Raw genomic sequence first — 72089 nt, forward strand, 5'->3', positions numbered from 1 at the left:
ACAATTTCTGTGTCCATGATGGTCATGTGTAAATCTCTTATAACCTACAGTTTTATGTTTATGCTTTCTCTCCTATTAAACTGATAGTATGGTGTAATCTAAATTAAAAATGATGAGTAAACCATTTTTTATGAAAGAAATGGGATGGTTGTAGGGTTTATATGTTTAAAAAATTGACAAAGCTAGATCAGGAATTTTGGGCATTTTCAATATTTCAATCATATTATTTATCAACTAGTATGGCGAGAGTTAGTATGGTAACTATGAATCTGGAGGCCAGGGTTTGAATTTCCATTCTGGCATGAAAACCCACTTGGTTATCTTAAAATAGTCATGGCCTTAGAGGAAAACAAAGGCAAACATCCTCTGAACCAATCTTGCCAAAAACACCATGTGACAGGTTCACCCTAGTGTTGCCATAAGTCAGAAATGACTTGAGGGAACACAAGATCAGCAGCAAAGTATGATGATACCTACAATCACAACACATCATCTCTGACTGGTTCAACTGCTCTTCAAGAGTATTCTGTGTACCTGTTGTGTTCTGTAAACAATATTGCTTGCTATTGTTTGTCAAAAAGTACATCGTTTGATATGAAGTTAAAATTCAGCAGAATAAGTAATGAAACTGCCATCTGCAAATCCACAAATGCAAAATTACCTAGTCTCAATTTGTACGATCTCTTTAAGTTAAAAATTAAGTTTGCTTCATGAGAAACTGAACTTTAAGGTATATTGGATGCCAATGTGTCTTTTTAGAAATAAATTGGACAAGTGATCTAAATGTTCTTAATATAATACAGGTAATGCTCATTCGTGCCATAGATGTGGACATGCCCAGTAGTCACTCCTAGCTGGCTGGATGTATTACAATATAGAAATTTTATATTAGGAAAATGTTTGATATGTTCCATTCTATATGTACTTTTCAACACTCTTCCTACAACCTCCTCCTCCTCCTCCTCCTCCATACTATATATATATATATATATATATATATATATATATATATATATATTAAAAAATCACAGACAGGAAAGAAGGGGGAGAGAGAGAGATCTACATATGGAAAGGAGACCATGCACAAAATTATTTCCTCTACTGAAATAAATAGGAAATCTCATTATTATAAAAGCTTCTAGACCCAATAGAGAGATGCCTCCCACCACCATTTCAGGAGGAGACAATTCTCTGCTTAGTCCAGGAACTACCACTGCATATGAGTGTACATAGAAATTTGCAATAGGACAACTGAAATGTGTATTCATACATTTTGTGAACAGAAACCCACTGAGATCAGTAGGATGTTTGTTTCAAATCTAAAATAAATTAATAAATTGTAATATCAAGATTGTTTTATTCCTCATTCTATACAACCAGTTTCCCTTATTTGTTAAAAAATGAAACACCAAAGAGAGCAGCAGTCTGAGAGCAATTAAACACTAAGACACATAAAACATGACAATTGTCTTGGTTCATTAAATTAATTAGCTATTTCTTATTGTCTCATGCTCACATAAAACCTGCAGCTTTGTAGATAGATACCATTTTTTAAAAGATAGCTGTTTTCCATTCTGTCTCCAAAATGTGGAGAATAGTCAATTTTTCATTTTTAGAGTTAACACATCTTTTTTTCCACACACAATTCAGCAACTATATGATTAGAAAACCTTTGCTAACTTCAGCTCACTTATCATTCCTTAATGGCTATGTGGTTTGCTAATAAGTCTAGCCTTTCTTCCAGGAGCTATTAACATTTTAAAGCATTTTCCTTTCTGTGTATGGATACTCTTTTCTGTTTCATTACTTCCTGGTTTTAGATCATCATCTGAGAGGCTTTCTCATCATGAGCAATGACTACCCTCTAAGGACAGTCTTTTTATCTATTGACCAGAGGTATTTTTCAAGTATTATTGAGGTGGTCTCAGATTAACTATATCTGAAAGTCAATATGGGAGTGTACAATATCATTACCAAATAGAAATTAAAACTATTTATGTCATAGATCAGGGCTGTGAGTGGGGTAACAGATGCTGTGGATCAGCTATGGCAGCCTTCCTGCTGTTTCTCCTGGATTCCATTATTATTATTACTATTATTATTATTATTATTGTTAAACTTTATTTCTAAAGCGCTGTAATTATACACACCTCCACACCTCTTCCCTTCTGCTACACAATTTGCCCTGGGCAACTAACCTAGTGCCTTCAGTGTGGTAGATTAATCTCCCATTGCCTTTATTGAAATAAAGCTTCTGTTCCTGGAATGGGTAGCTGTCCAATCCTTCATTTAGGCTTGGGTCTTCCCTGCAACAAAATAAAGGATATCAGTAGACATAAAATTATCCAAGGAGGGGAGACAATTATACATTTCCTTGTTGAAAGGCATGTAAAACCTGACATCATATGTTTGAAAATAAATTGATAAAGAAACAGAAAGAAAAAACTCAAAATTGGTATTATATATGGTGACGGCTACAAGGTTATTGTATGCACAGAAGTGGAAGTCTTGTCAGATATCTACAATAGAAGATTGGTTAAAGAAATTAATAGAAATGAGAGACTTGGACAGACTATCAAGAAGAATACAAGAGTAAGAGGACATAATGAAAGAATATGTTTCGGATTTAGTAGTAAAATGTTGGAGAGAAAAATAAGTTAATAGTTAATAAACAAGATAGAGATGGTAAAGAAAATAGAGATTTATCATTAAAAAAAAGGCTTAAAATAAGAGAAATATTAGACACTAAAGGAAAGAAAAGTATGTGAGAGACTAAAGAAAATCCAAATGGTGAAGTTGCTTGGGTTTGAAGGGGGAGGGGATTGGTTGGAAAAAATGTTAGTAGAATGGTGAATATGATTTATGTATTTTGGATTTATAGTTGTGTTATTGTAATGGTTTGATGTTTATATGTGTTATATGTGTTATACCTTGTATGTATATGTGGTATGTTATGTGATTGATTTTCATGGAAGTAAAATTATTATTTAAAAAAGGAAATAAATATTCTATGGCTTATAGTAGGAGTGAACAACTAGGGACAGCCATGTGGTGTTAAATTGCAAGTCCTATTGTGCTAGACAGTATAGAGACAGCTAAGTGGCCACAAGAGTTGCAATCCAAAAACCGTTGGGAAGTCAGAAATATCCATCCCTGGCTTATGATATTAAAGTGACTGTGTCTTCATTCCGACTTGCAATTTCAAGATTTATACACACACACACACACACACACACACACACACACTATTTTCATAGGTCAATATTTTAAGATGCAACCAGAATTATTTCCATTATAATTGCCAAAATAAATTCTAAACAATAAAAAAAAATTCTGCTTCTGTTATTTATAGGTGTTTGGGAGTCTAAACTGTGAGTCTTATGGAAAGGAAGAATTAGGAATAAAGAGACAAAAATGACAAGAGAATATGAGCAAGCAAAGAAATCACATGTACTACTAACATGGCTCTCACAGATGAATTTAACAGCAGTCTGTAGAACCTGTAAATATGATGTCCTAGCTGACTCAGAAAAGAACTCTAATTTGGGTCTCTGCAGGTCATTATAAGTCTAGTCTGGTCTTGTGTAAGATAATGAAACTGCTGCCCTTGTTTGTATGGGTCAGTAAGCATCTAGTCATGGTCTGGTCATATTAGAAATAATTCAAATTTCATTCTTTATAGAGTAGCACTATGCCAGAGTGCCACTGTTTATATCTATAAAGAGCTTATGGGTAGTCATTTTTAATTGCTTTTGTCAAACAGTTCCCCTGCCAGTTGAAACAAATTGTCTGTTGAATGGCTACTGTTGAGAGATATTAGAGAACATTTACCAAAATGATCACACCAGGATGCTTTATAAAATATAAAATCTTAGTGGCATAGTCCAATACACCATGAAGACAATGGGAATGAGCAGCTGTCCTTACATCATTGTGTTATGAAGAAAAATAGAAGAACCGTAAAAGCTGTAAACAACTTACAAGTAAATCTACAATTGGATGATGGAAGAAATAATATTTAAAATGATGACACCATCAACAACAACAGTTGCATGCAATATTTTGAAATTCATAATAGGACAATACTATTGTAAGAGTTGTGTTGTAAATCCAGTTGTCATCAAATTAAATTAATTATTGAATGACATGTGAACATTTATATAAACCCAGTTGATTCAGTGGGTCTAGCGAAGGACAAGTGAATTTAGACTACTTTCATTTTATTTATTTCTTTTCTGAAATATAGAATATAAATTCTGATTATACAATGGACCCCATCCCACACATGAACATTCAGATCCAGTGCCCCATGAATGGGTAACAAGCAGATGGTCATGCCCCATATTATTCATATATGTGCCCACATCAGCACATCCTGGCTAGAATCCGGCTAGAAGCCATGCTCAGCTGGCCGATTTGAAAAGTCGGGAACTTTCCATCTTTGCAAATTGGTCAGCTGAGCTCAGATTCTAGTTGGGTTTTAAGTGGGTTTTAGGAGGGAGGTGGCATTGGCAGCAAAATGCAAGTGATAATATCCGGCTGCATCCTGGGGAAGGATTCAAACTGGGTAAGGTAAGACGCACTTTTAGCTGTACGAAAAACTCTGTTGTTATTGTTGTTGTAATTTCTGACTTATGACAACCTTTTTTTAAAAAAGGAGTTTGAATGGGCATTGCTACTTTAGCTGTGCAGTCCTGCACTGGCTCTTGATCTATTCTATGTAGATCTCTGACAGGTACATCTACCCAGGCCCAAGACTCTGAATGCTTAAATCTTTAACTGTCTTTAACTCTTGAGTACTCAATCATGTTTATGCTGAATTAGGGTAGCCAACTCCTCCTTTTTCTCAGAGGTTACTCTGAGTTGTTCTGCTGCCAGGGAAGTGCCTGGGATTACCGTTTAAATTATTATGCTATGTTATGCCTCCATTATTATGCTATGTATTTTGTTATGTATTTTGGATTTTGTACTTTGTATTCTTTATTTTTATTTATTTATTTATTTTGTATAAATACCTTATTGTTATAATATTGCTGTGATGTATTTGATGGGGGGTATTTTGCAATTTTGATACCTTGTTTTGTAATCTGCTTTGATTCTGCAAGGAAAAGGCAGAATATAAATAAATCAAATTATTATTATCGTATTATTACTCATTTTTGACATATAAATGGCAGACTGGTACAACATAGTCCTATATACGTTGAAAACATTTTTTGCCTATTGGATTTGGAAATGAGATAGAATGTTATTTCATTTTTTTGAAGAATTTATCAACATTTTTACATTTTTTCACAATCAGTTTGAATGAATTTGAGTTTTTGTTTGTTTGTTTAAATCCAAATGCAGGGGGAAAATGACAGATGTTTCCTATTCCTCACTTTAAATGGTTCAGACTCGTTAGGGTTCAGCAGATTTGATCATGCATCTAGGACTGCTGGGAAAGATAAAAATATGGACTGATTTACCTCTTCTCCCTTTATTGAAGATGTCTCCAAGAGCTGTCTCTAATCATGAGTGAAACACACAGATTCCTTATGAAGTACAGAAAAGATAAAAAGAGAAAGTTGACAGTCCTTATATTAGTCAAGATTAATTTCAAGTGGTATAATGAGCAAAGCAACAATAATAAAATACTAGTTCACGAATATTACCTTTGATTAGAGAGCAAAATAAATAAAAGGGGGGAATTATAAATATTTATTTATTGGTCTTAGGATTTTAAGGTGCAACCTAAAGGATGCAGCATCATACTTTGTGATCGGACTAAAAACAGACTTTGCAATTCTGCATCAAAACTTTCTCCTCCCCCTCTTGTCAATTTACTTAACATCAATCCTGATGAAGAGTTCTGGAGAATGAAAAAAAAAAGCTTGCTCTCTGTTTTGTGACACTGTGGTTAGTCCCATTACAAAATCAGTTTACTGTAGTTTTTGGACTCCCCCCCCCCTTTTTTTTTTTTTATGGCTTTCTAAAAGGAAATCATGAGAGTTAGAGTGTCATGGACATTAGGTGTTAATGACACAGAACTGTAGTTTATAAACAGGCATTGAGCACAAGGATTCGGATAGTAAAGGGAGGACATCATTCTATCCTTGTCCCATTCCTGTCCCATCCTTCCCATGTGATCATGGGAAGAACTTTCAGACAATGTCAAGAAAATCTTATTATTAACCCATCCAAAAAGTGCCATTGATTGTGATTGCACAAAAGATTTTGAGATGATGTTATGCAGATCCCAACATTAACCTATCATTAACCCATCATTAAAGCAATATTGGCCAGCATTTTGCATCAACGGAATTTGCATTATTGCAATATTGCTTTAATGATGTGTTAATGGTGGGATCGGTGCTACAATCTGAAAGCTTTTCCTAGTGTTGTGACAAACCATTTTTTTCCTTCTCTCTCATCAAGAACTAGATGTGATTTTTTTAAAAAAATATTCTTTTTCCACTTTCAAAAGATTTTTTTTCTTTCCTTTCGAGAAGTATTTTTCACAGATTTCTCGAATGAAAAGACAAGGGAGGTGAGCATTTACACTCAAAATCAATTAGCATGTTAAAAAGAAGTTTTGAAGAGGTTTAAAAAACATTCCTCTGCTAGAAAACCCCAACATGAATGGTAGCTTTGCTTATGCAAAATACTCAAATCCTGGCCATCCAATTAAAAACCAAAATTCTTACTCGTTGATCGAGAAGTGCTTATAATTTCTTCTCTTTAAAAAGCTTTCGAAATCTTTGAATAACAGATATTTCTTCTGTTTATAGAATTTTGACAAATATTCTTTACATCACTAACTTTCACACCATCACAGTCATGGACAGATTAATGATGGGATAAGGATGGGGGAGAGATCCTGTCGCTATCCCCTCTGTATGTGATAATCTCCGGAGACAGAGGGTTACAGTACATGTGAGGCAGCAGCTAATATGTCTCTGCCTTTCAGAAAATATCTGAAAAATTATCAAGTGACATTATAATTTCATTTTTCTAGTTGCATGTTTTTATTAAATTAATGTTTAAGGTAAATCTTCCATTTGTTGTTTTTTCTTATGTTATATATTCTGTTCAATAAATATGTGCATTAGACTATGGCGGGTTACAGACCGCCCATTTGGGGCGGTCTGTACCCACCCCTTTCCCCGGTGTATCGGGGCCTCAGCTGCCAGAACGGCAGCCTCTGAGGCCCCGATCCGCCGCTTTTCAGGCTGCGGGGAAGCGGCAAAACGCCGCTTCCCCGCAGCCTGAAAAGGGTTGTCCTTGGGACTTCAAGCCCCAAGGACACCCTGCAGCGGCGGGGAGAAGGAGAAAGGGGCTGCTTGGCCCCTTTCTCCCTTGCTTTGCTGGGCGCAGCCGTCTGAAGACTGCGCCCAGTGATGCAAAGCGGCGCCGCAAACCAGGAAGGAGCTCCGAAATGGAGCTCCTTCCTGGTCCGCACTAAGGGTGCACTAGGCACCCTGGTGCGGAGCGAGGACATCACATCCATGCCTCCCCATATAGAGGCGGCGCGGCTGTGACGTCCTCATGGCGGCGGCCGTCTGGAACGGCCACCGTCATTTTTTACGCGCAGAGCGCGTATTAGGGTTAGGGAGGTGCGGAAGCACCGCACCTCCCTAACCCTAGTACGCGCTCCGCGCGTACATTAATGACGGTGTATAACCCACCTTTGATTCCAAAAAGCTGCCTCTGCCAGAGTCTGAAAGAGTCAAACTAGACAAACTAGGGCCTATATCCTCTGTCCATCTTGCAAAAAAAAAAAAAAAACCAAACAAAACTTTAAAATTTCCAAATCCCCCATTCCTGCTAACAAGGAAATGGCTGCATTGATTGAGAGCAATCAGTGCTTTGTGGTCTTGTTTACCTCCATAGAATGGAGACATGCCATACTGGCTCTTCTAGTGTGAAGTACTGAGCAGAATGCAGAAAGCTCCAGCAAATCTATCTGAATTTCAAGAAGGGTAAATATATGTACTTATTGGCCCTGTCCTGTTTAAGAAATGCATTGATACTACCATTCAGACCACTTAAGAACCATTATCAGGACCTGAAGGTGCCCTCTTCTCTTTTGCAAGCACATGTTTAGGTCATGTTTTGCCCCTCCCCATGTGTCCCCTTGACCTTATTGGCCTTCCACAGTCTCCAAGTTATTGTCTTCATGTCAGAGAGTGAGAAAAACTGTGTGTGTGAGTTTTAGCCTGTAGCACTTTAAGCTTAGCTCAAGCCCCTTTAGATTAGTCAGAAGCAGAGTTTTTAGTTCCCATGCTGTTTTCCCTCTTTTCTTTAAGAAACAGATTACACTGAGTATAAACTATTCTGTTGGTTTCTGCTGCAATCATTTTCTCTCTTTTTAATAAAGAAATCATTATTTTTGCTGCAACTCAGCTTATCCTTCTAGCTCACTTGGAGTCACTCTGTTTAATTGTCCATTTTTTAAAACTTAAAGCCCAAAAGGCCCTGTAGTTAGTGCCTGGAAGACATTTTTCCCCGAACAGTGAAACCAGTGCATAGTGCTTAACAGTTAACAGCCATCATATTGACTTGGATTTATGGCAAACCATTGAATAAGAGACCTCCACATCACCCTATCATCAACAGGCCTGCTCAAATCTTCCAGATTCAGGGCTGCTGCTTCCCTTATTGAGTCTATCAATCTGTAATGTGGTCTTCCTCTTTTTGTACTGCTCTCCAAATTACCATGCATCATTGCATTTTCTAACGAGTCATGTCTGCTTATGATATGCCAGGTCACAACAGACCATGAACACTCAGAAAAGTTCTGCTTCACACTTCTTTGAAAGGGGATAATGGACTGATATAATTTCATAGGAAATGTCCTGTTTTGGTCTCAGCAAATGAGCAGTTCCTCAAAAAAGGAATGCAGACAGACAGATATATAGCCAAGAGAAACACAGCAAAAGTGAGGCTCACTAGCAAGGAGGTAGAAGCTGGTTCAGTCCAGGCCATACATAGTTGAAAGATAAATCCAGGCAGTAGTCCAAATGGAAAATCCAAGTGTGACATCAACAAACAAAACAAGGTCTAGAACAAGAGCCAGAACACAAGACACAAGGGATTGTATCAACCAAGAAATCCAGGTGTCAGCAACAGATTCCTGAGGGAGGTTCCAGGCTATTTATAGCCTGCCAGCCCTCCACATGAACTGCTTGATTGTTGAGCATATGATATAATATAAGAGATATAAATGCCCTCCTTTCTCTTATTGATGCTTGGTCAGGCCTGACATCACAAGGTCTATATCTCTATGTTAGGTTGAGCCTGCTGGGAGGTCTCACCATCAGGATGGGTGTATGTGTGTCACGCCATCTTTTTGTGGCCATGTTAGATCTCCCTGTCATTCTGTCTCTACTTCTAAGTCCTCATTATCAGTGTCCAGGGTCTTGGAAGCAGGGCATGACAGGAAAAGGATTCAGATTGCTATTTAGGGAACTGGCATTTCCCATTAAGTCAAAACAGATTACTGTGTTCTGCTTGTTGTTTGTGGTAGTGAAACTTTTTGTTTCATTTTTTGACGTATGCTTTTTCATTTTAAAAAACCATACAATTTGGCTTATTTACATGAGACTTTTGCTTAATATATACAAATTGCACATTTCCTGGGATAATGATAGGGGTTGTATTAGTTGATTTGGAGACAGATGGTTACATATGAAATTTGGAAAGGAAATTGTATTTTCTTCTAGGATGATATAGCTATATTTTAGTCTTCTGAAAGTTACACCTATATTTGTACTTGATTCACATGTGTTAGAAGGTTGTTTTCCCTCACCTCTCATGCTGCTGGAGAGCGAAGTTCTGTCTGGGACAAATTATTTTCTCATAGCAGTTTAAAAAGCCAATAAAAGGATTATGGGAAAATTTTGATAATACTCCCTAGAGACATGATTAAATCCAGAGATAAATGTGAGCAAGTCAATGGGAGTCCTAAGGTCAGAGCAGAGATAATAATTATAAGAAATGCTATTAAGTTTCTATCTATGAAGTGGGACACCTTGTTTTAGGCTGATGTGGTACTCAAATAAAAGTTGATACTATTTTCTGTCTATTGGATAATATTATTGGTTTTCTATTCTGAAGGAAAGTAAGCTAATTCCACTGGGTTTCTGTGGATCAATATCATCAAATCTTTCCAAGGTGCCCAACTGGTACATGCTATCAGAAATAGCAATGTTCATTGACCATATCTGATTTAAGAAGTTTTTAAATAGATGGCAAATGTGCACTTGAGTGATAAGAAAACAGAATACTTTAGAAGAGAACTCTAGGGTGCAGGAACTGCTGTAATTCTGAATGCCCTTATTATTTCTCCCTATACTCTACTTTTCATGAAACATTGCATGGAATTGAAAATTCATTTTCCCTAGAACTAGTTATTATAAGTCATGCAAAAAAGAAATGTCCAAATATACAGATTTATTATATACCTCAGGATGCAATATGGAAACAACTTTTTAAAAATACTATTTGTAACATTTTACTATAAAAATTGTGCACATGAGGAAATATACTTCTAATGATGTTTATATTAAAAGTAATACATACAAAATCTGCACAAATTTTGTGAAGGGTTTTTTTGGTTTTTTTGGTGGGAGGGGGCAGTAATTTTCCAGCTGATCCAGCAAAAGTTTGCCATGATTTCATGGGCAGGAAAATACATAACTCATTGAAATGAAAACAGAGGAAATTTACCCATCTCTACTCTTAACAAAATCTCTTTCCTATCTGTTTTCATACAGCAGTCTATTTTCTCTCTTTGAACTATTGCAGATCTTTCTAGACAGCATGTCTATTAATCTTCTTTATTTTCCCCTCTAATTCCCTCCCTCCCTCCCTCTCTCTCTTCTGTTACCTACCTCGCCCTGCCCCACTCTCCATAGGCCTTTCTCCAGCACTTGGTTTTTGTGCCATCAAGTTCACTGAAAGATGATCAAGCCTGAACTCTTAATAGAAGCCAAGCAGGCTAAACTGTCATCCTTTGGATACATCACAAGAGACAATCAATGAGAGGCCACCAGAAGTTTCTATCTTCAACTGCCTTTTACAGAGCTTGCAAACCTTGGTCTGTGGCATACATGATTGAATCATGTAATACAGATTCCCTCTTTTCCTATTGGCTTCCACTTTGTTGACCATTAGCCTTTATCACCTGAGGGTTCTTCCCCCACTACAGTAGTGTTATTTCTTTTTTAAAAAACACAGTACAATTGGGATTGCTCTGTTTTTTTTTAATCACACCAAACCTTTTTGGGTTTACAGTGTTAGTTTGCATAAAAGCTTATGACACACTGCCAATACATTATCCCTTCCCCTTTTGGCACAAAGGCACACAGACAGAAAGACAGACAGACAGACAGACAGACAGACACACACACACACACACAGAGGGAGATATACCTCCCCGCACAAAATATAAATGAATTATAAATGAAAATAGTCCTACGTTTTAAAAGAACATTTTCCCCAGGTTTTGGAGGGGCTTTCTGAGCAGTTAAAGCAAACTAAGCACTGATAGAAGAAAGCAGCTACTGATCTCTATCTATCTATCTATCTATCTATCTATCTATCTATCTATCTATCTGATCTCTTTGCCAGTGCTTAAACTGGTCCAACTGATCAGAAAGCACCATTTCCACTGAAGGAAAAATATTATAGAACTTTTCCTTTAATATATGACATTTATATAAAAGGTAGTCTGAAGGTAGGGGTGGGGAACAAGAAATATGCTGAGGGTTGATGAAATAAAAGCTTTCTTAAAGTGTAAATATATTTTGCATTTATATTTCTAGGCTTCCATGTGTGAGTATGTGAGAGAGATACCATAGAATGAGGTTGGAAAAGGGGGAAAGTGGGGTGGGAAAGTAATGGGAAAATACATGGTTTTTGTTCCCTTCCCTTCCCTTCTAGAATCATAGAGTTGGAAGAGAGAACAAGGGCCATCAAGTCCAACATGCTGCCATGCAGGATCTGTGAACCCCACTTCTTGGAAGATGAACTGAAGCACCTAGACTGGGCTCTATAGGCTAATGGTTACTCTAGCTCAGACATCAGAAGGGCTGCCAGACCCAGAAAAACCCATAGGAGTGAAGACAAACAACCACCCAAAGGGAAGGTATTTTTACTATACATCAAAGGAATCACAGACAGAACAGGGAAAGTAGCGAGGAAACATAACCTCCAAATCATCTGCAAACAAACCGACCAAGAAAATCCAGCAAATGCTGTGCTCAGCAAAAAACAGGAGAGGACCCTTTCACAGCTGCAGGAGTTTACCACATACCATGCAGCTGTGGACAAGTCAACATAGGGACCAGCAAATGCAATGTTCAAACACGAATCAAGGAACACAAGAGACACTACAGACTGGATCAGCCAGAAAAATCAGCAATAGCAGAACATGTTATTAAACCATCCTGGACATAAAATACTGTTTGAAAACACTGAAATTCTGGACCATGCCAACAACTATCAGGTCAAAATGCACAGGGAAGCCATTGAAGTTCACAAAAATCTGGACAACTTCAACAGGAAAGAAGTAAACAAAGTTTGGCCAGCAGTCCTGAAAAAACACAAAAATCAAGACCCAGCAAGTGTAAATGTCAATCACTCAGGATCACTAAATAAATAGACATCCTGAGGCCTTGCCATTCTTCAACACATTAACACACAAATTAACATGTAAATCACTCTCAACCAAGGGACACACAGTAGATATATATATACCTCACTTCCATGCCAGCATTCTCTGAAAACTCTTCAGAACATGGCCACATAGCCCAAAAAAACCACAGAAAAAGTAGGGATGCCAGTCATGAAATAATAATAATAATAATAATAATAATAATAATAATAATAAATTTATTTATATACCGCTATTCCATTCAATCACAGCGATGAACAACAATTGCAATAACGATACAATACAAGATAAAAATTGTAATAGATAATTGAAATAATTAAAACTTACTTAAGATAATTAAAACTTACAAAACAGTGTACAGTATACATAAAATCAACATTAAACCAAGCCAGCAATATACTCGAAGATGTTAATCATTGGGGGGGGGAGCACACATATCACGGAACATCAGGAAAGGCTTGATGAAACAAAAAGGTCTTCAACCTTCAGCTTCACATATTTCTTCATTTGTGTTTTACTTATTTACTAAATTTCTATTTATTTACTTCTCTAATGTTACTTATTTCTGGTTTTAAATATGAAAAAATAACATTTTGTATTGGGTCCTATGTAAAATAAAGTAGGAACTCTTGAAGATATTTCAGAATCAGATTACTCTGCTACAATCGTTTACTTAAACTCAATTAGACTTCTGTATAGACAAGTATAAGACTATATGTCAAATCATAGAATCATAAGAGTTGGAAGAGACTACAAAGGACATCCAGTCCAACCTCTGCCATGCAGGAATTCACAATCAAAGCTCCCCCAGCAGATGACCATCCCGGTTTTGTTTAAAGACCTCCAAAGACCTGTTTAAAGACCTCCAATATACATGTTGATGATGTCTGAAGCCCCCAACTACTAACTGGGTGATTTATTTGGGAACAAGAAATATTTCTGAAGGATTTTTTGTGGGTTTTTTGGGCTATGTGGCCATGTTCTAGAAGATTTTTTCCTGACGTTTCATCAGCATCTGTGGCTGACATCTTCAGAGAACGTTTGCCTGGAAAAAGTGGGTCTATATGTACTGTGTGAGCCTGGGAATGCAGGAGTGATTTGCATGTGTATTGTTCTGTGCTGATGGCAGGCCTCAGGCTGGGAGGCTAATGCACAAGAGGATTAATGTCTGCTAATTAGTGATCATTATCTGCTAGGAAAGCCCCTTACGCTGAATGGTTTTCCATTTGCATTTGCTGAGTCCTTATTTTGCTATTCCTCAGGACTGGTAGCCAAATTTTGTTCACTTTAAGGGTTTCTTCTTTCCGGTTGTTCACAAAACAAATTTTGGTGAACAAAATTTGGCTACCAGTTCTTCTAGAACATGGCCAGATCACTCCTGGACAATGGCAATTGGACACCATGGTCTCGAAGATAGCCACTGCTATGGTCCTGAATGGGCCACCAGCAGGAGTGGCTTTATTCTGCTCCTTTTCAGGCCAGCTTTGGGCCATCTTATTCAGCCTTAGAGTAACTTCTGGGTAGTTTGGGGACATGTATCATTTGAACTCCATACCCCCAAAGCACCAAGAAGGTGTTCCATAGAATCATAGAGTTGGAAGAGACCGCATGGGCCATCCAGTCCAACCCCCTGCCATGCAGGAAATCCAAATCAAAGCATCCCCACAGATGGCCATCTAACTTCTGCTTAAAGACCTCCAAGGAAGGAGACTCCACTACACTCCGAGGAAGTGTGTTCCACTGTCAAACAGTCCTTACTGTCAGGAAGTTCTTCCTAATGTTGAGGTGGAATCTCTTTTCCTGCAGCTTGCATCCATTGTTCCAGGTCCTGTTCTCTGGAGCAGCAGAAAACAAGCTTCCTCAATATGACTTCCTTTCAAATATTTAAACAGAGCTATCATATCACCTCTTAACCTTCTCTTCTCCAGGCTAAACATCCCCAGCTCCCTGAGTCATTACTCATAGGGCATGGTTTCCAGACCTTTCACCATTTTAGTCGCCCTCCTTTGGACACGCTCCAGTTTCTCAACATTTCATTTGTCCCGTGTATTTTGGCCTTAGTAACTCTACTAGCTCTTGAAATGGAACCAACATTCTCCATCTGTCTCCCTCTCCCTCTCTAATTTAAGGAAGAGGTAGACAGATAACACTTTACCACTTCATTTATAAAAGTAAACTCCTTCCCCACAAAAACATTTTAAACATCCAACATCTCAAAGATATATCAGGTGCTGTTCTTCCTTTTTAAACAACTTCCACCTGCAAAAGACTAGGCAGAAAAAAAGCATCAAAAGAAAAAAGGGGGAGGAACCAAACCTGACAGGAGTTCACTTGTATTAAAGATGTAGTAAAATTATGGTAAGAGGTACTGAAAGCTGTCACTTAAATTATGAAGTGCTGAGTGAATGTTACAGATTATCCAGTAAACACTTTGTTAACTAGCAGTACAGAAACAGGTAAGGCATGAACCATGGGAGAGAATAAATTCAAATTATCTTTAGGAATAGTGTTTCCACAATAAAAAATGTATGAAAGGGAAATTGTTTCACAGTCTGCTTTACATCTCATAATAACTATATGAGCACAGGTACAAGAAAAAAAGGGCAGATGATAAACATAGAATAAAATGAACAAAAATAGGATAATTGGTGGAAGATGAGACCATTCTCATCCCTTACATGTGTTCCAAATCAGAAATGCAGGTGTATTTATGGATCATGCATAATTTTTGTGCAGCTGTACCAATCATACTTACAAATACATAAAAACAACCAGAAAAGCAGCAAACCATAGTTCATATGTTTTTCTGGATAACATTTTAATGGAAAGCTGGCAAAATAATAATGTATTTGTGACATTGTGACTAAAGCTATACTCAATTGTTGTTAAAAACAACCTTGCATTTAAAAAGCAGATTAATAAGGTTTGAATGGCAAATATATACTTAGGAAACTTGGCTAGTACTGCTAAGCTTATTATATTATAAAATGTATAACATATGAGGTTCTGTGATTCAAAAACTATAGTGTTGAGAGACTGTCCTACAATGAAAGACAATGCTTGAGCTGAAAATTCAAGTAAAACTGTGAATAGCCATGATGAAGAGGGTGAAGATCAAGATATTATAAAGAAGTAAATACTCAACCCATCATACAGAAACATCCCCTTTCTCTCAAGAGAAAGCAGTAGGTAGAATTATGTTTATATAGTCTCAGCAAGTTTAACTTTTTAAGTGGTAAAACTCCACACAACATAAGCCACATAAACTGCATTCATCTTCTCTGTTTATCAGCACTTCTCTTTCTTTCAGCATCTTCCTCATCTGTTTTCCATACATCACACCTGCTTTTTTTTCAATGCATCTTCCATTATATGTATTGTTACTATCATTCAAGTCTCGTTCTTGTTTTCCTTCCACTGCCTTAGAATCTATATTTTACTTCAAAATTGAATGCCATTTCTTTTTCAGGGCTTTTCTAAGTTAATTAATTTTTGCTTTCCCTTGATGATCAGTTTTGCACTTTCAAGGTTTTGTTAGCTGAATCTTGACATATTGCATTTTTCTGCTTGTGTTATAGGGTTTATGCTGATATCCAAAAAGAAACCAGAGCTGAGCACCTGCAATTACAATCACAACCCTGCCCCCAGCTGCCTTACACAATAAACCTGAGGACCCCGAGGGAGGGTCATTTTCAAAAAGTCTATGCAGTTTGCTTTCTTCTTATTATACTCTATTGTTGATAATGAATTATGAAGGGGGGAGGGGGAGGTGATCTGCACAATGTCTTGAACCTTATTCTAGACCATACTGGCTTATTTTTCTCCTTGGCTTACCTCATTTAAAATATATCACACTAATTTTTTACTGGAACATGACTGCCTTATGTTTGATAGTCACTTTCATCTTCTGACTATGGGTAATCTGATTCATTTATGATCAGTAGAAAAGTGTGAATATTTATTCAAAGGAGACCAAAAATCTTTATGGACTGAAATCTCAATGGACTGAGGAATGTCTATGAACTGAATAGTGGTGGAAAAAACATGTTTTTAGTGTCAAGAAACCCTGATGGGAAAACTTCTTATTTGCAAAATATTATTTTGGGACTTATTCAGTGAAAAATATATTTTTCCACTCTGAAAAGCCTGTTTCCTGTGCAGAAAATGCTGTAGTTGGGGTGTTAATATGCACAATATCTGTACAAAGTTGTTTTGAACAGAAAATAACATTTTTTTGTGCAGGAAACAAGATTTGCTGCACAGAAGATGCACAAAATATTATATATTGTGCAGAAAATATAATCCATCTACAAAAACAGGACAAACTCATTGAAAATATTTTCTCTCTCAACAGTGAATCTCTTGTCAAACTTCCCAACTGCTTCTAAACCCATGGGAGTTTATACTGAATAAAGGGAATTGGTCCATCTCTGAAGAGCAATTTTCAATCTATTTTTAGAATTAGGTCATGTACACAAGGAAATTTTAATTAAGATCTCCCCATGATTTTGGATAGTATGCTTGTGTACACACCTTCTAATACTTACAACACTAATATGTTGAATACTCTGAAGAGCCATATATTATCATGAAGTGTTTCAAAGAGATATTGGATTATTTTTCAATGACAACCTCAGTTTAATACATTTATTATTTTGTGGAGAGAATAATAATGTTATAGTAGCCTGCAGAGAAACCTACAAGCTCAGCATATACACATCAACATCAATAAATGCTCACTGTATTCATGAGTTACTTGTATACACTACATCCTCTATTGAACAAAAGATCTGAAAATGTCCTGCATTGTATAAAATCACGTTTCTGTTGACAATCTTAAATATGTTACTGAAGTAAGCCATTGTTACCATTGCTAGCAATACTATCTTGGAAACTAAGGGGCTGTTCATAGAGGACAAAAAGTCTGTGCTCCCCTGGCCTCATGCCATCCTGTTTAGATGATCATTTTAAAACAGTATTATGGTTTAATTTATTGTTAAAACTTTTATAGTTTTTTTAGCTGTACTTTGGCCGGTTACAGACCGGCACTTGGGACGTCCGCAGGACGTCCCATTTTAAAAAAGGGGCGTCTCTTCTAGACGCCCCTGGCTCTAATACGGACTCTGTCCGTACAATATGGTGCCGGCCGTTCCACACGGCCGGCGCCATCTTTACGTATCGGACGCTGTGCGTCCGAACGTGTCACGGTGCTAATGACGTCGCGAGAGCACCAGCGGCGCCTCGCGACATCATTAGGGCGCCGCAGAAAGAAGCTCCATTTTGGAGCTTCTTTTTTGCTCCGCAAGGGAGCCGCGCGATGTGGCTGCGACGGCTCACTTACGGAGCAAATGGCAGCGGCGGCGGCAGACCGCCTCAAAGCGGCGGTCTATAACCCGCCCCCGTTTTAAATGCTTGTAAGCCACCTTGAATCCTGAAATTAGAGAAAGGTGAGATATAAATTCAATAAATAAATGGTAAATACATTAGAAGGTGCAACAAACACAAATCTGGCAATGAGCTCCTATCACTGTATCAACAAAAAAATTACAATACTGTAGGGAGATTTTTTTCCCTCACTTGGCACAACAAAAATGTGCACAACTATGCAAATTGTAAGAAGCTTACATTTTTGTTGTTTTTCATATATACACATGGGAATATTTCACAAAAATATTTTTATAAACACAAGCCCTATGCAGACAGAGAACTATATTAAAGTGTTGCCAGTATGGACAATGTGCTATTTCCTGCACTTTGGTGGCTGTAGTTCCCATTTCTGTTTTAAAGTTGTGCAGAATTTAATGTTGTCCAATTTTGAAGTTGTGTAACATTAAAAACAACACTGTCTTTGGTAATCTCTTCTTTTATATACAGCTACAAGCCAAGAACAAGTGTGGAATGTGTGTCACCTTATCTATCAAACACCTGTTCTAGAATATACCAATTCATAGTACAGATGAAATAACAGAATTAAACAATCCCATACTCTCTCTCTCTCTCTCTCTCTCTCTCTCACACACACACACATTAACACAGATCCTATGCCCTGGGCACTGCACTGCAACTACTATTTTATTTTACTTTATTTATAATCCACATTTCTCCCAGAATAGGATCCAACCTATCTTGTCATACCATCTCACCTTTGCTGTTCATTTTATTTCATTCTTGATGTTATGGTCTGACATGTTGAATCAAACTGCCTGTAAATCTTACAATGCCATTGCTATGTCTTAAATTTTCCCATTTCAAATATATATATATATATATATATATATATATATATATATATATATGGGTCAACAGTGACAAAACTATTTTGTTAAGGTTATTTTCTAAGACAGGCCAGCCTTAGAAAAAGAGTGTTTCTGTTCTCATTCCAGAGAAATGTTAGAAAGATCCTTCCCCACAAACAGAAAGAGAGAGATAGAGAGAGTGTATTCTGTTTGAGGTGCAAAAAATATTCACAAATGCATGGATGAAGAGGCCACAAAAAGCTTATCAAAGGACTCTGTGAGCTATCAAATAGAAAAGAGTTTTTGTTTTTATTTCCTCTTCATACAACCCATACAAAGTGATAGACATATGGCCTAACAAAGTGCTGTATGAGGTTTATAACCACATAATCAGTTCTTTTATTTACAAAAGAGCTATTCATGTGAACTTTAAAAAAATGTTCAATTCTGAATAGTCACAAATGGCTGAAGTATAAAAGGACCTGAAAGAAGCTTGTCATCTGTGTGGTCTCCCCCCTCCCTCCCCATCCTACCTTCAATCTGACATATTTTTATTGCTTTCCCCCAGAAATTGTGTTGCACATTTGATCTCACATTCTTCAAACACTGAACAGTATCTGTTAAAGTCAGCCACCTTTGGTGAATGCTTGCAATCAAAATCCACTATTTCATAAGGGTTGTGAAGGCCAAACATTGATTACACAGCATACAATAAAATAAAAAAAAAACAACCAGTTTTTTCACTGTGACATAAATTATTATGCCCACAATGTAAGGGAGGTACTGGACTTTTTGCTCAAATCTGTATGTAAGCCTGTCATTAATTATCTCTATGAATAGTGAGATTTCCTTATAGCCTCATATAATTGGTATAAGTTATTAGATCAAACCCCAGTACTAGTTCAAAAAGAGAAAAACCTTTGAGTTTTAGTTTTCAGCTGTCTTTTAATGTGAGAAAAAAAATTGGTCACTCTGGTATACAAATTAAATAATATTACAGTATATGAGATTTCATAAGAATCATGGAATTTTAGAGTTGGAAGAGCTAGCAAGACCATCCACTCCAATGAGCTGCCATCCAGGAATGCCCAACAAAAGCATTCCTGGAAGATGTTCATTCAATGTCTGTTTAAAGACCTTTAAGGAAGAACAGTCCACTGTGGGAGGCAGGCTATTCCACTTTTGAACAGTTCTCACAATAGAGAAATTATTCCTAATGTTTAGGTGGAATCTCTTTTATTGCAATTTGAATCCATGAGTGTGTGTTCTAGTCTCAGAAGCTTACTCCATCTTTGACATACAATCTTTTCAGATATTTATAGATTACTATCATGTAATTTCTCAGACTTATGTTATCCAAGCTAAACATATGCAAGTCTCTAAGGCTGCTGCCACTGCATAATTAATACAGTATGACACTTCTTTATGGCTCTATCGTATGGAATCCTGGTATTTGTAGTTTGTTTATGGCATTAGAGCTCTCTGAGAGTAGGCTTAAGTAGGCTAAATAAAATATATAAGACGGGTAATAAGATCTGCTGGAATTGCAAAAAATACATTGGCACCTTCTACCACTTATGGTGGCTATGCGACAAAGCAAAAACTTTTTGGAAAAAAGTGCAGAAGGAAATTAATGAAATCTTAGGAGTTAAACTAAAGTTTACCGCAGTGACAATGATATTATGTATGCTAGATGGAGATGTTGAAATAAGGTTTGGGAAAACTATATTTTATATGTTAACGGCTGCAAGACTTGTTTTTGTGAGAGGTTGGAAGTCAGATAAGGCAATAGAAATTGAAGAATGGAGACTAAAGCTATTTCATATGATGGAACTAGATTTAATTTCACATAAAATGGAAAATCAAGATAGCTCCAAATGGAGGTTAAGCTGGGAATCTGTCATAAAATTTATGGGGAAAAATGGGGGGAAAGGGCTAATTGGACCTCAAATATGGATGAAAATGTATAAAAATTGAGATAGGTAATTAGAATTTGTAAGGATAAACAAGGGACATGTTAAAATATATTTCTAATTTGTATTGAAAATGTTCAGATGTGTCAATGGTTAACTAAGGTTTAAAATGGTTCCTGTTTCAGGCCAGAAAGTCTAGGCCTGGAAGAACAAGTCTTCAAGGACATTGCCTGAGACAAAATATAAACAAATTATGTTATTGTTATGGTCTTGTGTAGTATGGTGACTTCATGGGAAAGAGGTGCGTCCACTTGGTGGGAAAGTTGATCTTGTGTGAGAACAAAGACTGATGTCATATTCAAGCTTCTAGCATGGACTCTAAAAGAGAATAGATGTAGTTTGCTGTGCATTGTGTAAATAGCAACAAAGTCAATAAACCCTCATTTGAGTGAAAATCTGTGTGGAAGTTACTTTGATATTGAGTAGCTGAGAAGATTGCATCTGTTCCAGTTGGTACCAGTCCAGAACCACCGGTAACAAGAGACATCAACCATCCCAAAGAGTTTTTTCTAACAGGACATATTATATGTCAATGTAATTTTTTATTTTTGTGTGTGTGTTCCTTTGCAAATTCAAGCAGATAGAGATCAATAATCCGGAGTTTGTGAGAAACAAAATACAAGAATTGAAACTGAGGTGAAAGGGGATATCCCCTTAAATAGAAGAATCAAAATACTTAATTAATTTTCAATAGAAACTGAGGTAAAGCGCTACATATGTTGCTCAACTGGTTTTTCGTATTACAATAAAAATTTATTAAGAATTGTGGGAATGTGGAGTGGGAGATAAGCGAGTGTGCTATCTGTATTTTGTGTAAGTGCCACATGACATTATGTGCATTAATAATGTTTAAAATTGTTCTAGGTTTCTTTGGGGGTTTTAGGGAGTGGTATCCAAATAACAGACTAAATCAAAGTAAGAAATGTTAAATAAGAAGGGATGGATTTGGGAATGTATTTTGTAAAGTATAAAGTTGTGATTATTATAAGAAATGTTATGCTTGCTGGTTAAAGTGTATTAAAATTAATAAAATATATTTGAAAAAAAAGTAGGCTAAATATCTCCAAAAATTACAAATCTCAATATTCCATAGCATTGAGCCATGGTAGTTAATGGTGTCAAACTGCATTGATTCTGCAGTGTGGAACTGGCCCATAAACAGGATCAGGATTAGATCCTGACAATGTCCAGGGAAACCAAAATATAGGCGGGTTATAGACCGCCGCTTTGAGGCGGTCTGCCGCCGCCGGCGCCGTTTGCTCCGTAAGGGAGCCGTCGCAGCCACACCGCGCAGCTCCCTTGCAGAGCAAAAAAGAAGCTCCAAAATGGAGCTTCTTTCTGCGGCGCCCTAATGACGTCGCGAGGCGCCGCTGGCGCATTCGCGATGTCATTAGCACCGCGACACGTTCGGATGCACAGCATCTGATACGTAAAGATGGTGCTGGCCATGTGGAACGGCCGGCGCCATATTGTACAGACAGAGTCCGTATTAGAGCCAGGGGCATCTAGAAGAGACGCCCCTTTTTTAAAATGGGACGTCCTGCGGACGTCCCAAGTGCTGGTCTGTAACCAGCCATAGACAATGATCTGTCAAACTTTCAGAATTACTCAACATCATCTTTGCCTCAGTCTTCTCAGAAAAGGGAAAGGGTGCTCACCCTGAGGATAATGGAACAGAGGACAGAGGACAGAATAGGGGAAATTCAGTACAAAATAATTAAAGAAATAGAACAGTAATACCTGGTTAATCTAAATCAATGTAAGTCTCCAGGACCTGATGAGCTACATCCAAGAGTATTAAAAGAACTGGCAAATGTAATATCGGAGCCATTGGCAATAATCTTTGAAAACTCCTGGAGAACAGGAGAAGCCCCAGCAGAGTGGAGAAGGGCAAACGTTGTCCCCATCTTCAAAAAGGGGAAAAAAGAGGATCTCAACAATTATCGTCCAGTTAGTCTGACATCAATACCAGGAAAGATTCTGGAGCAGATCATTAAACAGATAGTCTGTGAACATCTAGAAGGCAATGCCATAATCATAAAAAGTCAACATGGGTTTCACAGAAACAAGTAATGCCAGAAAAATCTAACCTCTTTTGATAAAATTACCAGCTTGGTCAATGAAGGGAATGCTGTGGATATAGTATGTCTTGAATTCATTAAGGTCTTTCACAAGGTTTCCCATGACATTCTTGCAAACAAGCTTGTAAAATGTGGGCCAGACAAAGTAACTGTTACATGGATTTGTAATTGGTTGATTGGCTGAACCCAAAGGGTGCTCAACAATGGCTCCTTTTCATCCTGGAGAGAAGTGACCAGTGGGGTCTGACAGGGCTCTGTCCTGGGCCCTGTGCTATTCAACATCTTTATCAATGACTTGGATGACAGAACTGGTGGCACACTTATCAAATTCGCAGATGACACTAAATTAGGAGGAGGAGCTAATACTCCAGAGGACAGGATCAAAATTCAAAATGACCTGGATAGACTTGAAAGCTGGGCCAAAGCTAACAAAATGAAATTCACCACAGAGAAATGTAAGGTAATGAACTTAGGGTGGAAAAAATAAAATGCACAGATATAGGATGGGGGACACCTGGCTGAATGAGACTACATGTGAAAGGGATCTGGGAGTCCAAGTAGAACACAAGTTGAACATGAGTCAACAGTGCGATGCGACAGCTCAAAAGGCCAATGCAATTTTAGGCTGCATCAATAGAAGTATAATGTCTAGATCAAGAGAAGTAATAGTTCCACTCTATTCTGCTTTGGTCAGGCCCCATCTGGAATATTGTGCCCAGTTCTGGGCATCCCAATTCAAAAAGGACATTGAGAAACTGGAGCGTTTCCAAAGGAGGGAGACTAAAATGGTGAAGGGTCTGGAAACCATGTCCTGTGAGGAATGACTTAGAGAGCTGGGGATGTTTAGCCTGGAGAAAAGAAGGTTAAGAGGTGATATGATAGCCCTATTTAAATATTTGAAAGGATGTCATATTGAGGAGGGAGCAAGCTTGTTTTCTGCTGCTCCAGAGAACAGGACCCGGAACAAGCTGCAGGAAAAGAGATTGCACCTCAATATTAGGAGGAACTTCCCGACAGTAAGGGCTGTTCGACAGTGGAACACACTCCCTTGGAGTGTAGTAGAGTCTCCTTCCCTGGAGGTCTTTAAACAGAGGCTGGATGGCCATTTGTCGGGGATGCTTTGATTGTGAGTTCCCGCATGGCAGGGGGTTGGACTGGATGGCCCTCGTCATCTCTTCCAACTCTATGATTCTATGAAACATGTGTGGACAAAGCAGGTAATTACCCCAAGAACTTTATCTTGAGAATTATCTTGATGGAAATGCACTTTTATACACCAATTTAAAGAACATCTTAATGTGTGGAATTATCTTTGAACCTGACCAAAAACATCTTTCTTAAATGATATGCAGCCTTTGACAGAGAAAAGAATAAGAGAATTGTGATCTTTGCAGGGGAAGGGTAGTGACCTAGCAGCTTTCCAGATGTTTCACTGCAGCTGCCATAACCTTTCACTGTTGGCTATCCTAGTGACGTCTGATGGGAGTTAGAGTCTAGCAATATTTGGGTGGAAGGAAGCAACCATTTCAGAACCTTCTAACAAAGGGTTATTCCAACATCTCTTCTGCTACAATTGTGTAATTATCTAAGATGAGTTTAGCTTCTATGTGTACCACAGAAAAGCACACATTTTTCCTAAATGACACATGAAGCCTGGAAATAAAATACAAAAAAAAAAAAGTTTTATTATTGAAAATGACATCTGATTTGCTTATAAATAAGAACTTATAAAAATTCAGAATTTTTGATGAACAGGATGGAAATAATGTGAAGTTGTTTTTTTTTAAAAATTGATTTGGAAGAAAGCAGCCTTTAAAGATTCATTCATAGTGCACTACTTTTTTATATCCCGTGTGAATCTATTCTTCTAATCCCATATTAATGGAGCAGGAGGCCAGTGCATTGTATTCCATGAAGAGTTCATTGTTTTTCAAGGCCTTCTCTGAGAACACACAATTAAAGAAAGTTAGAGTCCAAATCACATTTGTAAAACAAAACAAAACAAACCTTACTAACACCTCCATCAAGTTAGTGCCTGCTGTGTCTGATGTGGTTAACAAATAGTCTGTATATTTGTTTACTTGTTCTCTGGTTCTACTTTGACTTTGTTATCATGTCCTCATTACCATATTCAATTAATTAGTATATAAAAGGTAACATTCCAGTGTGCACACCTTATGAACAGGCCTTATTGACTTCAGTTAAATAGGGCAGGGTTGTTGATACAAAAGATTTGTGTGGAAAGAAGCTCAGACAGAAGATCTGGAGAATAATGGCATAAAATACTGTGAAATGAGCTCTTTTTTGTTAAAAGTAAAAAAACAAGGGGAGGAAGAGGAAATTGTTTTGAGGAGAGGGGGATTATATATATATATATATATATATATATATATATATATTGTTTGAAAACTTAGGAAGGCTTAGGAATGATAGATTTAACCTTGAACTAGTGATGTTTATTAATACCAAGTTGATAGAGACTTGTGCATAGGCATATATTAAGAGCCCATCATTTTTAGCATAAATGCCCTTTTCTGTAGTTTCTTTTATGTATGTATGTCTGGATTCATTGCTTGAATTAGTAACTGCAGTGAAGTCATTTCAATTAATCACACTTCTAGTAAGAGGTAAAAATATTTTTATGAATCCTTTATAAAGCTAATTCAAGCATATTTAAATGAGGTATAGCTAAAGAATTAACCCTACCAAGATATATAGAAATGATCATTGTCAAATTTCAAGATTTGTGTACTTTTCTTGACAACCTGTGGCTCACCAGGCTGTTGTGAAACATTAAGGGTACAATCCCAGTTTGTCAATGCAGTGTGACAATGGAGTGTCACCCTCCAAGGTCTCAGAGGTGGACGATATGTCCCCTTACCAACAGTACTCTCTGTGTGTGTGTGTGGGGGGGGGGGTGCATATGTATTAAAAATACAGAATTATTAACCTTTCATAACCCATGGCTAGAATGGAAAATTCAAACCAATCTCTTCTTCTTCTTCTTCTTCTTCTTCTTCTTCTTCTTCTTCTTCTTCTTCTTCTATTTTAGAGAACACTTTAAGGAACAAATAACTTGCTGAGTCCACAATTAGTCATTCTTAGAACCACTCAATTGACATCAGTTGGGCTTAAGCTGACTAATTTAAATTCTATTATTTTCAACTAATTTTATGTGTAAATCTGGATCCCATCTGTAATGTAAAACTGCTAACATGAAAACAACATACAATGTTACATTTGGAACAAATCATTGTGATTTAAATGAAGGTTCTTGGAATCTGACTTTGTATAGCATAGGTATTTAGAAAATATAGCTTTTATATGTATATAAGTTAATTAGGGATCTGGTGGCTCAAGTGGTTGAGACATTGACTTTGTTGATTGCAAGATTGGCAGGCTGGCAGTTTGAGGCCCAGGTGCTGCATGATGGGGTGAGCTCCCATCACTAGTCCCAGCTTCTGCCAACCTAGCAGTTCAAAAGCATGCAAATATAAGTAGATAAATAGGTACTGTACCACTTCAGTGGGAAGGTAAACAGAATTCTGTGCAGTCATGCCGGCCACATGACTCACATAGTAGTTTCTGACAACTCTGACTCTTTGGCTTAGTAACAGAGATTAACACAGTCCTCTACATCAGACATGACAACCTTGTCAATGGGGAATACCTTTACCTTCACCTTCACCTTTATATAAGTTAATTAAAGATGGAGAGTTCGATATTTGCAAGTGAAATTGAAATTTGTTTCAGTCAATGCAGCGGGGGGGGGGGGGGGGGAATCTGTGAACAATGCATATTTGAACATGCTAACCTTTACCCCAAATCTCCAAACTGTTTGAGGTAAGTCCATATGACAGAATTCCACTTCCTTCCCAATGTTCAAACGATGCAGGCCCAGTGTTAGCAGATGCAGCATCCTTGGACCATTTGCTAGAGACCCAGTAGCTCATCATGGCTACCAATGCTGCCTTCTGTGAGCCCTTCTCCCCACCACCTATCCCATGTTCTGATTAGCATTAAGAAGGTAGAGCTACAATTTTAATTTTGTCCAATGTCCCTATTCTTTTGCTCTGGAACACTATGGAAAATTAAAATTACAGCATCCAGTCAATGAAGGTGTAGCTGGCCAGAGTGGCTGAGATGACTTGTCACTATAGCAGAGAGTCTGTCACCATGCATTTTGTTGAGACCTGTCTTGAAAATGTAGTCATCCCAGTTACCTTCTCTTGCTAATTGAGCAGCTTCTCAGTTTAAGAGATACAGTGGACCCTTGTTATACGCTGGGGTTTGGTTCCAAGATCCCCCGTGTATAACAAAATCCGTGTATGCTCAAGTCCCATTAAATATAATGACATAGCAAAATGGTGTCCCAAATAAAAAATGGAAAATCAAGGTAAATGTATACTTTTTTGGAACATTTTCAAACCGTGTATGCTTGAATCCGTGTATAAAAAATCCGTGTATAAGAAGGGCCGACTGTATGAAGAAATCCCTTTTAACCTTCCACTCTGTTTTCTTTTTGTTTCATTCTCTAGTGTGTTGATCAGATTCTAAACCAAAGAGAATCTTGTTTCAGAATCAACCAACAGATGTGCAAGCTGTCTGTCTCAGAGTTTTGAATCAGTCACGTGCCTGTTCCTTTGTACCTGTTGCTCTAAATGTGGCTTAATAAATTAAATACTACATTGTAAATATAAAGGCTGCGGCTTCCCCACGGACCAAAACTAGGCACCAGGAGACTGTCCTTTTTGGACGGTCTGTCCTGCGCCTAATGTTCACAAACAGATACCCACAAACAGATAATTGTTGACAGCTGTCAAATAAGCTGCTGGGGATTCATTTCAAAGATGGGCTAGACTCATGTTGGGTTTCTGATGTGATTAATGTATTCGTCCCTCTTGGTATTGGTCAATATTACAATGACATCTATGGATACATTTTTCTGGTGCAGGTTTTAAAAGCAAGTGAATATTCAGTGAAATTGGAATGCACTGTCCAGTGAAAGCTGTATCATTACTTTCATCCATTGTCATTTGCTACAAAATAAGGATCATACACTTACTAGCAGTTCAGCATGTGTCACTGTTTTGTTTGCTTACATGTTTTTACCTTTTATTATTTCCTGATGTGAGTGTCAGTCTGGACATATCCTATCCACTGTAGATGGTTGCCTCATGCATTTCAAAACAGGAGACTAATGTGCTAGTTATTCACAACATTGTATAAGCTGCAATTCATATAATGTCAGAATACCTTAGGGGAAATTTTGCCCACCATCTTCTATTGCAGTTTATGTCATCCTCTTGGAAACAATATCATCCCTAACCAACCACATGAATCAGCCAACATGGAGGTGAGAGGTCTGCAGTCATTAAATGAACAAGAACCTGCAAAAGAATGCAGAGTCATTCATTCTACCTCTACAGTCCCATTAAGTGCATGGAAATAAATGAGATTCTGTAAATATGTTAATGAAGGGATCGTTAGGATGCATAAAACTCAGTGCTTTTTGCCTCACATATTCATATTTGGGTTTTTGAGGAACAAAGATTTCTATAATGTCCAAAAACAATTTGAGGATACACATGCTCATGGAGGACTTGGTCCTTCAGGTGCAAGGGGAACCTGAGGCTGAGCCAGGTCCCAGCTTTGCCCTGTCAGGTCCCAGCTCTGCTCTCCCAGCTCCTGGAGAGTTGGCTCAGCCAGGCCCTAGCCCTGTTGTATCACCTCCAGTGGACCCTGTGGCTCAGCAGCCCAGCCTTTCCCTACAAGAGGTTCCAAGCCTAGGAGACATAGAGGAGCAAGATACCGAGGTACCTACCTTCAGCCAAAGCATCAGCGTTCCCAAAGGTTAGCTGAGAAACGTTCATTAATCACCCAGCAGATGCAATAAGGAGCTGGCCTGATAGAAACACCTGGCAGATGCCGAGCCTCTTTGTCAGAGTCTATCTGCATTCCTTTGGTGAAAGCTGCTCTCTCTGACTCCCTCGGACTTTGTTGCTGGACTCCTTGCTTCATAGACCTCGGATAGACCTAGACCTCTTGACCTTGGACCGGATTCATTGATCTATTCTCTGGCACTCTTGACCCTGGACTGGACTTGTGGAACCGTCCTTTGGAACCCTGGACCCTGGATTGGCTTTTGGTTTTGCTCTATCAGACACTGGACAGGTTTTGTGCTTTCGGAATTGTTTCTTTGCTGCTGTAAAGGAATACTTTTATTTACCTTTGTCTGGCACACTTTTATCAGTTCTCCATTGGTAGCTTTCTGGACACTTGTTTATTCCAAGAGTGTTGAGTGCAGTTGTTACTTCATTTTCTAAAACAGTGGGCTCACCATCAAATGGCTGTACCTTAAAGGAATCTGTCATTTTTTATCTCTTTTATTTAGTACTTCGGTATGCTGTTTCCTTTACCTTTAAATTTGTTTTTGTTCATATAGTGTTTTCCACTGCTGGTTGGATAGCATCCCTTCTCTTATTTAAATTTTTCTCTCATTTATCAGATCTTGTGGCTAAGGTGTCTTTTTGTTATCTTCTATTTCTCGGCATTGTTTATTTGAGCAGTTCTCTGTACACCCCTTGCTGAACAGTTGAATTCAATGTTCTGCCTGTTTCTGTCACCTTTGACTTCTGATGATCCTTAACTACTTGAAGAGAAGTATGCCAAATATATGCCTGTTTTGTTTCTTGTCTTTGAAATACACTTGCATTTTATTCACAAACTTTAAAACTTAAAAATATAGTATAGAAAGCCTTTTTCACGTGAACAGCATTACTTAAAGCTTGTTTTATGAAAATTCCATGGCAAATATTTGTATATCTGAGTGGAGATGCTATTGAAACACTCTCTTATGTGCTTTTCTTTTTCTTATGATGAGATTCACAGAGTTCATCACACCATTGTTTGTTTCTGTCCCAAGCCAGGCTATGCTTTTTTCTACACATAGAAAAAAATAGATAATAGCAAAGTCTGAAAAACTTCAGGTGGCTGATATGAGTATGAGGCATGACATCCTGTTTATGAATTAGACTGTCATAAACTGAACATAAGTAATTGAAACTCACTTTTTTGGTCATTCTGGAGGTTAGAATTCTATTCTGATCACACACTCCTCCAAAAGCAGCACTGTTCCTCTGCAACATACCATTTCTGGGTTGATACAGAGAATGGATGGGGGTGGATATGTCCCACTATTTACCATTAGATAATCTGTGGGAATTACCCAAGGAATCTGGAAATCTCTCGGACATCCAAAAAAGTATTATTGGTAGATATAGCTACATAACAGGCTGTACATTTTAGTGAATTACTTTCACTTTGGGCAAAAGAAAATCCTCTTTTCCTTCAGATTACCCCAATCCACAGTGACCACAGACTTATCTACACACACTGAAGTGATTTCAGGAGAAATGGTCACACAATTTTCACTTTTGAACACACCCTGGTCCAACAAATCATAGTGTGTTGCCACACAGCTGTGGCCATTCTTTTTTTAAAAAAAATTCTCCAACCCCTATGCATTTGAGGTAGATATTTCTGAACTACTGCCCTTGGCCCCACACTAACATCACTATGAAGCTAATTCTACACACATAGAATATCCAGAGTCTCAAAAGTACGATAAATCTTCATCTTTTTCCTCCAGATTAAAGCCCCGAGGTGATGAAAAAGCCTGATCATCCCATACATTGTTTAGATGGCTTGCTGCAAAAACTAAATGAGACTATTTTATTTGGCCCATGCAGATGCACCCTTAGTTGTGTTTTACATCTAACATATCTCATAATATTTTCCTAATTTAATGTGTATGTGTTATTTATTGTGTTTCCATATCACTTGCATATACATATGACTAATATAAATAAACTTAATCCTTGAGGCACAGAAAATTTAATTTTTTGCTGGAAAATAGCTGCTAGCCTTATTCATCACATTTTTATGGAAAAGTTACTGTGTTTTGTATTGTGCGGTCAGCAGTGTTTAATCAACCCTGACTAAATGGTCTGTCCACTATTTTGTGCCCAATATGTCATGATTAACATGATGCAGATGTTTGTGGCATCTGGACAATGTGTCACCTACTGAGGCAGAAACACAAGACTATCTGTCCAGGTTTAGAATTCCAGCAATTACCTTTCATGAATACGAATTCACAAAATACATCAGTATTTTTGTTACTTCAAGACATACACTACTCCTCAGTTCTTTTGTTACCTATCCACAATATGTGCACCTTTAAAATAAAGACCTCATTTTTAGACACTGTAGTAAACTGTGGCATCAAAATGTTATCCTAATTTGCAAATACTTCACATCACACTCAAAGGTTGTTGTCATCTCAAAAATCATTGAGATCTAGATCACAATGGAAATTGACCTTGCTTATGGCATACCAATATATTTTGAGCAAGCTTCTTTCAATCTGAAAATAACAGTTGGCTCACAATTTAAATAAGATTATGTGCCCATTTGATACTTTAGACATCTACAGTCTCCAGACAAGATACTCAGAAAACAGCTGTTGTGTTGGCACCAGTTGGTTGGGTACTATATTGTTGAAATAAATCTGAATGTTTAAAACTAAACATCCATTTAAAGAACCATGCTGAGCTTTCCACATATGTGTGCACATGCATTCAAGTTGATTCTTCACTTATAAGTGACCACATGAATTTCATAAGGTTTCCTTAGGAAAGCAATACTTACAAGTGGTTTTGCCCCTTCCATTCAATGAAATATACCCCCAAATAGCTGGTATTCATTGGTGGACTTTCATCCAAATAGCAACCAAAATCAGATGGGATCTATACCACTAACCCAAAGCAAATAATATAATCCTAAATAAAAACCTCTAGTTATTGTGGACACAGGCATCCTTCCCTTTTGAATAACAATCTTGGCAACCAATTTTAACAATCACAGAACAAACCCAATTAGTCAAAGCTAAAACCATTATTTTATAGAGGAATGGTTGGAAAAAATAGTGGAAGTGAGAGAATTGGATAAAATAACGGTGTGGAATAGAAAAAAATCAACAGACTATTGGGAAAGAGAATGGCAACCCTTAACAATGTATTTGAATAATTTAGGTGGGGGAAAAATGTAAGAACATATGAGAGAAAAACATAAATGGATAATGACTAATATTTTGATGTTTGTGTAAACGAAAGGGAAGGAGCTTGGGAAGAAGGGAATAGAAGTAAGAACGGAAGTTCATGGGGGGATGTATGTATGTACAGTTTATAAGAAATGAATTTGTGATGTTAATTTGTTTATAATATTGTACATGTGAAAAAGATAAAAACAATAAAAAAATAGCATTATTTTGTGCAAGATATGTACAATGGGAGTGTCGCACAATTGCCTAAGATATTGTTACACAAAGTAAGGTCCACACCAACTGTGCCAGTTTTTCTTTTAAAAGGTTGAGGAATTTAGCTACAAGAGGTTGGCCAACTTGAAGGCCCCTTCCACCTGTGTACTACTGAGGAGAACTTCAAGTCTCGGTGAATTAACTAGGTTTTTATTCAGAAATATGCAAGGATGCAATTGGACACACAATAATAATTCTGACAGGCACAGTATTTAGAGCTAACCAAAACTGAGGCATAGAAATTGGATAGCACAGTTTGAGGGTGTAAAGAGGACAATATTTACCTGTCTGAACAGTAGACCACAGAAAGCAGGAAGTGTCTCAGACTGAGAGAACATATTTCATACATTAAGCACAGACTGAAGACCAACTGTATGCATACTGTGTGCACAAGGAGTCTAGCTTTTGGGACCAATATTTATATCTGCAATCCTAGAAACAAGGGGTGTCCTATCTTGCAAGGTAACTATCATGAGGCTTCTCATGTCAATGCTTTCAGGCCACCTTTTTACCTCAGAAATATCCAAAGATTCCTCATGAATGATACTTGCCCTATATCCACCCTCAATACGCTTTACTTAAATGTTTAAGGGCAAGGGTCCCCAGTGTCTTCTTCTTTTAAAAATGTGGTGGTGTGTTTCCTGTGCTTTTATTGTTATGAATTCACTCAGTCAAATGCTTTTCCTGAAACAAACAAACATTAACTTTATTCACAAACACATAGCAAGTTTGTAGTTTATTTAGGATTCTTTCATAATTGGTATGGTCGCAATAGTTTCATTGAATTAACAGTTGCAGGTATTTCCCTTCTCAGTTCCTTTCACTGAACTACTCTAAAACTAAACTGTTCCCTTCTGCCTCTAAACTAGTCTCTTCTGCCTCTGAAGACTTCTCTCCTTTAACAGAACTTTGAACTCCACCAGGGAACTCTGCACACCACTTCAGCTGAATCTCCCATGACTTCGACTGGCTGTTAACCATCACTCACTCCTCCCTTTTATAACTACTCTTCCCACACCAGCCCCTCCCCTAAAGCCTGCCTGAATCAGGATTGGCCATTGGGAAATCAAGTCTGCCCAGTGACTTTGTTACAGTAACAAAGGCCTGGTGTTCTTCCCAGGAATTGACAATGACATTCTAGACTTCAGTGCAATGAGACCCTATTTGTTTCTTAATGCAAGAGGAAATATAGAGGACATCAGAGAGGAAGGAGCAATCAGCAACCCATTTAGCTTTAATTGCAATACCTGGCTCCAGATATGCATGGTGTACTTCCTTCCCCAATGCTTAAACTATTGAAATAGTAGGGTTTAGTGTCCTTCCCACATAGGAAAACAGTACCATCTCCTTTCTCTTTGAAGTCCATCAGCCTACATCAGCTTTTACAATTAAAAAAAGTTTTTATTAGTGGCCTCCGTCATGGTTGCCTTCCCAAGGTTTTACAACAGTAGTTTCTGAACAATAACAATAGCATTTCTATTTCTATACTGCTTCATAGTGAACTCAAAGCTCTGTAAGCTAATTGCCCCCCAAAAGCTGGGTAATCATTATACTAACTTACAAAAGGATGAAAGGCTGAATCAGCCTTGGAGCCCTGGGATCGAATTCATATTGTTGTGGCTACAGTACCAGTTTTTAACCAACCACTCTGCCATCAGGGCTCCTGAACAAGCAGGATCTCTACAAAGGTAGAGTTGCATGATAAGCCTATATACATTTCTGTTCTTCTCTCATTAAGGAATAATAATAATAATAATAATAATAATAATAATAATAATATTTATTTCTATACCGCCCAGTGGCAAAGCCAATCTGGGCGGTGAACAACATAAAAATTTACAGAATAAAATATACATAAATATTTATACTCCCTTCCCCCCCTTAAAAAAATATTAAACACTTAAATGTATTAAAATGGGACTATAACAATGTATAATTATACTATCCTAAACTAAACCCCAAAACCCTCAGTGAAATGGCAAGAACAATGGGTTGGTGTTACATGCCAGCCATTGTTGGTTGTCAACTTTTCAGCCTGGAGATAGACCAATAAATATAGTGTATAATCTAGTGCAACACATAGAATACATAATATAAAATGCAGGAAGATATATGTAGCAGAGTGTGTGTATGTATCAGTGAGAAACTGACAGCAGTTTTTAGTATGGGAAACACCTACTCAAAGGTCAACAAAACATGATGAAAATAACATCACACTGTGGAGGTCAGCAGAGGTGACCTGTAATAAACTTTAGCATGTGCTCATTGTAATCAAGAGAAGAAGATGTCCATTAGATTTGACTGAGAATAACCTGTAGCAGGTGCTTTGATCGCTGATTTAATCCAGATGGCTGGTAGCCAAAGGTTCAAAATGTACATTGGGTTATTTCACTGAGAAAGGTCTTGATTTTTATTTGATAAGTGTAAATAGCTACAGTGGATATCTTTATTCTGATCTGTTTTGGCTATCAGCCTGGGAAGGAATAAGGAGAGAAAAAATGAGCCATGATAGAGCCATAAACCAGATTGCATTTGGCATGTCTCCACTAACTAAGACTGCTGTTTCTGACAGGTGAGCTGTTTCTGATAAACTAATAAACTGTCCAAAGATGTTGAGAGATTATTATGGTATGAGAAATATCAAGGCTATGGATATAATGAATGTTTTTAAGATTTAACAATATTCAAGGAGATTAACTCTTAAATGCCTGTGTGTTCACAGATACCTGTTTACAGATGTGTAATGCCTCAATGGATGAGATTGTATTCCTTGATGGATATACAGTTATGAATACAATAGGGGCAGAATGCTGTACAAATGAAAGTCTTTATGGAATGGCTGTATCCACCGATGGATAGATAGTTATGGATATTATACAATAGACATGGAATAATGTACATGTGAACATCTTTATAAATGTCTGTGGAAAGTATGAAAAAACATGATGATGATGATGATGATGATGATGATGATGTCAACATGGGTTTCAGAGAAAGAAGTCATGCCAGACAATACTAATCTCCTTTTTGACAAAATTACCAACTTGTTAGATGAAGAGAATACTGTGCATATAGTATATCTTGATTTCAATAAGGCTTTTGACAGGGTTCCTCATGACATCCTTGCAAACAAGCTAGTGAAATGTGAGCTAGACAACGTAACTGTTACAGGGATTTGTAACTGGTTGGCAGGCTGAACCCAAAGAGTGCTCAATAATGGCTTCTTTTCATCTGTGGGAGAGAAGTGACAAGTGGGGTCACACAGGGTTCTGTCCTGGGCCCAGTGATGTTCAATATCTTTATCAATGACTTGGATGACAGAATTGGGGGAATACTTATCAAAAGTGCCGGATTGGGGCCTTTGGGCGGCCACTGTGGCTGCCCTGGTCCCTATCCCTGCCTGAATGGGGTGGTCTGTATCCCGCCATAGTGTCTAGATAAAGGGAGGTAATAGTCCCACTCTATTCTGCTTTGGTCAGGCCCAACTGGAATATTGTGTCCAGTTCTGGGCACCACAATTTAAAAAGGAGGCAACCAAAATGGTGAAAGGTCTGTAAATCATGTCCTATGAGGAACAACTTAGGGAGCTGGGGATGTTTAGCCTGGAGAAGAGAAGGTTAAGAGGTGATATGATAGCCTTGTTTAAATACTTGAAGGGATGTCATATTGAGGAGGGAGCTAGCTTGTCTTCTGCTGCTCCAGAGACTAGGACCCGGAGCAATGGATGCAAGCTACAGGAAAAGAGATTCCAGCTCACCATTAGGAGGAACTTATTCCTCACATTCCAATACCTAAGAATGCTTAAGTGGAGTGTTGATGTTAACACAACCTGTCTTGTTCAACCATCCTCACAAATTGGTACGTAGGTAGCGAGAACGTTACAACAGAACCCCAGTCAGAACCCAGATATGCTGACAAATTTCAAGGACCTAAAACCCTCAGACTTAAGAGATAGGAATGGGGAAACAGTCTAGTTTTTCTCGACAATAGGGTTCATGAACACACATACACACACTACATTCATATAGCTCTATGGACCTGACTTCTGTTATAGCCTAAGCTTATAGGCATTTTATGACTAGCCCTGTCCATTTGTGCTGGAAGTATTTGGCACCCACAAGAACTAAATGCAGGCATTGATTTCATATTGCTTTTGTATTTCAAATGAAACAAAGAAGTATTAAAAAATTCTGTATCATTTTCATAATCCAGTTTATTTCCCAAAAAGTTACCTTGAAACAGTTACCTAGCTTTGGCAGTTGAATATGGTGTTGCAATTCTGAATTTTTGTGAGCATGGATCATAAAACAATGGGAGTTTTGTCATTGATAAAAAGGAGATCATTTATCAAACTTACCATGTAAATAATTGGACAATCACTTTATCAATCATTTGCATTCATATCAGGAGTATGTGTTAGTTCACTTTAAAAAATGTATGAAAAATACTTATTACATTCAAAATTAACTAATGTTTTGTGATTTTCATGAAAAAGAAAAGAAAAGAGGTGTGTTGATTTATGTAATCAAGATTTTAATAGCAAAAGAAGTCCTGGAAAATGGAAAATGAAGATATATAGGAGTGGAAATAGTATTACATGTTCTAAAAACATTAATCATCAGATTATGTGCACCAACAGAAATCAACCTTTTACAAGAATTTAATAGAAAAGCTTTTAGAGAGTTCACATGAAAATTTGATTTTTGTGGGAATTTGGAATTGGGTTATACAACCTCAAATTGACATGAGTGCATAACATCTTTAAAAAGGATAGAGAAAGCATCCAAAGTCCTTTTTTTTTTTTTTTTTTTTTTGAATTAATGAATAATTTTGATTTACACTACATCTAGAGACTTAAATATGGTGAAGCTAAGGGCAACACTTTTCAGCTTGAAAGATAAAACTCTTTTTCAAGGATTGATATATTCTTGATATCAAGTTCATTATGTGATAGAATTAAGAGAATACACACACTGCCTAAGATTCCCCCCCCCCCCAAACAATCCGGTTTAAGGGTATCACTGTTTGGTGGATTTTTGTTTGAATTTACTAAATGGCCAACACAGCTACCCCTACATGGTTTTTTTTAAAAAAATAAAAAATACAATATCATGTTGTTCTTTCCTCTGAGAAAATGCCACTCAGTGGGTTTCCATGGCTGACTGGGAATTCAAACACTAGTCTCCGAAGTCATAGTCCACTACAACATGCTGGTTCTCAGGTATATTTCAGATAGGACAAATACTGCATATAGCCTATGGCACAAATGATCTAGAATACTGTGGTCATAAGATGCTCTTTTGGGCAGAAAATATTCCTTATTTTTTCACAGGTTGGGTTGTTATTGCATGTAAATAACATTTTAAAATATGTACATTTTCATCTGAATATGAAGGTACATTTATACATTAGGACAAGGTTATATTTCACCTATCATTTGGGATGAAAGAAATGTAATCTTCTTTAGCTCTCCCAATAAATGAGAAGCAGGCCTATCCCCTTAAACAAAATAGCAAAGATATAAAATAAATATAGTTCATTAGAATGTTTTTATTCATAAAAAAACAAAGTTTTTCACTGGGTTTTCTAGGCCTTTAAGGACTATTGAAATGTCAAGTTTTAAATCACATGGATATTATTCTGTTAGCTGATATGAATGCAAGTGTAAAATGTAATATTTTTTGGTGGCTGGTTTCATCATGTTCTGCTGTATAGAAACTGTGGGAGTGTGTCATTTCTAGACATGTTTACAGCATCTTCGAAACATGAAGATAATCTTAAAAAGGAGAAAGATATATTTGCAGAGTGCTCTAGCCATATTTTAACTCCACAGTTTCAATGTAAAGTCGAAGGCAGTTTCAGTTGAAATCTTAAAGTCTTGATTTTGGAAATATGCATATATATCCCTTCCCCAAATCCATCTTTTACCAGGCTTGAAACTGAAAAGCAAATAACTTTATTCTAAACATGTTGGTAAGCAAGGGAAATCATACAGTGTTGTTTTTTTGGTTTGGAGAATGTAGGACTCCTTGTTGATAGACTTGAAGAAAGAAGGCTAGGAGAAGGCTGGTCTCAGTAGTATTCTCTAGTGCTTGTTCTTTTAAAAAGAAATGCAAGAGACTTGTGGAGGTGAGAAGGAATGGAAAGGATTCAGACTAGGATTCATTATTATAGTAGCACTATGCTGTCTCTAAAGTCCTTTACATTTATCTTGGGTGAGGGAGGAAGGGAATGAGACAGACCAAAAGACAAAACAAAACATTTTCTTACACTCCTGTGTGATATTCCAACATGGATATTTTTATTTACAGTCATAGACCAATAAATAAAAGTTACCATTTACACCATGTTAGAATCACAATAGATTTAAACAGTAATTATGGTATATAAAAACCAGTATAAAACAAACCTTAAACATAAGCTATTATGTTGAGTATTAAAAGTTTCAAATTATTATTATTATTAACCTTTATTTATAAAGCGCTGTAAATTTACACAGTGCTGTACATACAATCTTTTAATTAGGCACTTCCCTGCCCGCAGGCTTACAATCTAAAAAGACATGACACAAAAGGAGAAGGGAGTGGCGGAGGGGAAGGGGATGAGGGCCAGCAGTTCTTCTCTACCTCCGAGGCCAGGACTAAGGCAGATGGACTGGAGGGAGGGCTTGGCTTCTTAATGGATGGGTAAACTTCTTCCAGGGAGGCCTGTTGGAGTTAGCCTGCCTCTCTGGTAGGATAATACATATAAAATACATAGCAATACAGGAAATGATTCAATAAAACAGGCAACAAAAGAACATCAAATAGCAAGTGACAGTTATGCAGTGCCTGGGAACGCTTCTCTGAACAGGATGGTCTTCAACTCCATTTTGAAGCTGACTAAAGAAGTGATGGCTCTTGCTCGCGGGGGAAGAAGGTTCCAGGAGTGAGGGGCAGCAAGTGAAAAGGGGCGAATCCGAGAAGGGGCAGAGGAAATCCTGGGCTGGGACAGCAGACCTTGACTACCAGAATGGAGGGCCCTAGTGGGAAGGTGAGGAGAAATAAGGTCTGATAAGTAAGGAGGGGCCAGCCCATGGAGGGCTTTAAACGTCGACAGCAGGAGCTTGTACTGAATGCGGAAAGGGAGTGGGAGCCAATGAAGGGATGCCAACACAGGAGAGATGTGGTCAGAGCAGTGGGCGGATGTGATAATGCGTGCAGCTGAATGCTGGACAGAGATTAAAGGATGGAGGTGAGAAAGAGGAAGCCCAGTCAGGAGGATGTTACAGTAATCAAGTCATGAGACCACTAGCGCATGGACCAGGATCTTGGCAGTAGAGGCGGAGAGATATGGTCAGATTTTGGCAATATTGTATAAGAAGAATCTACAAGCCTTGGCTGTGGTCTGGATCTGAGGGATACACGACAGAGAAGAATCAACGATAAAACCAAGACTGTGGGCTTGCAGGACTGGATGAATAGAAATGTTGTCCACAGAGACAGAAAAGGAGTGTTGAAGGGTGGACTTAGGAGGAAAGACAAGAAGCTCAATCTTGGACATGTTGAGCTTCAAACGCCGATGGTGCATCCACTGCGAGACAGACGTGAGACAAGACGAAACTTGCTGTTCAAGCCTTGGAGAAAGGTCAGGGATGGAAAGATACAACTGGGTGTCATCGGCATACAGATGGTAGGAAAAACCAAAAGAGCTAATGAGTTTATCTAAGGACAGTGTGTAGAGAGAAAACAGAAGGGGACCCAGAACAGAGCCCTGAGGAACTCCAACAGATAAGGGAACAGAGGACAAAGTCTGACCACCTGTGACCACTGCAAAAGATCTGCCTGACAAATAAGATCTAAACCAGTCGAGAACAGAGTCTGAGAACCCAAGGTCAGAAAGTATATCAACTAGAAGGCAGTGATCAATGGTGTCAAAGGCTGCAGACAAATCAAGAAGGATGAGAACAGAGTAAAGGCCATTAGCCTTGGCCTGTAAAAGGTCATTCAAGATCTTAGTGAGAGCTGTCTCTGTAGAATGCCGTGGGCAGAAACCAGACTGAAAGGGATCGAGGATGGAGTTGGCTTCAACAAACTCAAGACAAGGAGAATAAACAACCTGTTCCAAAGCTTTAGAAAGAAAGGGAAGAAGAGAAATTGGACGATAGCTAGACAGGTCAAGAGAAGGTTTTTTCAGAATTGGGGAAATGAGAGCATGTTTGAAGTCCAACGGGAAGGAGCCTGTAGAGAGAGAGAGATTGAAGATATGGAGAAGAGAGGGCAGAAAAGAAGGAGCTATAGAAATTAGAAGACGAGTAGAATTTGGATCAAGAGGACAGGTTGCAGGTTTGCAAGAGTTCAGAAGTGTAGCGAGTTCTTCCAAAGAAGCCAGAGGAAACACAGAAATATTTTTAGGTGAGGGCAAAGGAAGATTAGGTGGATGCGATGGTCAGGAGCACCTGTTTTCAACTTCGGTTGATACGCCAGCTGCGACCCTTCCTGGGCCAGAGGGACCTTGAAACTGTGGTACATGCTCTGGTAACCTCTCATTTGGATTTCTGTAATACGCTCTATATGGGGCAACCCTTGTACCATTCCCGGAAGCTACAGTTGGTTCAAAATATGGCAGCTAGAGTGGTCACAGGATCTTCCAGGGCCACCCATATAACACCAATATTAAAAGATCTCCATTGGCTGCCCATTCGCTTCCGAGCGCAATACAAGGTGTTGGTTATTACCTATAAAGCCCTAAATGGCTTGGGCCCAGGGTACTTGGAGAACCGCCTCTCCCCATATAATCCGCCCTGCACACTCAGATCGGCTGGGAAGCATTTGCTGAGAGTCCCTGATTCAAAATACGCCACAACATTGCGTACAGCCTATTCTATCTCGGCTCCTTTGCTCTGGAACGCGCTTCCCAGTGAGCTCCGCTCGGCCACCTCCCTTGACTGGTTCAGGAAGGAACTAAAAACCTTCCTGTTCCAAAAAGCTTTCCCCTAATTCCTTCCTTTGTAGCCTCCTTCCTCCCCGCCCCCTGTTATTATTCTTGTTGTTGAACATCCTATGCTAGCTGGATATTGTTATATTGTGATTCTGTGAATTGTACTGTGATTTTAATGTATATTTGCTGTTTATCGTGTTTTATCCTGTAACTGATATTGTTGTAACCCGCCTTGATCTACGGAAAGGCGGGCTATAAATAAATATCTTATTATTATTATTATTATTAATGAGCAGAAGAAGAATCGGGAGGGACTATCTCAGAGCGAATAGTGGTGATCTTTGAGATGAAGTAATTAGCGAAGTCATTGGGAGAGAATGATGAAGAGACAGGAGGAGAGGGAGGTTTAAGCAAAGTGTGGAAGGTGGAGAATAAGCGCTACGGGTGCCTCTCATTGGCAGAGATCAATGATTTGTAATAATTCTGTTTTGCCATAGAGAGGGCGCATGAGAAAGAAGAAAGAATAAATTTGTAATGAATAAAATCAGCCCACTGTTTGGACTTTCTCCAAAGAAGTTTGGCCGCTCTACAGCAGGACCAGAAAAACTTGATGATGGGGGTAAGCCAGGGCTGAGACCTAGTCTTAGAGGAAGAAGTGCGTACAGAGACAGGGGCAAAGTGGTCAAGAGTTGAGGAAAGAGTGGAGTTAAATAAAGACATTCCTGAGTCAGCAGAATCCCCAAGATTTAGGGAAGAGAGAGATGAATCCAGGGTCTGACCAAGATGGTTAGAGTTAAAAGACCGAAGATCTCAAAAATAGTGTTGAACAATGTGACTAGGAGGTGGAGTATAAGTAAGAGCAAAGGAGATTAAATGATGGTCAGATAGTGGAAAGTCAAGTACCAGGTAGTCAGAAATGGCACAGTTTGCAGCAAGAACTAGGTCAAGACAGTGACCAAGAGAATGAGTTGAAGAGTTGGAATGTGTTTGGAGGCCAAAAGAAGCTAGGAGAGAGTTAAAGCGAGACGTTGTCTCAAATAGACATACCTTTCAAAGACCGCAGAGGAAGAACACAGCATCGAGCCAGGGAAAAATTCCAGATTACTGAAATATGGCATGGGAGTGGTTAGGTATTTATTATGATCACTGACAATCAAAGAGGGGGGGCTATTCAGATTCACTTGCCATTCTATGTTTGTGATACACTGTGTAATGGTCAATTTTGCCTAGTCAGATCCCATGGTAAGCAAAAGTTTAGGTGAGAAACCCAAAGTTGAAATTTTAGTTGGAACTGCCAAATATCATTGAGAGTAGGGATAAAAGTAATCCTTCAAAACAAGAGGAAGAAGCCCCTTAGAAAGAAAGATAGCCTTAGCCATTAGATAAATATCCATATTCTAGCCTCTATGCTCAAAAACCCAGCCACCGGCTGCAAAATGGCTTTAGTGACACACTTTGGAAGAATTTAGATTGTATGCACTCCAGTATTATAAAATTTGGGAAAGGACCTAACTGGGCTCCATATAAGTGTTGAGCTACAGGGTTTGCTTTGAATAATTTCAGTGCTGCTGGTATATCCTGACCTCCTTTATATCTTTTTCTTTTTTTTCTTTTTTTGGTATAGCCAGCAAGCTCCTTTGAGCATTGCTAACAATACAGGAGCAAAGCAGACTGCCCCTTTGCACTGGCTTGGGGGTGGCGTCTGAGAGTGGCATTTAGATGTCACATGTTCTGACACTTCCTCCTTGCCATCAGGAAACTGCATGGCTGACTGCGCATGTGTCAGCTTCACAGAGTTTCAGCAGTGCAGCATTTAGACGCACCGTGCCACAGAAACACTGAAAAGCCACTGCCACAGTGGAAAGGGACCTCTCCCCCAAAAAATAGGAGCTGACTTTTTCTACCCCTATTTGGGATGAAAGCTGGTCAGATTGGGGATGTGGCACACAGTTACCACGGCCCAATCTGGTTCTCTCAGGGGTGGCTTCATGCTGCCCCCTCAGGGCATTCTTTCTGGCTCCATAGTTTGCTTGCATTTTTCTGCTTCCTAAGGCATGAAATATTACACCTATATATTTATAGCAGGAAACTTATTCTATTTCATGTCCATCTATAATCCAATGGTGTGTCCTAGGACTTTTGGCAAATGACATTATTTAGGTTTTTTGAGCACTAGGTGGTATTCTTTACAAAAAAGAGACAAAGCTCTCAGAGCCCTTCTAAGTCCATCAGGCATTCTGGAGAGGATAGCAGCCTCATCTGCATAAAGCAAGACTACAATATCTCTGTCTGCTAACTCAGGTGGATAAAAATGGATATTATTTAAATGGCTCACCATAGAGTTGATATAGAAATTAAACAGAAGTGGGGCCAATAAACAACCTTGCTTTACCCTGTTCTCCATAACAATTGCTGTAGTAAGATGTCCCTGGGGTGAGCATCTCACTTTGGGAGAAATCCCTTTGTACAGCATATGTATTAGGTAAAGTAGCTTTATATCAATTGAAGATGTCTCCAGTTTTTTCCAAAGTAAGGGTCTGGAAATTAAATCAAAAGCTGTTTTAAAGTACAGTGCTACCTCGGGTTACGAATTTAATTCGTTCCGCGGCGCCGTTCGTAACCCGATACATTTCGCAACCCGAAAAGCCACTGGAAAGCCGCTAGCCGCTAGCCGCGCTTTGAATTTCGCGCCGAAACGCGCCGAAAAGATTTTCGTAACCCGAAAAATCTTTCGTAACCCGGAACAGTTTTTTTAAATCTAACTTTTTCGTACCCCGGAAATTTCGTAACACGGTGAATTCGTATCCCGGGGTACCACTGTATATGAAGGCAGCATATAAGGAGGTTATCTTGTGGGCCGAATAGTACATGGTGGCTCTTGGCTGGATATTTTCCTCCTGTTATGATGAATAACAAAACATTTGTAGATCTCTCTTTACTAAAGTGTGCCTGTTCACTTGCTAAAATGTTCTCATGCTCTATATAGTATCCTATATAAATGCCTTGCATAGAGCTTGCTAATTGTGTTCAATAAACTAATTTGTCTATAGTTTGATATTCCAAAATGTGAGGAATAAACTTTTCCTGAACACAGCCACATTGCCTGAAAACCCCACAAAAACTGTAATTGGTCTATAGTTTCATATTCCAACATGTATCCACCACATTTGTTTACCACAGACATTCCAGGATCAATGGTTGATACTTGGGTATGAGAAAGCAACTTGATTTGCATTCTGCCTCCACAACTTGTTCTGACATTGCTGGAACACAACCATTTTGAATTGATGGTGATGCCAAGAAAGAAAGATGCCAGGGGCAGCATAGTGTGAGCTCCATATTTAGACTTAAGGTGAAAGCAGTCCATTTTAATCTACAATGATCATTCCACTATGCCTCCAAACACTGGGAAAATCCATGAACTGACTTGTGCTTCTTGACTGCCATAGGGCAGTGATGGTGAACCTTTTGGAGGCCGAGTGCCCAAACTGTAATCCAAAACCCACTTATTTATTAGAAAGTGCCATGTCCCTCTGGGTTTCTATTAACAAACTCTTGCAAACTCTGAGCTGGGGCGACAGCACAAGTGCCCACAGAGAGGGCTCTGAGTGCCACCTCTGGCACGCATGCCATAGGTTCGCCATTGCTGCCACAGGGTGTCTCTTGGTTGGATATTTTCTTCCTGTTAATTTCCTAAGCGATTTTGTTATGAAGGGCTGGCTTTCTAAGGCAGGTTACAAACCGCCACTAACGACGCACTCCGTGCATGTTAGGGTTAGGAAGGGGTGTGTTAGGGTTAGGAAGAGTCGCCCCTTCCTAACCTGCCCTGGCCTCAACATGCGCGGAGCGCGTCCTAAATGGCGGCGCCCATCCACATGGGCGCCGCCATTTTGACGTCTTGGATGCTGTGCGTCCAGATGTGTCGTGGCGGAAGTGACACCGCGAGGGCGTGCTCCGCCCCTCGTGGCGCCACTTCCGTGTTTCCAAAAGGAGAGCCATTTCAGTGCTCCTTTTTTGCTGCGCAGGGAAGCCTCGCAGTCTGGCCGCTGGGGCTTCCCTCCACAGCGAATGGCGGTGGCGGGAAAATGGCCCCTTGAGGGCCGTTTGTAACCCGCCTAAGTATCCATTCTCCCTCAAGATTCTCCTGGGTGCTTACCAAGATAACCAGTGTTTATCTCTCCCCCCCCCCCCCCCAAATTAAGAGAAAGCCTTAAGTCCAAATCAACGGAATTGTATTGTATGCCCTATTGTATGTTCTCCAAAATTTAACTACAGTGGGCACTTGGTATCTACTGGGCCTTGGTTCCAGGACCTCCCATGGTTACCAAAATCTATGGATATTCAAGCTGTATTATACACAGATGGTGAAGTAAAATGGTGTCCTTTACAGTTTGCTCTCTACACTTGTGGCTTTGACTTTAACAGATTTGATTATTCAGACATGTTTTTTCTAGGTATCTCTATGTCCTCCAGCACAATTCTGCCAGATATTGACCACAGAGTCATGCTAGAGTATCTAGATATTTCTAGAAGCACCTATATGTCTTCCAGTGCATTTGTATGGTCAATATCTGCCAGACATTGGTTGCACTGAAGGACCTAAAGATTCCTAGAGAGGTGTTCTCTAGAAATGTGGTTTTTTTTAATTTGTGGGTGTTTTTGTTTTGTTTTTACTTTCACTTGGTCCTGCATCTCTAACCCCAGTAACTGTGGAATATCTGCTGTATATAAAATGGCAAAATCAAGGTTAGCTTTGATGATTTAAAAAAAATATTATCAAGCCATGGATGGTTGAATCCATGGATGCAGAATTGGTGGATATGGAGGTTCAACTGTACATTAAATTGGTTGGAAAAAAACATCCTCAGGTGCTGATTGCAGGGATATATTTATTCATTAATTTTCAATGTGTATAAGCCATCTGTTAGCAAAGAAATATGAACATAGTTTCAAAATAAACCACTCAAAACACTTCATACACTGTTGTAGTAGCAAAGAGGTTGCAGACCAGCCACTTTCTCACCTGGGCTTTTTCTCTTCCCAGCAGCTTAGTAGAGAAAATTCATCCCAGTTTAAAACATGGAGGCTGGAGTTACCAAAAGTTATCGTAGCTCATAACTCTAGCCTGTTCTGCTTGATTTTCTACTGTTGAAGAATTTAACCCGAGCATTTTGTGAAGAGATATTCAGCACTGATAGACATAGTTAACTGAACTGTATTCACATTTTTATACACCATTGACATTGATCCTACCGCATGTTCCTCCCCAGCAAATGAAATTGAAAATTCATACAGAATATATAATTATTTTCTTCCTTGCCAAACACTGTTTTTCATGTCCCTTTACTTAGTTTTGATATTAATGTTATTTTTATCAGTTTTCATGTCTTAAAAATGTAAGTAGATGATAGAAAGTAAGGGTGGGCAATCCAGGAGGCAGCATGTTCTGGTCCAAAAGGCTGGAATAAACCACAAAAAATACTCCCTCTCAAAAAGTAATCAACAAAAACATGCAGTTTTACTTATTTAAAAAAATCTAAACAGGGCTGGGGGAGTGCTGCAACTTCTTTAAAAAGTGAATTGACAGTCATAGAAGCTTCTTTTCTTTTCCTCTCTTTTCTTTTTCCTCTCTTCTCTTTTTTTCATTTCTTTCTTTCTTTCTTTTTTTGGATCCAGATGGAGGGCAGTTTTTTGCATGTGAAGGGATCAAGACCCACAACAATAGCCTTGCAGCTGCATTTTGCTGATCACTGAGATAAACAATAAGCAGACACATGAATTGTGATAGCACAACAATTAGATTCACATTCTATATAATAGTGATGCATTGCTGACTGAAGAAGTTAGCAAGCTCCATGCAGTCTGCAAGAGCAGAGCTTGAAAACATCACATTTTGCATTACAATTCTCATTCTTGGTGGTTGATGCTAAGGACTGTAGTCTGACACACATCCTAATAAAGTTCTAAATAAGAATTCACCCATTGGATAACTGTAAAAATAAAACTTGTCCAGTTATCTTTGATTCTCCTACATGTTCCAAGTAGGGATGCAAAATTTTGTAAATTTTATTTCTATAAGCAAGAAAGAATAATTGTACCACTTTTCTCCTCACTGCAACAAAGGGCTGAAACAGGCGGGCAACTTGGGGTATCCTCAGGCTGCCCCAGCTGTGCATATGTGCCTGGACCAGTGTACAACTGTGGCAACCATCCTGAGGCATCTGTGGGCCTCCAGCTTGTGACCTTGTGGCAAGAGTCATTTACTGCGCAAGAAAGCACAGGATACCAACTTTCATAACACTCCAAAATATGTATGTGGATATAACCGGAGGTTACACCTCTTCATGTTATCAAAATGATTTTCACCATTGAATCACTTGTATTATAGACGAATTTGCCTCAAGAAATAATGTTTATCATGTTGATTTGCAGCTTGATACTCATGAGAGGTTTTTTTTTTTTTAGGAAGTAGTAATTGCAGACATGTCTTTCTAAAAATTTGCATTCAGTCAACCCCCTGACATGTGGAAAACATGCATGAGGAATTGTGAAGTCACAACAAAAGACCTGTTCAAACAGTCTCTGACATTCTCTCCAGTCATGCATTAATCAGTTACATGCAGGGAGTACTTACAGTGGGCCCTTCCTATACATGGTGGATCTGTTCCAGACACACACACACACACTGTGTATAGGGAAAACCATGTATGGTTAAATCCCATTATTTTTATGGTGGCATAGAATCATAGAGTTGGAAGAGAGCACAAGGGCCATCCAGTCCAACCCACTGCCATGCAGGAACTCCCAATCAAAGCAGCCCCAACAGATGGCCATCCAGCCTCTGTTTAAAGACCTCCATGTCTGTGGCTCATGTTTCTGCCTGCAGCGCTACGTGGGTGCCTATGGCACCCATGCCATTTTGTCTACCACAGCTTGCCTTACGCATAAGCTCAAATCCGCATGAGGCACGCCCATGTATGGCATGGGCACACTGCTTATACAGATGAGCATCTCCTTGTATAAAGTAGCCCTGGGTGTATACATTAGAAATAGCATGTACATTTCTATACCATTTATCAGTGCACTTAAGCTTCCTAAGTGGAAACAGCACCAAAAAAGCCCACAACATGGTTCTGATATGTTGATGACACTTGGTGCCATGGAGAAGAACATCTGGCTGTGTTTCTGGACCATCTGAACAATATCCATCCCAACATCCAATACATAATGGAAAAAGAAAAGGAAGGAACACTGCCATTCTTGGATGTCCTAGTCATCCACAAACAGAATCAATGTTTGGGTCACACTGTATACAGAAGATCAACACATACAGACAGATACGTGCACAAGAACTCCAACCATCACCCAGGACAAAAAAGAAGCACAATAAAAACACTGGTAGACTAGGCAAAATGGATCTGTGAACCCCACCTCCTGGAAGATGAATTGAAGCACCTAGACCGATCTCTACAGGCTAATGGTTGTTCCAGCTCAGACATCAGAAAAACCCAGAGGAGTGAACACAAGCAACCACCCAAAGGGAAGGTATTCTTACCATACATCAAAAGAGTCACAAACAGAATAAGAAAACTGGCAAAGAAACACAACATTCAAATGGTTTACAAACCAACCAAGAAAATGCTGCGCTCAGTGAAGGACAAGAGAGACCCTCTCACAGCCACAGGAGTTTACCGCATACCATGCAATTGTGGATAAGTCTACATACGGACCATCAGACACAATGTACAAACACGAATCAAGGAACACGAGAGACTGCAGACTGGGCCAGCCAGAAAAATCAGCATATTAATGTTATAAACCATCCACAGCATAAAATACTTTTTGACAACACTGAAATCCTGGACCATGCTAGCAACTATAAGGTCAGAATGCACAGGGAAGCCATTGAAATCCATAAACATCTGGATAATTTCAACCGGAAAGAAGAAACTGTTAAAGTGAACAAAGTTTGGCTATCACTCCTGAAGTATAGCAAAATGAGGACTCAGCAAATGCAAATGAGAAATCACCCAGGGTCAGGGACTTTCCCAGCAGATCACCAATTAGCAGACACTAATCCTCTTTGCATATCCTCTCACCCTGAGGCCCTACTATCAACAACAGAACAGTACACAGATTAACATGGAATTCCTCCCTACCCTGGGTCACAGTGTGTGTGTGTGTGTATGTATGTGTATCTTCTATGCCCACATTCTCTAAAGATGCCAGCCACAGATGCTGTCAAAACATCAGGAATAAACTCTTCTAGAACATGGCAACATAGCCCAAAAATAACACAAAAAACTACTTCTTAAGTGGTTTACAATCTGTAAGCTAATTGCCCCCAACAAGCGACCTTCAAAGGATGCAAGCCTGAGCCCCTGGTTGAATTAAACTCACAACCTTGAGGTTAGTGAGTGAGTGGCTGCAATACAAGTATTTAACCATTGCACCACCAGGACTCATTAGTACCTGTATGAAGTCCCTTTATATGGCTATAGAATACATCACTGTAAGGGCATGGTTCATTTCTGTAAGGTTCATTTCCTATTCATCAGGGATATCACAGCTCCAATCATGTGTGTGTGTGTGTGTGTGTGTGTGTGTGTGTGTGTGTTTTCTACTCTCAGTTCACACACAGTGACTACAGGGAAGTCTAACAAATATTTAGAAAATAAATGTGGTCTATAATGTGTCCAGCAGTCTTGTCAATGATGTGGGATTCTGTGGCAGATCTACAGAAATGCCTCTGCTGCTCAGCCACTGAGGAAATATTTTCTCTGGAGGCAGACACTTTGAGATACTATCATATGAATGTCCATGGCTTTTTAATAGCACATATACAAATTCATATCTTGGTAACCTTACCTTAATTATTCTAGAAGATCTGCTTTGGTACTAATGATTACTAATATTAATTGGCATTCCAATGTTACCAGTAAACAAGGATTGCATATTTAAGATATTCAGTCTTTCAGCAGGATATGTGGATGTATATGAGTACATTATAAACTGTTGATGTGATGGGGATCCATTGTAAGGTGGGTTTGATTGACATATCTTGTGTTTCTTGTCCAGTTTTCAGATGCAGTTCCCAACTGATTTGCCTTTACACCCCTTTTTAACGATAAAATAGAATAGTTACAGCTATATAATGTATCTATTAACTAAGCATATCACAAGTGCGTCTTGGATTTTATATATGCTATCTACACAAAGCTGAGATTACATGCTCAGTGTAGCAGCAACTGTTACTTTTATACCCTTTAAAAATGCTGAATGTCACATTCTTGAGTGAAATGGAGGAACTTCTTTTACAGAGCTGCTTTCATAGCAGAGCTATGTTTCCACTGTATATTTACATATGTTTAGATGGTAAGTGAACCAAGAACTAAGTGAAAGTCATATTACAAAAGAACAAAGTAATGTGCAACCAAGTCTAATATTGTATACACTAGGTTATATTACAGTTTTTAGAAAGAGCTGGCATTCGTGTCCACTACTTATATCAACCTACTTCTTTTCATATCACTCATGCTGGTGAATAATAAAGTGCAGTGGAAACAGATCCAGATATACACATTGCTATAATATATTTTTCTCCCCAGTTGAAGATTTTGGGTCAACAGGTTACAAAGGGTGATGACACTGTTTCTTGCATAACAGGTGCTGAAGAAAATGTACTTGGAAAATTGCGTCACATGGACAATTGTGATGCCAGGCTAATTAGTCTTGGAAATAAGGACATATCTTTCTTGAACCATAAGTATTCATTTAATACCAAGATAGATATATAATGTTCCTGATCCATGAAGACATGGAAGATAAGGATCCAACATGAATGAAAGCTGTAATTTGCAAGTATTTTAAATATAACATAATGATCACAGTGCTGCAAGTGAAGAAAGACCCAAGTTAAGCCAGAGACTTCTGTCTTTGATGCTAAATTCTGAATCTTATCAGCCCCATGATCTGTTAACACACACACACAAAGGATAAATTGCAACTTTTTATGGTGAGGCAATACTTGTCCTCACCTTCAATGAAATTTATACAGTAATGCTGTGCACATTTACTCAGAAATGAAAATCATACATTATTCAATGGAACTTTCTCCCAGGTTAGTGTGCATGGTATTTAAATGCTTGTCTTCTCCAGATTCTAAATGCATTATTATAAGATGCTATATTATTAATATTACCTGCTGTTCTCAATGTGATAAAACTGTAACTACAACCCAACAATCTGAATCATTTTTGGGCTGCCCATCTTAGCAAATGATTGCATTTCAGAAGTAATTTCAAATGAATATTCTGACATTCCAAGTTTCTGGGCTAGTAAGACATAGCAAGACTTGCTACTTATCACTGTGGGGTATCTCCTCATTATCGCTTAAATAACACTTAAGCTCATGAAAGAGGCATTTATATCCTTTTGACATATTCAGCCAACTATCAAGAAATAATTGTTTGCCCAAAGATCCCTTATGGTACCACTGTTGTACCACGGAGAGCAAGAGGGCTTTGTGCCACTCAGTTAAATGCAAACTGAATTGCAGCCTCAAATCAAAATCTTCTGTTATTTGTAAGTATAATATACGCCCTGACATTTAGTGTTATTTTAGGTTTATATGTTCAATACTTATGTTGCTTTTACAGTACTGTTATACAAAACAGGAAAATGACCTTCCACTGATGTAGTATCGGGATGTAATTTGCTTGCTTTCAATGTTGGATTGAGACCTCTTATTAACATTTATTTTGATATTGAATAATGCAGAGATCCCCAGGCAAAGCACTTCAATTCAGAATTCAGTTACACATACCACAAGGACAGGATTAAAATCCACCCAAGCTGGGAGAGTATTTTAGCTGACTCAAATATATACATTCGATATTCAAAATAAACTCTCAGTTTTATTCTATCAAAGTTGTGATAGTTTACAGTGCATTGTTATGCTCCAGTCATGCTAAGTGGGTATCTTTTGGATCATGACTAACAGCCTGTGCAGACTGGCCATTAAGGCCAGCCTGGAGGCAGAGTCACAGTATGGTGTCCACATGATGTATGTTCTGACTCTGCCCCCATGGCAGCATGATGCCACGTGCCACATCACATGGCACATGGCATCATGGCACTCTTCTGGTGCTGCATTTAGATGGTGCAGCACCAAAGGAGTGCCATAAAGCCATGCAGTTGCAGCAGCTCTGATCTGGCTCTACAAGGGGCAAACTGTACAGCCTCTAAGTCCCAAGTAGAAATTCATCAGCATCACTGTGTTCATCTCAAAGCAGTCAAGGTTTTTGCATGCACACCATGTAAATCTGTAGAAAATCATAAAGGGCACTCTGAATGCTTTCCATTCTGCTCTTGCCTCCCTTATTTTACTCACTCAGGGCATATATATTTACACTGAAAGAGGAAAGGCTGGTGTGGCTGAGAATGATGGTGAATCCAGTAGAATAAGAAACACAGCCCTGCAATATAGCTTATTCAATTGGAAATCGGAATACACATTGCCATCTAAAGACGAGCTCTGTAAGGCAATCAACATGGCAGTAGCAGACATTCATACCTGGGAATATCTTTCATTGAGTTCTTGAGACATGGGTAGGATTTCACTGTTAATCCATTAAGGTCAAATTATACACTTTTACCTTTGGTCTAAAGATCCCTTGTACAAGTTAAGGGTATTACAAATTTGTGGCAGGAAATCAGTGCTGTGTATGAAACTCCCAGTGAGAACCTGGGAGATAGTGACCACATTTAGACACTGAGAAACCCACCTGGTATGCAACCCATAGCATTCCAAGGCCTTCTTATCTATTTGGGTTCTCTAGTATGCTAATGGATAAGGAGCCCTGATTTTTAAAGCTCTTACATATTCATAGACAAATACATCTATTGAAAACTATTGACCATTATATTGGCGGGATACAGACGGGCAAAAAGGGGTGTATTCATGACGTCATGAAGGTAGAGCCTTCAGACGGGCCTTACCTGAATGCCGCCATGAACACGCCCCCCGCACGCCCCCCGCAGCTGCGTCACATAATGGGTCGGGGTCCGGGACATGCGTGGTTTGCAGTCAGGCTTTAATTGCAGCGTCCGTTGCCATGCAGGTGTGGAAGCTGCGGCACAGCTGCGGCGCATTTTAAGTCTCGTAACCCTAACCCTAGAGCTCCATGTGCGCATGCGTTTCTGGAATCGCGGGAAGTTGTAAGTTTTGCCGGCGGATGTTTTGGTTGTAGAAAGTGATAAGGGAACATTGGGAATTTAAAGTGACCCCCTACACACATTCCTGTGCCATTTTCACCTGGGAACGGGCACAGTTCAGCTGCTCCTGGCACAGCTGTGCGGCGGCTCCCCTTTGCCACCAGGCAGGATGGCACAGCCATCCACCAGCACCCCGAAAAAAGGCAGGGGGACGTCTTGGTCTCATGCGGAGACGGCTGACCTTATAGCTATATGGTCCCAGCCAAACATTTTGCAGAAACTGGAGCAGTCCTACCTGAATGCTGACACATATCAAGAAGTGGAAGAAGCCATGAGAGCTGCTGCACCGGTACACCAGAATTGCTACGCCGCTAATTTAAGTTGCCCATTTAAAAGCTCCGTGTCTGCTGCATCGCATAATGAGTTGGGGTCTTGGAACATGCGCAGTTTGCAGTCAGGCTTTAGTTGCAGCGTCCGCTGCCATGCAGGTGTGGAAGCTGCAGCACAGCTGCAGCGCCTTTTAAGACTCGTAACCCTAACCCTAACCCTAACCCTAACCCTAGAGCAACATGTACGCATGCGCTGCTTGGAAAGTTTGGACTTTAAAGTGAGCCCCTACACATGTTCCTGTGCCATTTTCACCTAACAATAAAAACCCCTAAAACTGTAAATATTTACATATGTACAAGGGAGGTGATGGGGGATGGCAGGGGGACAGCGGTGGCAGCGGCGACAGCTGTGGCTGTGCATTGCAGATTCAGAAGGAGCGCGGGGACCAAAGGAGAGGAGGCATCTATGATGCTGGTGACACTGGCAAAGTGCAAGCGGACAACGATGCCAACACCAGCTGATCACCAGCTGGCAGGAGACCACCTTTGTTGTTGGGCAGAGCGGGGGAAACAGTTTTAAAGGGGCTTGGGCGCTTTAAATGTGCCCATTGGCTTTCTGCCGCCGCTGCTTAGCATCCGCCAGCCGGCAGAGGAAAAAAAAAAGCCCCGTTTTTGGCCGCCCGTGAGGAGGGGCAGACAGTCCCGCAGGGAGCTCATGGAAAGGGCACTGGGATTTCAAGAGACGGCACTAGGATTTCAAGAGAGGACACTGGGATTTCAAGAGAGGAACCTAGAAGTGCAAGTGAGGGCAGTGGAAGTTCAAGAGAGGGCCGTTCAGAACCAGGAGAGATCAATAGACAGGTCAGACCAGGAGCAGAGGCGACTCAACACCACCTTGGAAGCCCAGACTGTTCTGATGGGGCAAATGCTGGAGATCATGAGGGGAGGGCAGGGTGGCCCGAGACGCAGAAGGGTACGTAGGGAGCAGGGTGAAAGAGCCAGGGCTGTCCCCAGGGTCGTGGACGAAGGGGTTGAGCAGCAGGAGCCCCCAGCAAGAGCAATCCTTCCAGCTGAGGAGCAGGGAGTTGCCATGGAGGTGGAACTGGCTCAGCAGCCTCTTGCTGGGCCATCCTCCAGCCTCTTCAGTGACTCTCTGGCAGTCCCACCGCCCACACCCCGCCCCCAAAGGCAAAGGGCAACTAGAGGGGGCCTGGGATCAAGGGGCAGGGAGCACTGACAAGTCACTAGGTCCCATGATGTCCCATAAAGACATCATTTCGCCTCCCAGGGCATGTGTTCCCTCCCAGCCCTATCTACTCTAGTCTACCCTTCCTGTTCTCTCCTCCCACCATGCCTGGCTCACTGGTCCCCAAACCAGCAATGTCCAAACTCTGTCCTTCCAGGCGTTTGGACTTCATCTCCCAGAATCCCCAGCCACCTTGCCCTGTGGTCTGGGATTCTGGGAGATGAAGTCCAAATGCCTGGAAGGACAGAGTTTGGACATTGCTACCTCCCAGCACTCCTGCCTAGCTTTAGACTGCACAGTTGCGCCTAAGCTGTCACATTCACACACACAGCCACACTGCCGCAGTTGCGCATAATGAACCACACAATTTTTTTTAAAAAAAATATTTTTTTTATTAATATAACAATAAAAACGTTTTCTATGTACATATATACAAAGGGAAGGGGGAGGGTGAAGGGTGGTGGTGAAGGGGGATGGCACAGGGGGCAGGGGAGGGAAGCTGCTTCAGGGAGGGGGAGGAGGCGGTGGGGCGGGAAGCCGGCGGAGGATCTCTTGGAGTGTCTGCTCCATGGAGGACACTCTCTCCGCCAGCTTCTCCACCTTGTCCTCCAAGGCAGCGAACCTCCTCTCCGTCCGGTTCTCTGTGGGGGGAAAAGAAAGAGGATGGTTAGGGTCAGCCTGTGGAGCCCATCACCCACTCCCACAGGCAGGGTTTCTGGGTGCCCCCGCTCCCTTCCCTGGGTTCACCTCTGCACTTACCTTGCTGCCGGGCTTGGAGCAGGTGATCCATGGCCCTGGCATCCAGGGCCAAGTCCTCTGGCTGCCCAGGCAGGCGGCGGCTCGGGCCAGGCTCCTCTTCCTCGGCGGCGGCAACAACAGCGAGGACTTCAAGCCCTGCAAAAGAGGAAGGAAAGGCCCAAGTTACCATGCTGGCATGGCAGACGAGGGCACAAGTGTCGTGGGGGCTGCAGTCAGGCAACCCCCACCCCTCACCCTAGGGACCTACCTGCCGCCAGAGGAGCCTGCTCTGGCTGCAGAGGGGCCACAGCAGCTGGTCCTGGCTGTGGCCCACCCTCGGGGACATCCTCGTCCCCCGAGGATGGTGGAGAGGGCGACCTGGCACGGTGCCCTCCCTCCCTCCGCCTCCGCCTCGGCCGCACGCCTGCAGAAGGGAAGAGGAGGGATGGCATTGGCACCATGCAGGAAGGAGAGGAGGGCAAGGGAAGGGTCAAGGAGGGGAGGACAGGGCATGGCAAGAGCTCTGACTTACCTGGAGGACGGCGATCTTCTGGTCTGGGCCTATCTCTCCTGACCCACAGGTCCTTCAGCCGCGAGAAGAATGGTGGCCGCCTGTCAACTGGGGGCTCCTCTCCGAAATCTTCAAGGGTTTCAAAGAACGCTGCCTTGAGAGTTTTAAACTTCACTCTACATTGGTGCAGCGTTCTTTGAAACCCTTGGTTTCGGAGGGCACGAGAGGACTCGAGAAAATGCCCCCGGTTGGGCTTGTTGGTGCTGGCCATCACCCTCCTCGCAGCTGCCTATGGCATCAGGGAGTCCAGGAGGATCCTGACCTCCTCATCGGTCCAGTAGGCCATGCGGATCGGGACCCTCCTGCATGGCTCTGCCATGTTGATCGCCGTCCTGGGGTCTTGCACAGTTGCGCACGGGTATATATGGGCACCTGCGGCTCAGGGCCGTTAGGCCAAGGTGGTCCTAGGCCAATGAAAGCATTCAGAGGAGCAGTTTGAATCTCTCCCCCAATAGATGCCCTCTGGGTGCCCTATTGATACATTCAAATGGGCCATTAGGAAACCTTGAATTTGTGGGGGATTGATACATTGTCAAAAGGGCAATTGGCAGTTGGAGCTGATGTATCTTTTTCACCCAAGAAAACAGGCGCCAGGAGACCTTTTGTGTGTGTGTGTTTGTGTGTGTCCCCCTCAGGCACGTGGCAAAACATGCCCACAGCACAGATCAGGAATGATAGGCAGACTCAAACTGTGGATAATGGGATACATTTATTCATGTGCTTATGCTATTACAAGACATTGCACTCTGACATCACAGATGATGGCACAGGAGCCATCCTTCAGATTCTCCTTGTCAGAAAAAAATCTGCCAGGGCATTCCTCACATCCTTCCCTGCTGCCTTCTTGGCATTCTCTTCATCCTCCGTGATTGCTCCCAAGGTGGGCAGCACAAAACGGCGCCTATATCGCATGCCCTCATCCAGGACCCTGCCCTTGGTCTCACAGATGTTGTGCAGAATGACACATGATGCCAGGATGGGCACCACGTTCTCCTCTGCCACCAGCAGTGGGGCAGTGAGACAGCGCCATCTCGCCTTCAATCTGCCAAATGATCTCTCCACGGCCCCCCCACGCGATTCAACTTCTTGTTGAAGAGCTTCTGTTTGGGAGTCTGGGGGGTCTTAAACGGTGTCATGAGCCACTTCCGAATGGGGTAGGCACAGTCAGCCAGTATGAGGGGCCCGATCTGCTGGCCTCTGATGTTGATGCTGGGGTTCCCTTGCACATAGATGCCAGCCTCCATGGCCTCGTAGATGAGAGAATTCCGTGCCACCCTGGCATCGTGCGCTGACCCATGTCATCCGAGCTCCACGTCCACAAACCTTCCTGTGTGGTCACATGTCCCTTGCAGGATGACAGAATAGGAGCCCCTTCTGTTGACATAGGCATTCCTCAGCCCCAAGGGTGGTATGATCAGGCAGTGGCACCCGTCTATGAGGCCAACCACTTGTGGGAAGCCGCGGCGACCAAAGGCATCCATAATCTATGGGGGAAAGAAAGGGAGAGAAACAGAGGAATTGAGATGACAACTCTTTTACACATGCGCAACTGCACCATAGCAAGAACAGCAAATGTACAGTGAGGGGGTGACACTTGACACAGAATATCACAGAGCTGCCAAAGATGAAAGGGAAGGTGGTCTGGCTGTCCCTACCTCACGTGCGTTCCCCAGGTACACGGTCCGTGACAGCAGCAGCTTCTCCATGGCCAGGGCAAACTCCCCCACGATCTCCCCCATGGTGGCAACGCCAGTCCCAAACAGCGCCCCCGTCACAATGTAGCTGGACTTGTGTGCCAGTGAAAAGACACCAATGGCCACTCTCTTCTCCACCAGGATGGCTTTCCTCATCACTGTGTCTGCCTTCTCCAGTTCTGGGCGCAGGATGCCCACTAGCCTGTGGAAGAGGGCACGGGGCATTCGGAAGAAATGCCTCCATTGCTCATCAGACCATATGGTTGACACAAAGTTGTCCCACAAGTCTTGGGATGCAGGGACCTTCCAGCATCGGCAGAGGCGTGCCACTCTGGCCAGGGCCATGGCACCGCCAACAGTAGCCTGATGAAGTGCTATGGCAGCAACTGCCGTGCGCTGTTCTGTGTCATCATCATCATCACTACTGCTGTCATCCAAGTCTACAGCTGTTATGGTGGTGGATGATGGGACCTCCATTGCAGCGGCAATGGAGGCGGAGGGGCCGGAGGGGGCGGAGGGGGCGGAGGGGGCAGAGGAGGCGGAGGAGGTGGAGAAGACGGTGGTGGCACCGGCGACAGCTGTGGCTGTGGATTGCAGCTTCAGAAAGACCACAGGGAACAAAGGAGAGGAGGCATCCATGATGCCAGTGGTGGCACTCGCAATGCGCAAGTGGGCAAGGATGCCAACACCAGCTGATCACCAGCTGGCAGGAGGCCACCTTTGTTCTTGGGCAGGGCGGGGAAAACAGTTTTAAAGGGGCTTGGGCGCTTTAAATGTGCCCATAGGCTTTCTGCCACCGCTGCTTAGCGCTGCAGCTGCGCAGCTGCGCATCCGACAGCCGGCAAAGGAAAAAAAAAAGCCGCGGTTTGGGCCGCCCGTGCGGAAGCTGCCCCTCTCTTTGCAGCATCCTCTGAGGCGGCGGTATAGAAGCTACGGGTCCGAAACGGACCCAGGTGAGGCGTCTTCACTGCCCCCCGTGTGGAAGCCCCGACACCTGAAGCACGCCCCCGGGGCGGGCGGTCTGGAGGCTCCGTATTCAGCAGAATACACCTCCAAGACGTCTTCTCCTGCCCGTCTGTATCCCGCCATTGATTTGTCATTTATTAAAATAGTTCTGTCCCAGCTTTCCATTGTAAATCTCTTGCAAATCAATTAACAAACTCCAGCTAACAATGCCACCACATTTTTTTTTAAAAATCAACAACAATTTTTGGTTTTTAAATAAAAGATCAAGGGTTATGTTGAAGAGGTGAAAAAGACAAACTTGGTCTAACAAGTAATAGTGGATGAGTTTTCAGTGTAAGATGTTTGGAGGTATAAATGTAATTAAGCTACAGGATTTACCTTTTTTCTGAAGTATGACTGCTTTTCAAGAATAGATTTATTTATTTCCTCAAAATCTTTATTACCAGTAATACAATCTATGGATGTTTTGACAAAGTGTGTCTCAGACCACAACCCAATAATTTTGAGAATTGCAGAAAGAAAAAGAGAATTCAAATGGAGATTACAAAGCAATGTGTTAAGTAATAATGTCATAAAGAATAAAATCCAAGAAACTTTAAGATATTATTTCAAAGAAAATCAACAGATGCCATATTAAACAAAACTCTTTGGGATGCCAGTAAGGCCGTAATTGGAGGCAAATTTATTAAAATCTGCTCAGAATAAAGGAAAGAATGGAAAAGAAAAGAAGTTATTACTAGAGGCATTTAAAATTAAAAGTCATTTAAAATGAAAAATTATTATTATTATTATTATTATTATTATTATTATTTATTTATTTCATATTGTATGTGGAATATTATGTAAAATAAAATTACATAATCCTCCATTCACCATCCAGAGGGAGAGAAAGGCAAGTCAGATCCATCAGGCCTTGCCTGAAAGACGAAGGTCCTCCCTCCATCCACCATCCAGAGGGAGAGAAGGGCAGGCCAGCTCCATTGAGCCTAATCAGAGTAAGAAGAAGGGCCCTCCCTCCAGTTCATCTGCCTTGGTCCAGGCAGATGGACTTTTCGCCTTCCCCACACCACGGCCCCAATCTGGCCTTTCCACAGCCCAAAAAGGAGCTGCAAAAAGTGGGTCCTTTTTTGCACACGGAAAGGGCACCCTAGCCTCTGCTGTTGTGCCTTTTAATCCTTTCTTTGGTGCAGCGCATCGAAGCGCTGCATGGAAAATGTGGTGTGATGCTGCCTGCTGCCTGGTCAGGCAGATGGTGTGGGAGCAATGTGGGAGTGGCGTCTGGATGGCCAGCATGTAGATGCCACCCCCCCCCCCACTCTGCCCCGAGGCTGGCTCTTTATGCCTGTCTGTTCAGGCCTTTAATCTTCCTCACACAGTTTCTGTGGCAATAAAAATAGGCTCAAAAGCATTTATTCTACTTTTGCAAGAAATGGGGATAATATGAAGCACCAGCTTGCTATCCATCCAGGAAATATCTTTTTCCCTGACTTAAATGTACATTCAAAAATGGAATTAATCAAGTATAAATTAAGGTAAGGCTTGTCTGAGGAATACTTTGTATGCCTCTGCTCGTGTGTATTTCAGAATTTGTATAAGATGCCTACATTTTAATTGTGCAAAATTATTGAAATATTGATTAAATGTTACCTCTTGAAAATCATAGAGAGTAAAGAGGGTGATTAAATTCCTTAAGGGCTTAAAAGCATGAAATACAGTATACTGGCCATCTTCCTGAGACCACCTATTCAGCAATTGTCCTATTAATGGGCTTCTGCTGTTATAAGTGCAGTCTTTGATTAAAATCTCTAACACCATTCCATCAGACTATTTTTTAAGTGCATTCTCACAAACAACTTTCAGGAGGTAAAACATGAAACAATTTAATACTGTGGGAATCCTTCCATGTTGCTTAACATTTATGGGTTTGGTATTTATTAGATTTGCAGCTTGAACTATCCCAGAGGGTGAGTAACAACATTTAAAGCATAAAGCTTTTAAGTATACTGACCAAATTCCCAGAGGACATGCTTAACCTTAAAACAACCCAATATTTAAAAGTCTTAAACAATACAATATGCAAGAAAGAAAATATTTCACAGAAAAAACTTTCTTAATGGTAGCCAAAACAAAACAAACAAAAATGCTGTCAGAGGTGAAGATCATGATGGCACCCTCCAATGCACATACAGAAGTCAACTGAATTTATAGCTGAATTTACTTCAGCATTGGTGATGTCATGCCCTCTGTAGATTTCCTCTCTTCAGACAAGATGTTGAGTCCCCAGGCAATAAATTTTGGCAGGAACTGGCAGAGCTTCAGGTCTAGAAGATGCCTGGGCCTCAGGAGGAGTGTCTGAGATACTGATCCAGAAGAAGAGAAAAGCTTTATGAGGTAAGGAAAAAATGAGAGAATGAGAAAGAGAGAGAATGCCAAGTCCTTGAGAATGACCATGCTTTAAAAGACAGAGAAAATAAATCCAATGCCTTGGAGAAGTGCTAGGAGGAGAGTTCTAAGGATACCATGCAATGTCAAAAAGCCAAATCTGAGGTTATTGTACTTCTGACATCTCATGAGAAATGGCTTACTAAAAAAAGACAATATTGAAACGTAGAAGGTGGTAAGAAAGAAGGGATACTATCACACTTCTTCCAGAGAAGACGTCAGAATGTTGAGTCTACAAGCATTGTCATTAACTTGGAGGTCCCTCATTCATAGTTCACTGTAAGTCAAAGCTGACTTGATGCTGAACAACAACAACAAAGGCTTCTGCTAGAAGTGTCTAACTACAGATGGACTTGAATGTTTTTACAAATCCTAAAAATGAAGGAAAAATAACTTTAAATAAAAACTAAAAACAAATTATGCTACTATCTAGGTACAGCACATGCTAGAATATCCACCTGAACTATCACAGCAAGCTGTTTCCTGAAATAAAGTTATCCATAGAAAATTCACAAACCTGTGACTAAATTTATTCCAGCAAACTGTATGGAGAAGGGGAAAGAAACCATATTTAGAAAACTGTTGGAAGTCACTTATCAAAATTTACTTGTATAAATCTCAAAATCCAACTGGCCATTAGCAATCTACTCAAAATGAATTCAAGGGGGTTTACAGACCGCCCCTTTGGGGCAGCCTGTACCCACCCCTTTCCCCAATGGATCAGGGTCTCAGCTGACACAATGGCAGCCCTGAGGCTTGAATCCGCCAGTTTTCCAGGCCGAGGGGAAGCGACAAAAGGCCGCTTCCCTGCAGCCTGGAAAGGGGTGTCCTTGAGGCTTCAAGTCCCAAGGACACCCCGACATGGTGGGGAAAGGGAGAAAGGGGCCACTTGGCCCCTTTCTCCTTTGTGTCGCTGGTGCAGTCATGTAAAGGCTGTGCCAGTGACACAAAACCCAAAAGGAGCTCCAAAATGGAGCTCCTTCTGGCACTGCATAAAGGGTGCCACAGGCACCCTTCCGTGGTGCCAGGACGTCACATCCGTGCCACTCCGTTTGGAGGCGGTGCGGCCGTGACGTCTTAATGGCGGCGCCCATGTAGAATGAGTGCTGCCATTTTGTACATACCCTGTATGTACTAGGGTTGGGGGCATCTGAAAGAGACACCCCCGGGCAACCCTAGTACATACGGAGTACGTACTAGGGTGCCTGTCTATAAAGGGCCCAAGATAGTCACCAATCCAGAAAGAATTCACCAAAGGTTTCTCTTCATCCTGAAGATACATAAATAATAACTTTTATTTATATCAAGCTCTTTTGTAGAAAGACAATCAGAGTGGCTCACAGTAAGTGATAAGTGATTTGTGGTGTGCCTCAAGGTTCTGTCCTGTTCAGCATCTTTTCAAAAGTCATAGGTCCAAAACACACTGCAGAAATAATCCTGTTTTGGACTGCTTTAACTGCCCTGGCTCAATGTTTGGGAATTCTGTGGAGTGGATTTAAATTGAGAGTTTTTTTTTCCATGGAAAGCCAGAGCTTGCAAAACGGAGCAAGAGAGAAGTAAGTGGATTAAAAATTTTTTCCTGGTTTGCAAAACAGAGCAGGGAGAGACACAAATGCTTTTAAATTGGGAGATTTTCTGATAGGAAGCAAAGGTTTGCAAAATGAACTGCAGGGGGAAGGAACTGGTGTTAAATGGAGATTGGGGCATCAGTCTTGCTTGCTTTAGGACCCTTCTAAGCACTGCTGATGCACTGAAACTTATGTCAGTATATTGGTTATAATTCATTTAATAATTCATTTTATAGTTTAAATTTTAATAGCAAAATGTTTAATTCTTTTACAGGGGGGGGTTAAGATGTACTTGTATTGTGTATTGGTGTGTTTTAAATTGTAAGCCATTTTGATTGCTTATAGTAAAAAAGCAAGATAAAAATAAAAGTTTTATTTATTGTTTATTTTATGATATAAGTCTACCCAAGATTTTAGGGGCAATTTTGGGGCATAATTTTCTCAACTTATAGTTGCGTATATATGCTAGGTAGATGCCAGAGGCACGAATGAGCTAGATCCATGGACAAGATAGGATAATAATAATAACACTTTATTTATATACCACTTTTCCAACAAGATCAAAGCGGTTTACAGGTTTGATCAAAAACATATCACATCATACCACAATACAAGTTACAAATACAATTGCAATAAAACTTTTAAAAACAGCATATAAAATTATCGTAGAATCTATTAATTGCAGGTTGAACATGAAATAAACTTCTGTTAGGGAGTGACTTTCTTATAGAGAATCAGGAGGGTATGCTAACCGGAAGAAATGTGTTTTCAATGCCTTCTTAAAGACATTCAAGGTGGAACTAAGTCGAATCTCTTCCGGGAGTTTATTCCAATACATCAGAGCTATCCGTGTGAATGCTCTTTGGTGAGTTGCAGCCAATCTTACCTTGAGATATACAAGTAAGAGCTTCCCTGTTGTTCGGAGAGTGCGGGGCGGATTGTGTGGGGAGAGGCATTCCCTCAAGTAACTCGAGCCCAAGCCATATAGGGCTTTATAGGTAATAACCAACACTTTGTATTGAGCCCGGAAGGATGGGGCTGGCCCATTGTATCCTGCCTGTGTGGGCTTTTTAGGGATCATTGGGTATCATAATATAGTAGTGAGCCCTGCAAGTGTCTTGTGAAAGGAATTTAAAGCAACAATTAAACTTAGGTGGGTTACAGACGGGCAGGGGAAGACGTCTTGAAGGTGTCTTCCCCTGAATACGGAGCCTCCAGACCGCCCGCCCCGGGGGCGTGGCTCAGGTGTATGGGGCTTCCACACTGGGGGTAGTGAAGACGCCTCACCTGGGGCCGTTTCTTACCCGCAGCTTCCATACCGCCGCCTCGCAGGACACTGCAAAGAGAGAGGCAGCTTCCGCACGGGTGGCCAAAAACGCGGCTTTTTTTTCTTTTGCCGGCTGGCGGATGCGCAGCTGCGCAGCTGCGGTGGTCAGCACCGGCGGCAGAAAGCGTATGTGCACATTTAAAGCGCCCAGACCCCTTTAAACTTTTTCCCCTGCCCTACCCAAGAACAAAGGTGCCTCCTGCCAGCTGGTGATCAGCTGGTGTTGGCATCCTTGTCCGCTTGCACGTTGCCAGTGTCACCAGCATCATGGATGCCTCCTTTCCTTTGGTCCCTGCGCTCTTGCTGAATCTGCAATGCACAGCCACAGCTGTCGCTGCTGCCACTGCTGCCACCGCTGTCCCCCTGCCATCCCCCATCACCTCCCTTGTACATATGTAAATATTTAAAGTTTTAGTGTTTTTTTATTGTTAGGTGAAAATGGTGCAGGAATGTGTGTAGGGGTTCACTTTAAATTCCAAACTTTCCACAATTCTAGCAGCGCATGCGTACATGTTGCTCTAGTGTTAGGGTTACAAGCATTAAAATAGAGTGCAGCTGTGCTGCAGCTTCCACATCTGACGCTCTAATTAGAGTCTCGGTGCAAACTGCGCATGTTCCAGGACCCCGACTCATTATGCGATGCAGCTGACTCGGAGCCTTTAAATGGGCAACTTAAATTAGCGGCGTAACAATTCTGGCGTACCGGTGCAGCAGCTTACAGACGGAGATGCGCAGCTGCGCAGTATACAGAAAAGAAGCGGAAAAAAGCGGCACCTTTTTAATGCCGCTTCTTCCCGCTTGGGGCGTGCAGGTGGCGTGTTCATGACGGCATTCAGGTAAGGGCCGTCTAAAGGCTATACTTTCATGACGTCATGAGCACACCCCTTTTTGCCCATCTGTAACCCGCCTAGGTTTCTTTTTTCTGAGACATTTGAAACACTTCTTTATATATGGTTTATACAGAGTGCACTTGGATTAATACAAGAAAATTTTTTGCATCATATCATTTCCAGAAGCTTTCCTTCCATTCATCATTGAGGCTGGTTACAGACCGGCACTTTAGTGCACGACGAGCACGCACTAGGGTTACAAAAGGGCGGTGCTTCCGCACCGCCTTAACCCTAGTGCGTGCTCGTCATGCACTAAACGGCGGCGGCCCTTCCATACGGCCACCGCCGTGAGGATGTCACGGCCGCGCCGCCTCTAGAAGGGGCGGCGCGGACGTGACGTCCTTGCTCCGCACCAGGGCGCTTAGTGCGCCCTGAACACAGAGCAGGAAGGAGCTCCATTTCAGTGCTCCTTCCTGGTTTAGTCCGCTGGGCGCAGCCTTCAGACGGCTGCGCCCAGCGGACTAAAAGAGAAAGGGGCCAAGTGGCCCCTTTCTCCTTCTCCCCGCCACCGCGGGGTGTCCTTGGGGCTTCAAGCCCCAGGGACACCCCTTTTCAGGCTGCGGGGAAGCGGCGTTTTGCTGCTTCCCCGCAGCCTGAAAAGCGGCGGATCGGGGCCTCAGTGGCTGCCGCTCTGCATGCTGAGGCCCCGATACACCGGGGAAAGGGGCGGGTGCAGACCGCCCCAAATGGGCGGTCTATAACCCGCCTTATTGAGAGAAGGTTTTTAATCTCTTCATGTTCTGTGAAAGCATAGTTACTACTTAAAGGTCCCTACTTTTCTTCAGTTTCCCCCCCTATTGATGAAGATGCCCCATTGCCTCTTATAACTCTGGTTTAATAAAAGCAGCTTAATTTAAGTCATAGTTTTATGTAATGCTCAATGCTAGGAAGGCCACCTTTTTTCCTGGGATTTTGTTAAGAGTTATTTTCGATACATTATTCCCTGAGAATTTTATGAAAGAAATAGGCTATAATTTATCTTTGTTATCAAAGTAAACAGCATGGAAATCTACTTTCGTTAAAAGTGATGTATCTTCAGTTATCTGAGAAAGAGACCTTCAGAGGGAACAAAACCTGATTTATTTTCATCAATTCAGTCAATCAATCTGTCTACACACACACACACGCACGCGCGCACACATACACGTTGAATTATATTTTTCATGTTATACCTTGTATTAAACTTTAGTTTCAGTGGCTAGGAGATAGGGAAATGAACAAGTGTGGCTTCTGGAACTAAAACTGTACTTCACACATCAAGCCACCACCCTACCAGGTCTAAATCACCAAAGTTAACAGCTAATGAGCTGTTGTATGGATATAAATTTCACCTAAATAAAGGAACTCTCAGTTAATGTGGCAGTAAAAAAAGAGAAGACTTAGAATCAAAGAAAAATAAAATGGTCTAAAATACTATCCCTTTATAACAAAAAAAATCTATTTTATGACTGTATGCAGCACTGTTTGCACTTAATACCCTGTATGAATCTGGTAGGTTTAGAAGAGGGGGTTCACCATTCATAGTTCAGGACTCCTCAGCAATACATATGGTAGTAGTGGGGAAATTGTGGCCCAAAGACTGACTGTAGTCCTCCAGACATAGGTATTATAGATATTTTGGGTGCTATTTACTAATTGGGTGTAAAAACAAATAAACAAATAAAAAGATTCCTTCAAATCTTGTGTTGCAGAGGTAAAGGTTAGATTATTTTGGCCTCTGTAATGTCATGGAGTCCCTGGGAGTTGTTGGCTCATGTTTAGAGAAACTAAATTAGAGAGAGGGTCACATTATTACTATTTTTACTGAGAAGAGGGAATTTAGTCCTTTAAATGAGTTTAGCCTTTCCTCTGAAGTCATCTAGATTGTAGTCCACACCATAAAGCTAATCTAAGAGGGAAAACAGACCAGCAAAATGCAGCATCCTCCTGACCACTTGGGACCATGGCATATGCATGATGCATGTGCCCAAGATGTTGAGAACATGATGTGAAGCCACCCCACTACTCACACAGCAGCAGTATAACAGCCATATAACACCGGTTTTAAAAGATCTCCATTGGCTGCCCATTCGCTTCCGGGCGCAATATAAGGTGTTGGTGATGACCTATAAAGCCCTAAATGGCTTGGGCCCAGGATACCTGAAGGACCGCCTCTCCCCGTACATTCCGCCCCGCACCCTCAGAACATCTGGGCAGCAACTACTTAGGGTTCCCGGGGCGAGGTTTGTCTCCACTACCAGGAGGACATTTTCCATCGCCGCCCCGGCCCTTTGGAACATGCTGCCCATAGAGCTCCACTCAGCTACCTCCCTGGCCCAATTCAGACGGGATCTTAAGACCTTCCTGTTCAGGACTGCATTCCCTGAATAAGGTCCTATAGGCCTCCCCCGCTGCACTGGCAGCGGGACTGGCTAACCTGGGGCCTTTTGTTTTTATGTTTTCTGTAATATTGTAATTGTTGTATGGTGTATGATTTTAATGTTTATTCTCTGTTGTATTTTAACTGCTGTAAACCGCCCTGATCTGATGGAAGGGCGGTATATAAATAAAAAATTTATTTATTATTTATTATTATTTTTGGTGCTCAGCGTTTAGACACCTCACACTGATGGAGCTCAGAAAAAAACCCTGCTGAGGCAGCAAAGGGACCTTTTTCCTGGTGCAAAAAGGAGCGGCTTTCTGCCACTTCTTTGTGTGCAGGGAAATGCCCGTTTGGGACCATGGTGTGGTGTTTCTGTGGCACCACAATGGCCAGCACCACGACAGCCCCAATTCAGCATTTTGGGGGCATCTGTTTAGGCCCCAAATTTGTTCCCCTGTTACAAACTTCTCCCAGTGAGACCTTGAAATTAGATCCTTGTGGTTCTTACAGAGGCCAAGGAAAGGGCCAACCCAGGCCCAAGGTGAAAGTTATATAGGAAGTACGTAAGTCAGTGTGTCCTAGAATAGAATGTGAGCATTATCAATTGAGAAGGGATAATGATAGCTGTAAGCTCAGTGCTCAGTTATCAAAAATGTTTTTCATGCTGGTTTTTAATGCTGCTAGTCCCAACTAGAACAAAACCATTGAATCAATGAGATTTTCATAAGTATTGACTTGTCACTGAGTAATTTATGCAATGAATCTATTGCATTCGGGACTAGCAATTAAAGTTAAACTTTTGTCTCTAACACACTGCTTTCCTGTATACTCATAGGGTGTGCCTGTAAAAGAAGCATTACACATATTTATGTGACATGAGAAACTGTTCTGTTAAAATCAAATGTACCATATATACTCATCTATAAATTGAGAAATGTATACCCCAAAATTGACTCCAAAATCCTGGGTCGACTTATATATGGGTCAATATGATAATGCCAATGATGCCATCTCTTTCAGTGACAAACATACACTCATACATCTTCCTCCCCACTTTCCCTCCATGCCTGGGAATGGGCTGCTGGAATCAAAGAGAGTGCATGGTGATTTTTATTTCTATGGGAGCAATAGCTGATCCACCCACAAGCACACACACACCTTCCTCTCCACTTTCCCTAGTCCAGCTTTCACACACACACACACACTTTCTCTCCCTCCCTGCCTTAGCTCCTTTTATGTTTGGGTCTCCTGACTCTTCAACCCTGCTGCCTCCTCACCTTCTGTGAGAAGAAAAGCCAGCGACTAAAGACAACTGTGGATGGGCAATCAGCAAAGAGCTTCTATTCCAGGGATAGTTTACTGTAAAAGTAAGTTTCTTGACAGGATTAAAGGGGCAGAGGGTGCCTATGACTAACTCCACTTCAAGGGAAAAATGACTTCACCTTGGGACTCTTTGGTACTTCCTCACTGCAGCAGAGAAACAGTCTCTGTCCACTGCCCAGGAAACACCGAATATCCACCATGGACATGAGAAGCCTCCAAATTTTACCTTTGAGTTATCCATGGATCATACCAAAATCCATAACTTTGGCCCCAGAACTTGCCCTAGACTTATATATGAGATCAACTTATAGTTATATACAGGATATATTCACAATTTTTGCAAAGTTATATATTGTGCTTTATTCATTTTAACATAATTACATTATAATAAATAATGGGTTCTCTTATGAGTAAAATGTACTGCTTTAGTTGATAACTGCAAAAATGTGTATTTGTTCCTGTGTCTACGTAATTTAGAAAAGTTGAAAATACATCACCTTCCCAGTTTTTGTTTGGAGATAATTTGGAGAGTCCTTTTTGCTGGTGGCTGTTCTATTAACAAGTGAAATATGATTCATAGTGTTATTAAAATATCAAGATTAATAATCACATGTGTTAATGACAAGTATTGAAGTCATTATCTTTGACAAGTAATGTTGGGCATTCATATTGAACAAACATATTTAAAATATAATATGAAGAAAATACTGTAAAACTGGTACACAGGGAACTGGACAGAGGAGTGTCTCCTTGTTGGTTCAGCTAAGCCATTTAGTAACTTTCATTACCATCAACTATGGTATATTTCTGGATCACCTATCCAGGATGGGATATAGGGACACTGTTTTACATTGGTTCCATTCGTCCCTGGAGGGATGAACCAAGAAAGTGGAGCTGGTTGACTCCTGTTTGGCATCGTGGTAGTTGGCCTGTGACATCCCACAGGGCTATGTCTTGTCCCCCATACTGTTTAACATCTACATTGTATGTATTCAGATCTCTACACAAGTAAGAGAGCTACTAACTTGGTAGGGGCTGGGGAGAGGGAGTGATTGATATCTCCACACAAGAAAGTGAAGGAGCAAATGAATGAATCATCTCCATTCACTGAAATAAAAACAAAGATGAAACAGTCCTGATCAGATGGGTGTAAGGATCAGAGGAAGAACAGTAAACAGTAAAAACAAGTATGACATTCAGGTGTAGGAGTGGAAAAGTGAGAATGTAGCCTGATCTTACTCTTCACTACTGTTCTCATGGCTGAACATTTCTATAAATAAAATATAAATAAAGTATTGTTTTTATTTCTCCGTGTGTGTGTGTGTGTGTGTGTGTGTGTGTACATTAAAAATTCCCTCCCTCACTTGCTAAGGCATCAAAGGGGGAAAGGGAATAGGATTGGGATGCCAGTAGCTTTACATGCTCAGAAACAAATACTCAGAAAAAAGTTTTTCTTACCAAAAAATAAATGGCTCCAAGGACTTTGGGAGGGGGAGGACTGGAAATAAATTGTACACACACATACATATGAGATCCCTGGGAGTCACATGCATGATTTCTACCCCATCTCTATATAAGCTGTTGTCTAATCATATGTATCTTATATTTGAAAATGCCTTCTTGTCCAAGTCCAGATTAAAGATAAAGAACTACAAGAAGAATGAGTGAGGCCAACCATGTTAACAGAGCAGATCAAACAGAAACATGCCACTTGTCTGTAGCAGGTAGTTGGTGAAAGGAAATGAGAATGGTGTACACCTTGGCACTCCTTTTGTGGAGGAGGATTGGTCTCTGGAACTGTGTTAATGGGGCTCAAGACCAGAGGGCTGGAGAAAGATACTGCCCGTGGGGCTGCTCTGAGAACCTGCTGTCAGGGTGTGAGGTGTGGGCAGCCTGAATTCCAAGGTGGGCTGCCAGGACTTGGGTGGAGAACTTGGATAATCTAATGGGCCAGAGGCAGAAGGTAAGATTAAAAAAAAAATAAAACAGACTAGGTCTAAGCACAGCAAGGCAGAGTTCCATGATTCCAATGGGCCAGAGGCAAGAGAAAGAGTCAGGTAGCAGACCAGGACAGAAGCCCAGGAGTCCAACGAGGCAGAGGCAAAAGCCAGAGTCAGGACACAGACAAGGTCTAAACACAGCAGGCAGAGGTGCAGGAGCCCAATGGGCCAGAGGCAAGAGGTAGAGTCAAGGAGCAGAGCAAGGCAAAGCAAAATGCAGCTAGAGGGAGCACAGAAGCCAATATTGTTGTGGTAAGGGTTGAGAGCCCTTAAATGATTGTACCTCCAACTGCTCCAGCTGCTCTCCACAAGTAGAGCCTGCTGTGTCTGTTGGCTTAGCCATGATCCTTCCAGGAATGTGGCAACTCAAAGCTGGTCCTGCAAAGACTTTGGCAGTAGGACTCCAGCACCCAGAAGTCCCATCCTGCAATGACTTACACAGGTGGACCTTTACACCTATTCTCAGTCCTTTCCAGGGAGAAGAGGGAGAGAGGTGTATCAGCAGCCATTTTGTCTAGGTAGAAGGGTTTCTGCACTGTCATTTTCAGTGAGTGAGCTTCTTATAACTCCTACCAGAGGCTTGTAAGCTAAGTCCTTTCCAGGGAGAATAGGGAAATAGGTGTCTCAGCAGCCATTTTGACTGGGTGAGTTCCCCCATAAAAAACATTTGTGTTTTCCTGAGGGAGTGGGGCTAGCAGCAAATTTCACAGAAATGAGGGGTTTAGAGCACAGGGTGAGCTGGGGGCTTTGTTTTAGGGCTTCTTCTTGACTTTTAACTGTTTTGTTTCTCTAAGAGGGTTGTGGGGGCTTTTTCTCAAAGGAAGTGAGTTGAAGACTTGCCTCAGGAAGGAGCTAACAACTAGTAGCTCTCAGTATAACTATACTGAGAGCTACTAGTTGTTAGCTCCTTCCTGAGGGAAGTCTTCAACTCACTTCCTTTGAGAAGTGAGTTTTTGGGCTATGTGGCCATGTTCTAGAAGAGTTTATTCCTGATGTTTCACCATCATCTCTGGCAGGTATCTTCAGAGCATTATCATAGCCCCCCCCCCCCCCCCGCAAAAAACCCCCAAAAGACTCTGGATACCAGCCATGAAAGGCTTTGACTTCTCTGTATAGTGATAGATCCAGTCTCTTGAGCTCAGTGACAGAGCTTGGGGAACAAGCCAGGCCA

Source organism: Sceloporus occidentalis, unplaced genomic scaffold (genome assembly GCF_023333645.1).
Source record: "Sceloporus occidentalis isolate IW3139 unplaced genomic scaffold, rSceOcc1.0.p SCAF_2, whole genome shotgun sequence".
Lineage (NCBI taxonomy): Eukaryota > Metazoa > Chordata > Lepidosauria > Squamata > Phrynosomatidae > Sceloporus > Sceloporus occidentalis.